This window comes from Lagopus muta, chromosome 3, assembly GCF_023343835.1.
Source record: "Lagopus muta isolate bLagMut1 chromosome 3, bLagMut1 primary, whole genome shotgun sequence".
NCBI lineage: Eukaryota > Metazoa > Chordata > Aves > Galliformes > Phasianidae > Lagopus > Lagopus muta.
In genome coordinates, this window is record NC_064435.1 from 30,396,317 (window position 1) to 30,463,615 (window position 67,299).

Here is a 67,299-nt window from a genome sequence, read left to right on the forward strand (position 1 = left end):
TTTTCTAATAAGTTCTAAATCACTAGTATTATTACTATTATTTATTGGGTAAATATTTACAGTATACACAATCTGTAAGAGAAATAGTCTATTCTTTAAGTAAACTCACAGTGAAAATCTTCGTTATTCTTAATTTCTGAAGAAGTTCATAATGAATATTTGGGTTATAGTTTCCTAGATGATAAACACTGATAAAATGGAACTAATTTTTTTGTTTCTCAAAGAGTGAAAAAGTCCTGTTTTATTTCAAGTTTCTTGTTATTTTAAAAATATACCAAATACCATTAAAATGCAATATATTATGAATCAAATCAACTTTATAGAAAAAATACATTGATTAATTAAATGCATTTTTTCAGAAATCTGAGTTTTCAGCATGTCATGATCTGCTGCTGGTTCCATTAGGCCTTTTCTGGGATGGCCTAATTATGAAGTTTCCAACTTACTAACTAAATATAAATCACATTTTTTCTTTTCTTCTTGTTTTTATTGAGTCCCTACAGCACTACCTTGATCACTTTATAATGCATAATAATAATAAAAAGTCATATTTAAATAAATCGAACTGAAATGTATAATGAATTTGGGATATTGAAACAGTGCTTCTATTACAACTTTCAGTATTCCTAAGTAAAATATATATTAAAATGTTCCCTTTTTATAGCATTTTATCTACACGTCATAAAGTGGTCTGAAGTCCCTGTAATATTTACTAGTCAACAGGACTTTCAGTAGCTATGGACCTTCTATAATTGTTACAAAAAAATTTATTGGCGAACTCAAACTATCTAATTTTACCTAAATTAATGTTTTCTCACTCCTCTTTAGAGAATTTTAAAAGCTTTAGAAATGTAGGACATTTTAAATACATACCTCTCTTAAATTTATAGTGGTAAACAATCATAAAAATTAGTTGCTCAGACAAAATCAAGATCTGGAGAATTTTTGTGAAATATTCTGTCTGATGAGTGCATCAGAAGTAACACTGCCTAAGCAATAGTAGCTAGGCAGTATTCCAAACAGTGAGTGGAATATTTTTAGTAATCAGTCTTTGGGAAGCTTCAAATAGTAGAATATTTTGGGAAATGCATCTGATCACTAATACACTGTGCACAAAAATAAATAAAAGCAATAATTAATTTGTAGAAATAAGCACTCAGTTCCAACTACAGTATCTAAAATAGAAGATATTCAGAAATAAATATCCAAACAGTAGAGAGTTTTTTTTCTAGACTTTTTTACTGCTCCATAGTCACATATTCATTTATCTGCTGTTCCTACATTTGTGTATCTAAGCGTATGTCAACAAACTACTGCATGTACAAACCTAGCAGGACTGTAGAAAAGATCTATAATTAACCATGTAACGAGTGTTTCAGAAATTCAGAAAATGCAAAATAATTATCAATATTTCTGAAACCTGTAATTTAGTTATGAGCTCCCCTTTGTAGAGCGACTTCAATTTTCGTTCTTTGGCTCTTCATGGTAGTACTCAGATGATAACTGAATTGAATTTGCAACAGAAGGGAAAGGAAATGATACTTTCAGCATGGAGAGATGTATTTTTTTTCTTTTCTTTAGGACTCTCTCTTTATACATATCTATTCATCATCCTTACTGCTGAAATGCTAAAATAATTGACTCCCCTTTTCTCAATTTCTTCAGTTACAATACAGAGAAATAACCATAGTATGTAACTACAGTAGAAGGATCAAAGGAAAATGATTTTTAAAAGAAATGCAAAGTGCAACCAGGTCTGAGGCCATATTTTAATTAAAAAAAAAAAAAAAAAAAGAGAAAAAAAAAAAGAAAAAAAAAAGAAAAAACCCATCAAAATTCAAAGTACACAAACCAAAAACCTCAATATACACATGGGTCTACTACCAGAAGAATTTTATGAATATTTGTTCTGAAACTTCCTCATAAACCAATGTGAACCTCAGCCATGGTAAGCACATGTGCTAGTTAGGTGAAAGACTATATATCCACTTTTTCAAAAGGCAGGTCATATGGATTGTGTTTAATAAATAGTTTTGAGGTTTTGTCTAGAAATATTATTTTGGACCCTCCAAGCAGTTCTAAGATTTATCAACATAACAGAAAGATGGTGAAAGTGTGACAAATAATAAGGTCACACTATCTAAACACTTTGGTATGTATAGGAAAATTAAAGATCTACATTCCTACATATGTGAAATGGAGATTGTTTTCAGCAGCAAATTTATGAGACGTCTAAAGTTATTAGTGAGTTCTAAGGGACTGCCTTAGGCGCTGATTACGCACTGTTCATTTTGCTGGTAAGTACTGCCTGAAAATGGCCATCCTCACCAAGATCAAAAGTCTACCTTGAGAAGAATTCTCACTTTGATGGTAGATAGCAGTAAATCCTTATGTAAGAGTAAAAAGGAAGGGAGGAATAGAGGAATACAATGTGATGTTTCTCCCCAAACTAACTTCCAGATACAGCAGTGCAAATCTAGACAGTCTGAGGTTAGTGGCCAAGATAGATTTCTCTCCTTAGGTAGCCTCTTGTTTTTTTGACCTCCAGAGCCCACAACATGATATTAATATTTCTATTATGCACACAGCACTTACACACTCCAAACATGTGCAAGCATTTTGTTTCTTCTTACAGCAATTTCTATTATTTTATTCCAAATTATCTTGTTTGAAAAGACTACAGTAGTACAGTGGAAGTGTATGATGTCATCTTTTTAGGGATTTTTAGTAAGTTTCTCTGGAAAACATCTTTCCAGAACTTAGAGACAAATCTTCTTTAATCATCCATCCCAAAATAATGTGAAAAAACGTCAGGAGCAGATATTTTAATCTGCTTCCTTCGTGTTCTTAATCAGTTTGTGTAAAATGATCCACAGGTACAAACATCTTTTCTCCTCATGATCATATTTAATACTTGAAAATACTGAGTTGAAAAATAGAGGCCAGGTACCTGTACAATAAGACGTGATTTATTGTAACTCACAGAAAATTCTGTCTCTGATAAATGTTAACACTGTAAACAATTTTTATATTAATGTTTACAGATTTCAGTCTTTTCAATCCCTATAGATATCTATCTTCTTTATCCCAACAATTGTAACTGTAATAGCCATTTCATTTTCCAAAATTGCAAAAATATTGTTTTAAAAGTGGCTATTGATATGGATATATCTGTAGCCAATATTAATGTGATTTTGTAAGATAAAAATCATTTGTTTTAATTTTCTATGGGTCATAGAAAGGTTGGAGGGCACTATTCATGACAGCAAGCATAGAATGTATAGAAGATGATGCCTTTTTAATTCCCGACCTTTCTTATATAGTGAACACTTTTTGGCAGCTCATAATTTAAAATTCTCACAAAGGAATGATAACAAGCACTATAAATAAAGTTTGCAAACAGTCAATTCAAATCAGAAGGCAACATTAGCTGCGAGGAATTCTGCTATTCTAGTCATCTTAGAAATGAAAACAGTAACATGGAAATGAATGCGATATTATGTTAAACAATGTAGTATGTCCATTTTGATCTTCAAAAAGCTGAAAAATTGATTGCAAGTATTTTCTAGTTGCTTCTTCTTAAGATTATGATTGCACTATTCTGTTCAAAGAAGATTTCATCCTGTCGCACAGATATTTTAAAACCCTCTCTAAATCTCTTTTTTTTTTTTTTTTTTTTTTGGACAAAAAATGAATTAATAATTAATCGTGATATTATGTGCAACCCTAAAGTAAATATAAACTTCTATAATTTTGGGTGATTTTAGTTTTAACATTTTGCCACAGCACTTCTGGTTAGACCTAAAATAAAATAAAAAGGAATATATATTCTTTTCTTACATATTTGAAAGATGCAAATGGTTGAATGGAACAGTTCATGATATAGATAAGGTAAGGAAATATGGACCTAAAATAAGCAAAAATTGTGAAAACAGTTAAGTAAAACTAATAGCACAGTGGGGACAGAATTAAATTTTTAAATGCACACAATAGAATACCTGTATAACACAAATGATTTCCTTCTTACAGTCATAAATTCAATGTACAGAAACAATGCATTGCAGAATGATGCTCTTTATAGGATTTTTTTCTTCCCCTCTTAAAATATAGAACTATTATGATTCTCTTGTGTGGATGATAAATCCAGCTCAAAAAATCTACCCTCTGTGAGTTCTACCAAAACACAGTACTGAGAATGAGCTGTGAGAAAATGAATTATGATATACCAGTGGTTTGTGCACTGTGTGCATTGAAGACAGCAAGGAGTAGAATAGAGAAAAGGACACACAAAAGGAGGGGGAAAAAGCAGTATTTTCAAGGTAATTAGGAAAACTCAACAAGACTAAATGTAGTATCAAGTAATTTAAAATAAATTAAAATCTAATTCAAAAAGAACATCTTATAAAAATGGAATTAAGTGAGCTATAGAAAGTACTCTATCAGTAATGGTACATATAGGCATGAGTTCAAATATCAGTTTTCAATATTGATATTATTAAAACTAATGCTTGAATTGCTTACCTCGGTAGCAATAGAACACTTACATTCAGGAAAGCTTCTACACGTCCAGCACTAAAAGATTCCCAAAACAATGAAAAGAAGGATAATGGGTGGATCTCAACATTTGAAAATATTGGAGACGTTCAAAATTGTAAAGAGCATTTTAGCAGGAAAGACTAAAACTCTTCTAAAAACATGAACCACTTGAAGCACTCCAGTAATTTTCAATTACTTTGCAATGTGCAAGCAAGGAACCTTGATCACTTTCACACTGAAGCACTTAAGCTCTCAGATAATTTTACACCCTTATATGTCATATATTTCTAGAACCCTATCCTTTCTTAGCTGAAGTGGTTTTAAAAATATGTGAAGTGCTCCAATAATTTTAAATTATTCTGTGCAATGCAAGCTCAGAACTCTGATCACCTCCAAATTTAAGAGCTTATAAAAATTTGAAGTAGCCCAATATTTCTGAATGATTGGGTATTGTGATTTCACATGTTTTATAAAGTGCTTCCATTTGGAAGGAAGTCTGGTGACAAACTGAAATATAGCTGTTGGCTAGCAAATCTAGCCATGTAAAAATATAATATTAAAAAAATGAATCAGGGAACACACTTACACTATCCACAAAAATCAGAGCTCAGGCAATACAATGAGATGAAAAGGTATCCTGAATCCTCAGTAGCAAGCAGAGGAGGAAAGAGCTGTGCCAAAATTTCAGTAACAAGCTGTACATACATAAATAGCTAACATTACATATAGGGAAGACACAAAAAAAAACCTCCATAAACTTGCAGGACAATTATAATTATTCATATTTCTAAGAGAGTTTAGAGATCTATTTTATTAAAATATGGATTATTTTATTGTTTTCTCAGTGCTTGAGGAATAGACACATCTCACTTTAATCAGTGCTGAGGTTTTTTTAAGGTTATTTTTAATATTAAAAAATTGGGCAGGAATATTGTTACATACACAATAGATAATATTGAAAATATGCTTTATTAGTATCAGCAGTTCAATTCAACCAATAAACTAGCTTGATGAAAAAAATGTATCCTTATCTCCTGAGAGTTTGTAAATTATTTTTACTGTTCGGAAAGCACTTGTATTTTAACTAATTACATGTGCAAGTTTTGGGGCAGAGATGATAGCTACAAGGTTATCCACCTGTATAAGAGAATGTGGAGCTTTTGTACTGGTTACCTCAATTATGTTCATAACCTGCACTTAAAAGATGAACAACCTAGCCCACTAGAGCTGAAAAAAAAAATCAGTGATGTCTGTTCGCTTGCATTTCATTGAAATCCCATGTACACTCAGAAAACTCCTTTGCAAAAAATCATCTTATTTCAGCACTCTTTGTCCACCTCATAGTTCCCTTTATCTTACCTGTTCTTCCACACATACAGTAGGATTTAAAGTGGAGAGTTCAGAGAATTGGTGCTTTGTATTTTATTAAATTAGTAATTGACTTGTAGTTGAATTCTGCCAATTGAATGAAGGTTATTCCCCACTCCAAACCAGTGTTTTAGGAAAAGGCAGAGTATATGTAGATGATGATCAAAAGAAAGTACAGAAGTTGCCAGGATTTCTGCTGTTTCTATCCTGTGCCTGTACCTATTACGATCACCTGGAGTTATTTTGGTTAACGCCATGGTTTTGCTCTTCTATTACCTTAAGAGGAGCCTGAAATCCACTCAGCAGGGTGATCTACTTGTCTATATAACTTCCATAAGGATTAAGAGTGGCAGTGTTCAGGAGTGGAAAAGCAAATAAGATATGTAGCTCTTTTTTCCCCTAAACCTAACATTTCCACAACTAGGTCATAAAATCCTTCTCAAAGAAGCAAAAGAAGACAGTAACATCAGAGAGAAGCCCTCCTTATCTACTTCAGAAAAAAAGACTAATCATCAAACTGAATGAACCAAGACTCAACAGAACACTTGAAGCCGTGGAAATCTGTCATCTCCCACAAATAGCATGTATCTCCCGTATTTTTTTGTACCAGTGGCACATGAGCAAAAAATGCAACAATTTAGAAATGCCACATAAAAAAACAATATCAAGTAATCATTTTTCTAGATTGAAATCTAAATATCCTGAATTGGCAATGAGTCTCAGTAAAAGGTTCAGGATTTTTTCTTCAGGTAACAAAACTGGAAAAACAATGCAGTTTTCTTAACATTCAGATATTTATTGATCTTTCTTACAGTAGAAACATTTTTTATGTCTTTAGCTCAGGCTTCTTAGAGCAATAAAAAATGAAATTTTATTCCAGGAATTCTTCACATGACTCAGTGATGAAATTTTGTTAAACAAATGTCTATCCTATCAGCAGTTTTCAATGCATATTCATGAAATATCTCCAAACTCCTTTTCCTGGCACAAGCTTTTAGGGATAGAACAATCTGATATTTAAAAGATGTAGGAATATAACTATTACTAAAATGAAGTATGCTAGAATAGACCTTCTATACATGCATTCTCAAAACTGAACAAAGGTAGAAATAAAGAATGAATGTTTTAACTCCTGAGGTTTTGCACATCTCATTCTTGTCTTGTGTGTTGATTTAATGTGAAAGGTAACTGACTCGAGAGGTTAGCTGTAAAAGAAATAAAAATAATATAAGGAGTAGTGATAGTAATTAGAAATATTTTCAACAAGGGAAACTCTATTAAATAGAGGCTTTAACAAATGTCTTTTAAGGAATTTTGAGTTGAAATGTACTGGGTTAGATACACCATCTGGATGACTCATTTGGCGCAAATACATCATGTTTCATTATTATTGCATAATGTGAAATACTGACACAAGCAGTTGAATTGTCAAGACATGATATCAAATTTGTGAAATTCAGATGAAACAACGCTTGGAAAAAGTCACAGAATCACAGAATTGTAGGGGTTGGAAGGGACCTCCAGAGATCATCGAGTCCAACCCCCCTGCCAAAGCAGGTTCCCTACACCAGGTAGCACAGGTAGGCATCCAGGCAGGTCTTGAACATCTCCAGAGAAGGAGACTCCACCACCTCCCTGGGCAGCCTGTTCCAGTGCTCCGTCACCCTCACTGTAAAGAAGTTCTTGCACATGTTTGTGCGGAACTTCCTATGCTGCAGTTTCCTGCCGTTTCCCCTTGTCCTGTCTCCACTCACCACTGAAAAGAGTCTGGCCTCGCCATTCTGCCCCCCACACCTTACATATTTATAGACCTGGATCAGTCTTCTTTTCTCAAGACTGAACAGACCCAGCTCACTCAGCCTTTCTTCATAAGAAAGATGCTCCAGGCCCCTCACCATCTTTGTGGCCCTCCGCTGGACTCTTTCCAAGAGATCCTTGTCTTTTTTGTACTGGGGAGCCCAGAACTGGACGCAGTACTCCAGATGAAAAGGGACTCCAAAAGGGACTATGTGGTATATCTTTAATTTTTTTTATTTTTGTTTTTTGAGAACAGTGGGTCCATCAGAATTAATGTTGAGAAATCTTTGATTAATTTAAGCACATAGTTTTGCATCTCAGTTAGCATTTGCACGCACGCAAAGAAAATACGTTTTCCAAAACAAGATAGAAGAAGGGAAAGTCCTTTTCTTTCTACAATTCCTTGTCTCTTTTATTGGGTGTGGGTAGATTGTAAAGCAGTAATATTTTAGTCTAGGTTTTTCCAATTTCTTTAAAATTTACTAACAACTAACACTTCTAGAGTAGTGATCCAGAGACCTAACCAACCTCAGCCTTTCTCAGGGATTCTAAGGAAAAGTATAACTTTTAGCACTTAGTCTGCATCCATGTCCATTATGCTTGTAGACATATAGAACGAGCTGATTTTAATTTGAACCTCACTGCAAAGTCTAGCTGATATGCCACTTCCATAGTTACAATAGCAATCTTTATTATTCACACAAGTAGATCTGAATATTCAGATCTGAATAACTGTGATCTTTCATTTTAGCTAATAGTCATGCAAGTTTAAGCCTGCAGCACAGGAAATTCTAATTTAAAATAGTTTTTAAATGAATTCATTGTTCTTTTCAAATAGAATATTGAAGTCCATACTATTCTCAAATTCTATCACTTCTGCAAGGAACACTCCCTCTCTTGAGGGAACAAGAGATAGGTAAAATACAGCACAAGATGTCCAATTTCTTGCAGTTGTAGAGGTTTTGAACGTATTTAAGCATTCTTTCACTGTCACCCATCTCCTTGCTGAGACAAGTTTCCTGCCAGAGCAGTTACTGTGACTCTCTGGTGCAGGATATGTTCCTGTAATTGACATAACTGTGAATAGTGGGCTGTTTTTTATTATACAGAAAATAAAGGTCAGTAGACATAAACAATAATCTAAACTCAGCCCTGATGTTACAATACTACCCGACATTACATTAGTGCTGTATTTTCAAGGGAAGAAAGTAAAGTTTGAGAAAAAAGAAAAAAATATCACAGTATACAAATAAGCTAACACATTTAGAAGCATTTTGTTCTGAATCATTTTAATAAAAATGCTTAACATACAAACACAAAACAATAGCAACAAGCAAAAAAAGGCTTTTTAATTAACTGCTAAGCTATAGCACAATTTCCATGCAAATGACTAAAAAAATCCCTATACTAAAATACTACCAGTTAATTCAAATTCTGCCCGAAGCATGGCACACAGTAATAATGATAACAACACCTAGTCCAATAATACAAAATCAATACAATGCATTGAACTGCTATCCAAAGCAAATCTAGAATGCCATTTGGTTGATTATTAATTAAATTGATAACTGCCAAACTAAATCCAGCCCAACTAATATCAAACAAACTTTATTTTACATTGAAAATTAAAGCTATTAAATTAGTATTATATAAAAAAGAAAAATCATGGTTTTAATGTTTCTGTCATATAATAGCAGCAATTTTTATGCATTAGGCTTTGACACATTTAAAGAAAGGAAAAATCGTGCTACATAAATTGCCTTGCAAATGAACTTTTAATTCTTATTGATCAAAACCATGGCATTCAAAGTCTAAGTATACTAAAAATTTTGCTATATCTCCAGTGTACTGAAAAAACATTTCCTGAAATTAATCAGTACTCCAAGTATACCATTCCTAATTAAGACTTGGTCTCTGTAATGCTTGATACACTATTTTCTTGAAGTTCTTAAGAACAATTTGACAAACATCAAACAGAAGCCTAATTTCCAGGTGGTATTCTGTTTTACAATATGTTATACTTAAGTGAAGTGTTCCACAAAGCATCAAGGCAAATAATCCAAAAATAATGTTTCCAGAAAAAACATGACCAGAGTCATGTTTTGATGTTTTTTTAAAGAAACATGCACTCAAGCACACACACAAAAAGAGAGGGAAAAAACAATCCAGAAACAATCCCTTTCAATCTCAGCATATGACTACATCCAGTAGACATGCTTACTTCAAAGTTTTTTTGAGTTCTGTTTGCAAGTCAAGTTTTTGATGTCCATTTCACTGACTGGCTAATGATATTACAGGCTGCAGTATTATGTACAGTGTCCTTTGCTTGTTAAGAAAATACCAACTGTGAAAGCTAAAAGCTCTTCATACCTTGAATCAGCAAATTTCCTTTGGCATGACTGGCTTTAACTTTCTTTAATTTATGAATATTCCTGATTATCTCAGTGATAATGAACTGCAAGGATGGGTAATGCTGAAGGGTAATGCTGACAAGTCGTTGCCCTCATCATACGTAAATGAATACGCTGGCACTGAATATTTTGAGCATGCAGAGTACAGCTAATTTCATTGGATGCAGTTCAAATCAAGCAATGAGTTCCATGTGGTTTATGCAAAATAAGTGAGTTATCTCAGGCTAATCATCACAACATGTTTACCCACGTGCAGCACCATTGGCTTTGTTGTTGTTTATTTTATTTTACTTAGTAAAAGAATTGCTAGTTTCAAACAGGATATGAAGAAAAATAAGTGGGCATAGCAATCTAATAAAAATATAGAAGTCATAATGCATGATATAAGAAAAAATATCTAGCCTATGTTATGAGAGGTTTGAGAATTTCTTCTACTCTTAATTCAAACAATTTTCCTATTGTTTTAACAACTTTTCTAGAAAAAGAAAAAATCCACTGAAGCTCCCTTTGTAAAGGCCACGGATCTAAAGAAAAGCAACAGACTGGTGGAAACAAACTGATGCAGAATTTTTGGAATTATACCTGGCAGAACCCAAATTGTAGTCTATGAAAGCAATTTATTCTTGAGATTACAGTTAATAGGGCTTGACAGAGTCAGTTAATCAGTTGTCCCAGCTACTTCTTTGCCCTTAGATACTACTTAAAGAATAGATAAAATGCAGTAAAAAACATTAAGTTATGCTTACAACTCCTCTCCTCTGTATTGAACACTGAAATACACTGAAGTAGTCTATGCTCACATTCCAGTCCCCCTGTCCAATCCACTTCAGTTGCTGCAACAACATAAACTTAAAAAATTTCATAGCAGACTCTTCTAAGAACTAGAGTCATTCAAGCTCTATTGACGTTCAGTTTAATCTTCTGTACAGGTGTTTCATATTTCGTATCTACCCATTTTAAACGCTCAGTGAACTAAGCAAAGTCTCCCTCAATAGAGAACTATTTAGAAAAACAGCACATTGTAAATTCTCTTTCTATAGTCCAAATATTCGTTGATGCAGTATACTTCCAGTTTTAAATTATAAATATCTTGTGGCAGATGTGTGTTTAATTGCTGAATACAGAAACTAGGCCACTTTATTTTAAAACAATTGAGCACCAAGTTTGCAAACACAGTAACTACCTAGAATCCCTGGATATTCTAAACACAGTAGCTGAATCTTTGAATGATTTTTTTTTAGAAAAAGTATCAGTAATTATAGTCTTTTCAGATGTGAAAAAAATTTCAGCCTGGGCAGAAATTGCCAAGATTATTCAGTCTTCCCTTCCTCAAAATCTTGTCCCAGAAAGCTTGGGAAAGGTATTAGACTCTATTATACATTTCAGAAAAAAACACACCTTTTATCTCACTATTGATCTTAAAAAATGATCATGAAATCCTTCTACCTTCAGAGACGAGGATTCCTCACAGTCCTTAAACAATAACTTGGACATGTGTAGTATCTACCTTGGAAGTCTATTTCTAACAGATATGGTTCATTTTAATTTACATCTAATGGAAATGAAAGGAAAAACCAATACAGAGCTTTTATGATGCCTTTCCTAGAGTACTATGAGGTTGTACTGCTATCTATGTGCATCCAGGCTATTCTATCCAGGCTATTCTATGAGAGTGCTAAATATGTATTAAGCTCTTGACCATGAAATAATTTAAGAATACTTGTATATTGTTCTGATATTCTTGTATTACTACAACTATTTTGTTATTTTTCTTCCTTTATTCCTAATACAAAGAGCAATAATGCCACTGAAGCATATTCAGAAAACAGTTTTCATATTGTACAGTGGTGAAAATCTACAAAATTCATTCTGTCACAATTTTAATTTTATTTATTTATTTTGCATATTTAACTCCTCAGAAGAGGTGGCAGCAGATTTTCTACCACATATGGGAGACTATGAGAGCGAATGAACTAAATAGCATTATTCAAAAAAAAAAAAAAAAAAAAAAAGAAAAGAAAAGAAAAAGAAAAAGAAAAAACAAAAAAAGAAAGGGAAGAAACAACCACAATTTGGAAAAAGCTGATGGGTCTTTGAAGCCTAAATTCTCTTTCTTTTGATGATAAATATGACTTGTTTTTGGTGATGGGGGGAGAATAAGATATGGCCAAAATTGCTGTTATCTGAAGTCACTTGGCTGTCTAGAGTTGCTTGATCATTTTGACGTGCTTAATTCTAGTGTGCTTCAACTTTCTCATTTAAATATCTCTTCCCATCAATCATTAGTGCTTTCCTTCCTGGGTCATTGAGAGCATAATACTTCATTGTGTCAGCTGAAGGTGTGCTGACCTACTTTTCCTGGTTAATTTCAAGGGTAGGATCAGATGTTCCATTGCTTTTAGTAATTGATCTAACGATAGATCTTTTACTAGAGCACCCATGACATGGTCTGAGGGGCATTCCAGGCATCACTGACTTCAAGGTCATAATTGAAATGAAAAATTCTCCAATCAATTAGATAACTTGACTGCTTAGTCTGTTCTTCAAAATGATTCTTTCAAAAACATATTGCTTTTGTTTGACAAAAATTGGATATAAATACAAAAGATCATGTAAAAGTTGCTGCTACCTTTTGGTGTGTAGCATTATATATTTCATGTAATAGGTTGAATTAGCCATGTTATTTTTATACTATTGACATAATTTGTAATAAATGACAACTGAAAGCAGATTTCAAGTTGTAAAACCAGAAGGATCACTAATGACAGGAAAAACAATTGTTTGCTGCAGAATGTGGAAAGAAATAATTCCAAACAAAAAACTCTCAAGAACAGATTGTTAAACACCCAAGGAGGAGAAAATAGTTTCTTAATGCTTCCAAACTGGGACACAAACAAATAATATATGATTTTTCAGGTCTCATTCTGAAGTGTGGCTTGACAAAATGTTACTTCATTGCACACGGTCCCACAGGTGGAAACTAGGTATACCTACCAAGAGAGGTTCTGATCTGCCAAGGCTTTCTTTTTGGCAATGGTCTCATACAATTACAAAAAAAAAAAAAAAAAAAAAAAAAAAAGTCTGTGCACAATAGAGCTTTCAGAAATATATAAATAATGTACGTATAGAATAAAAAGTAAAATGTAGCTTATTAGCTTCTGAAATGTTTCACTCTTTAACCATTCAGTTTCACCTGTTTTCTGCTATTCCGGATATTGAACATCATATGCTCATAGAAAATAGTAAAACCATAGAGTCTTTATAAAGAATAAATGACACAATTCATTTGAATAAGTACTTGTAGATATTCTTATCTTTTTTAGGTTTGCCTAAAAATGTCTTAGTAAAACGATAGTATTTTGACTATTACAATTTGCTTTCGTAATGAATGCCTGCATAAACTGATGCAATATTTCAGCTGTGCATATGTTACCAAGCTGTATAATAAAAAAAATACATTTATTCTTACAATCATTGTCCAGAATATAAATAAAAATACTAAGTATATTAGTTCAGGAAAATCACAATACATTTTTACCTAAAACATTGTAGTTTGTTTAATTAATTCCTTATATAAATATTGTATTAAAGATTTTTTTCTTCAAAAGTCTGCAGTAAAATTCAAAACAAAGTTTAATGTTTTAACAAATGTACTCAGGACGTTTGTATTTGAATATAATGTTTAGGTTGATTGTGAAGCATCTAGGAACTAAAAAGAAGAGTAAGTTTCCATAGGATGTGTTTATATAGCCCGTTAACAGAAACAAAGTCTACAGCATATGCATTCAATCAAAACAGCTCATATTGCCTATGTTCAATATGATAATCCCCCACAGTCAGTTCGTAAACCATCCCATGGTTGAAATATAGTCATATAAAATTTGGTTGTGTGTGATGTTTGCTTTCATATCACTAACTAAAGAAAGTTAAATTTAGCACAATGTATTTCATGTACCTTTTTGAAATACATTATATTGTAAACATATCAGAAAGGAACACAAAAAATATTTTACATACATTCAGTTTTTATGATGTTACTACCTCCAAAAAGAACTAAGAAACACCTTAAATGAGAGTTACCTTTTGCTTTATGAAGGAATTGGCAAAACAGTGAAAAACACCATAAAGAAATCAGTAGTCTTAGAGGATTTGCATCGTGGACTGGCATAGCGAACAACAAATCTGCTATGTTGTGCTACGTGTAACTTCCTGAGAGAAACAGAGGAAACAAGAGGAGGATTGACAGGGACAGAAAAAGCTCTGGAAATGAAAGCCCTGCAAATGAATAGTGGAGACTGATCTGCAGTAGGGTAAACAAAAACAAATTAAAAATCTATATTTTTGAAAGATATTTATATTTATGTGATTTTTAACAGTATCTAAAGAAATAGTTTGCACACCTGAAGAACCGAACAGTAAACATGATCCCTCAAAAGAAAGACTTATCTCCACTGTATCTTTATTCAAACATTCCTTAATGCTTGTACTTTTGCTTAGGCTAAGGCTTGTAACGTAGGCTGAAAGTTTCCCTGAAAAATTATTCATATTTAAAAACTTAACTTTTCATATATGTTTTCAAAGATTCCAGATGGAAATATAGATTGTTGCAAAAAATCTAAGAATAGAAAGTTGCTTTCCTTCATTTGCCAGAGGTAAAGTAATTATAGTTCATTTTATGTAGGATATGAAATAATTCTAATTTATTTGACTTCCAGAAATTATAGAGTAAATTAAATGACATCTTGACATACTAAGTCAGAATTATTAAACATCTGATGAGTTTTAGTATAAGTTAAGTTTCTACCTCAATATTAACTATGCAGAAAAATCAAAGAATCACAGAATGGCTGTGGTTAGAAGTTGATCTCTGGTCAAGGAGTCCAAACTCTTTGCTCACAGACTCGCAGCCACAAGTTGCCCAGGACTCTGTCCTGTTGGATGGAAACTCTACAACTTCTCTCAACAACTCATTCTTATGTTTGATCATCTATTTCTGACCACACAATCAAATGATATTTTCTTATTAATGAGAAAGAATCTTAACAAGATAAAGGAAAAAAAATAGGTCACCAAGAAATAAATTTAAAAAAATGAAATTTCTTATAAGCAATATGCATGTTTTTCAGATCTAAATATGCTGAACACCACAACCATGGAGATATTTTTACATCAATACAGAACATCTCAAAGTTTCAGTAGATGTTAGAAAGGGGATCCCTTACTACTACTAAAACATTTACATTCAATGTAATTTTTTAAAATATTCTAAGTTGCATCTTTTCAAGAACATAAGATACTTTCAAACATGCATTATTATTGACCATATTGTTAACATTGTTACATTTGATGCAAAAGATGCAAAAAAATTGATCAATTTCAAAATTCCTTCTGTTTCCATGGCCCCTCACTACAAGAAATATGTGGAGGCCCTAGAGTGTGTCCAGAGAAGGGCAATGAATCTCTTGAGGTGTCTGGATTACAAAGTTTATAAGCAGCAACTGAGGGAACTGGAGTTGTTTAGTCTGGAGAAGAGGAGGCTCAGAGGAGACCTTATTGCTTTCTACAACTGCCTGAAAAGAGGTTGTGGTGAGGAGGGCATCAGCTTTTTTCTCCCGCATAACTAGAAATAAGACTAGAGAGAATGACCTCAAATTGTGCCAGGGCAAATTCAGGTTGGATATCAGGAATAATTTCTTCTCCAAAAGAGAAGTCAGGTAGTGGAATGAGCTGCCCAGGCAAGTGGTTGAGTCACTACTCCTGGTGATGTTCAGAAAACATTTAGATATTGTACTAATGGACATGACTCAGTGGGGAAACATTGATGTTAGGAGGATCATAGAATGGTTTGGGTTGGAAGGGACCTTTAAGATCATCTAGTTCCAAATACTATATAGGCAGAAACGCCTCACACTAGACCAACCAGCTCCAAGTCCCACCCACTCTGGCCTTGAATGTTTCCAGGGAGGGGGCTTACAACTTCGCTACACAATCTGTTCAAGTGTCTCAAAGCCCTCATAGTAAAGAATTTCTTCCTAATATCTACCTTCTAAATCTACCTTCTTTGAGTCTAAATCTACCTTGAGTTTAAAACCATTTGCTCTTGTCCTGTCGCTACATACCCTTGTAAAAAGTCCCTCCCCAGCTGTAGTCTCTCTTCAGATACTGGAATGCTGCTATAGGATTCCACAGAGCCTTCTCTTCTCCAGGCTAAATAGCCTCAGCTGTCTCAGTCTGGCCTCATAGAGGAGCCCTCTGATCATCTTCATGGCCCTCCTCTGGACCTTCTCCAACAGCTCCATCTCTTTCTTGTGTTGGGTACTCTAGAACTGGATGCAGTTCCAGGTGGGATCTCACAAAAGCAGAGTAGAGGTGCAGAATCATCTCCCTTGCCCTGTTGATGACACTGCTTTTGATGCAACATACTATATGGTTGGCCTTCTGGGCTGCAAGAGCACATTGCCAGCTCATGTTAAATTTTTCACCAACTGACGCTACCAAATTCTCCTCAAGGTTGTGCTCTCAAGCTGTTCTTTGCTCAGCCTGTATCTGTGCTGGAAATTGCCCCTGCCCAGGTACATGACCTTGCACTTGGCCTTGTTGAACTTTATGAGGTTGGCATTGGCTCACTTCTCAAGCCTGTCCAGATCCCTCTGGATAGCATCCCCTCTCTCTAGCATGTCAACTTGTCATAGTTTTATGATTTTTGGTTCTCAGTATCCCACATCATAACATCATGTAGTGCACTGGGAGTAAAAGAGTTAATGCTTCAGTTCTGTGGATCGTGGATAGTTCCAGGTACCTGTCCCAGAAGAGAAGAACTACATACTATATACCCCAGAGGACTTTGCACTGTGTTTCCATTTTCTGCTCAGAGCAGAAGATAAAGACTGTTCATACTTCACTTCTGCCCCCCTTTCAATTGTCTGGCTTGTTTCTGTTGCGGGTGCCATCTTGTCACAGCATTAGAGTAAGGCTTTCAGCTTTCAGACACACATTTTAATTTATTTCTTAGCTTCATTTCTAATTATATTGTATCTTATTGTAATATAGTGTGTTATTTTGCATTCCAATATCTTATGCAGTAAATAAGTTTGTTTCACATCAGATCATTGCTGCTGCTTTGTTTTTACGCCCATCTCTCTATCCTTTTTCCCCTTATCTCTTTCCCAGGGTGTGGGTACATGGGTCTCCCTGCCCCACTGGTCATTGAACTGGGCCATACCAGCCTGTAAACTGTTGACACAACTGTACCACTCAGCTGGGTGCCATTTGCAAACTTGTTGAGGGTGCACTCAACCCCACTGTTCGCATTGCCTACAAATGGTTGGATTAGATGATCTTGGAGGTCGTTTCCAACCTTGGTGATTCTATGACTATAATTCTTATGTCACCAGTATGACCTAATGAAGAAGACAAAAGGTAGAGATCTACAATAAGCGGTAACAGAATTCCCCTGTAGTTTAACCCAGCAGGTTAGACAAATTGGGATTATAAGCTTACCTGAAATTGTACCAGAAGAACAACAAAGGTGATTTCTGCTTTACTTCTGAAATGGTAAGACAAATTTACAATTATTTTAACACAGTCATCACATCTCATATTGGAAAATAATAGCATTATATCTCCCACATCAGTCACAGATATGACTAGAGTTTACAAATTTCCACTTATTTGCCAACAAGGAAATCTTGGAAGTCTGTATTATTCCTACCCAGACATTAGAAGTGACACAAATTTTTTCCAGTCCAAGCAAAGGAAGATGAAGAAGACAATTTTCAACAAAACACTGCTTGCTGAATACGTTAAGTGTGTATAAAAACAGTGAAAGTAAACGAGAGCTTCCTTCTCAGCTGAATGCTCTGCTGTCTTCAGCTGACAGGGAGGTTGGCCTTCTAGAAATTTCCTTGAATCTCTGCCTAGAAGCATCACTTTCATCTTACATTTATCATAAGCCAAGTGCTTTCTCTCAGACTGCATATATCTTCCAGGCACTTCCATATAGTTATGGAACTGACACTAATCAGACTTTTTGAATGAACAGTAGGTTAAAGCATATTTTTAAATATTTAAGCAATGCCCCAGAAATGAAAAAAAAAAAAAAAATGTGGAGGGAAAAAGGGGGGAAAAAAAATAAGAGCAAGTTCAGTTCAGATAAAGTTGGCAGGATGTAACATCACCATGATGATTTTTATTGAAGTATCTATTGATGATTGATCAGTGGGTATATATTTTTAAAATTAGGCAATGCCAAAGGCATTGTGTTTGCATTCTTTGAAGTTGATGCAACCAGATATAGCAGTCCTCATGTAAGAAATAAAATATTTTTGCAGGAGAAACTGCTGCTAGCCAAGTTTCAGTGTTCACATCATGATTCAAGCTTTCTAGTGTAACCATCAACTTGTACAATTCTGTGTTTATTTCGGTGTGTACCTTCTGAGTTTTCTTTAAAAATATATGAAGATATTACCCAGGACCTGATTCAATAAAAAGTATGTCCAGACCTTCATGCCCTGGAAGCTCAAACAATGTTGCAAAAGCTGCAGAAATGGGACATATTTTCTATCGAATTGGGTACTGAAAATGCTCATAAGTTTTTTGTATTGATTTTTGTTACAGCCAGCAGTGAAAGACACAGACAATATTAGCTTCATCTACTGCAGGCCTGTGGATTTCACTTTCTGCATACAACAGAGCATGGAATGAAAACAGAAAGCAACCAATTTAAAAGCAGAGTGGGGGATAATTTTAATACAGCATAAAATCAAATCTGTATCTTATTACAACAAGGCTATTATCAAGACAGATACCTTACTAAGATTAATGAATTACTACACGAGAATTAAGCGTGGTAATAACTGCACTTTGCAATTTTGATATGCTTTCACCTAGTACTAACACTATTCTGATGTGTGCAGATTAAAGACATTTTAATGCAGCCCTGAGTTACAAAAATGAGTTACTAAATAAATAAATAAATAAATAAATAGCACGTAACACACAAAAATAAATCACTAAAAATCCAAAGACTCAGGTTCCTTAGATCTTAAACAGGAATTATTTTACCTAAACAGATTATTTATTTTTTAGTCAAGATGACCAAGGAAGACTACAGTAGCCATTTATTTCCCTCCCTAAGTATGGCAGCTCTTTACCAGAGAGAATCGCAGTCTAACTCCACCCTTATTTTCAGTTTTCCAGGAGACAAAAAGTGCATAACAGCTAGCAGATGACCTCAACTAATTCTCACTTGATAACTTCTCAGTGGTTGCATTATGTTCCAGTTGTCCAAACTGCTGCAAAGCTACATTAAGCAAAGTCAACCAATGAGCTGCCAGTTCACAGCCTACTCCACCTCTCTTTCCAGCTTTTAAACCTCTTAAAGGTTCTGAGCTAAATGCTAATTACAAAGTTAGCCTAAGAATAATGTTATGGAATTTTAGCCAATAACAAAACTTGAAAAAAAACAAAATTTCCTCAGACAGACTGAAATACTATTCAAGTTTTTAAAATATACCCCAAAAGGACAAAGATGCATTTCAGTTCTCATCTAGCACAAGTAATTTGTTTCGTTATACATTCAAAAAATCCATTTTATTGAAGAGAAAAATTAGAAAGGGTCTCTACTTTCAAGATTTACTTATAAGGCTATGTTGATTTAACACTACCAGGTAGCTTAGCTCCACCATGTTGCTCTTTCACTCCCCCTCCTCAACAGAACACGGAGAAAATATGGTGAAAGAAAGCTCAGAAGTTTAGATATGAGGGAGATCACTCATTAAATACCATCATGGACAAAACAGACTCAGCATAAGGGAGACTGTTGTAAATTATTGTCTGGTTATAATAGACGAGAGCAGTGAGAACCAAAAGCAAACTAAAACAACCTTCACCTTCGTTTACCATTTACCTCTTTCCCTCCTGTGTCACAGGGGAATGGGACTGCAATCAGCCCACAGAACTTTATCACTGTTGTATTTCCATGGTAACTCCCTGCTCCACAAGTCCCTCCCAGAGATGCCATCCTACCCAAATTGATTCTGTGTGGCCTTTCCACAGGCTGCAGCTTTCTAAGCACTGCTCCAACATGGCTCTGTACCAGAGGGTCCACCCTTCAGGAGACTACACTGCTCCATATGGTTCCCCGTAGGCAGCAGTATCCCCAGCCCTCCTACTTCACCACGGTCTGCTCTCCATGGGCTGCAGAGAACTTCTGTAGTCCAGAAGTTTAGCCCTCAAATCTGCTCTCCCAGGGCATACCCAGCATTGCTCATGGCTCAGCTCTGGCAGCAGTAGATCCCTCTCGGAGCAGTTGGAGCTGGCTCTGATCTGACATGGGGCAGCTAAACAAGAAGCATAAGAAGAATAAACAAGTGATGCATGATGCAATTGCTCATTACTTGCTGACGGTTAGCCGGACAGTTCCTGAGCAGTGACTTCCAGCTCCCCCATCCAACATCCCATAGTTTTATTGTTCCATGTTACACTACATGTTATGCAATATCCCTTTGTTCAGTTGGGGTCACATGTGCTGGTTCTGTCTTCTGCCAGCTCCTTGTGCACCCCAGGCTCCTTGCTGACAGGGCAGTGTGAGTAGTGGAAAAATCCTTGACTTCCAGTAAGCACCGCTCAGCAACAACATCAGGGTCTTAAAAACATTGTCATCCAAAACAGAGCTCTATGCCAACTACTAGGAATAAATTTATCTCAGCTGAAAGGATATCCCCTGCTACCAAGACCTTGTCATGTAAGCCCAATACAAGGATTACACCCATCAAATGGGTATAAATTTATTTTTATAATGCATAATTTTATGACATTATAAAATAGTAGTTTTATAAAATATTATATAAAATATTTTATTTTATTTATAAATTTATATCCTTCAAATGGGTCTAAATAAATTTCACTTACATAGTTTCTAAGTGTAATGAAAATATCAAGAAAATTCTAATTCTGAAGTCCCAAAATCTCTGTGACTTCACAGTGGTTTTACAACAACATTCTTAAAACAGTTGGTATAATTGTTTGTACAGAAAAAATAATAATAGTAAAAAATATAACATGGAAAATGAGATCAGAGAAAGCTTTGTTTGGCATTATCCTGTAGCATAGAAATGAGCATTATATCAGCAAAAAAACTGATCATGTGTGGCAGTTGTCTTTCTTTAAAATTGTTGTGCACTTTTAATAGGGAGCAGGTGCATTTTCTAAAATCCTTAAGATCCCTAAAATCCTAAAGATTTAAATGTATTTTCAGTCAGAGAATACTTCGACTTCAGCAGAATTAGAAGCAAGTACATTACACACCCTATGTGTTGGAAGAACAAAAGATTTCTTAAATTACTTCTCCTAATCAGCATCATTTCTGCATGATGTCAATGTCCCACACATTTTGTCTAGCTCCAAGAAAGGAAAAAAAAAAAAAGCAGCTTTTGTTCTGTGCATAAAGAAGTACTAACATAAGCTGAATCTCTGTTCTGTTATAACAAAACTCAAATATGAAAATATATTTTCATTTTTTAAATTGAATTGTGATCTTCAATGATTTCTTGATATCAAATGCAGTAGTATGAATCCACATTTTCAATTTAAATTAAATATTTGCTAATTTAAAACTGTGTTTATGCATCTACATTGTTTATTCATCCAATTCGCTTGAAAATAGAGAGCAAATTCAGTCAAAACATGCTTTATAAAACACATAACCTTGATAAAACAGTAATTCAAGAACTGTGTATAATTTTATAACAAGCAGGTATTATATTACCAAATAAACAGAAATCCCACCATAGTACAGGACAGTTTAAAGTCTAAATTAGAGTTAAATCCTTTGATTAACATCTTATATGCTATTTGACTTTAACTTAAATACAGACTTTCTCATTGATGTTCATGTGGATTAAGTATTTATGGTCACTGCTTTTTACTGCTCTAACATCAACAATGTCCAGAACTGTTACCCTTTATTACATATAGTCAGCTGATGTACTATATAGCCAGTGGCCCATGATAAAAATGGACTGTACAATCAGAACAGTAAGAAAATCAAGTTGATACAACTAACAGTTTCTGACATCTGATTTTGATAGAAATGGGACTTTACATTTAAATTGTCTGTATTCAAATACCCAAAGAGGAAAAGTTATTCACATTTTAAATATTGAGTATTAAAAGTTTTATTAAGACTCAGAATGCTGAGAGGAAATCTTTAGTTTATAAAATTCAACAGTCTGTTACACTGTCCTTTTGGACTTCACATTTTATTTTTGACCAATTTAGACATATACACTATCCTTCAAGGAGGATTGATGGCTGTGGGTAAGGAAGAGGTATCTATCCTCAGCTGGAACAAGTCCCAAGAGGCAACTACTACAACTTCTAACACTTTATTATTGGTTAATTTGGGGGCTTCTTTCACTCAGATGACATAGCTAGAAGGATGTCACTGCACAAATCAATACCTACTGCCTTGCCATTGATGTGCCTGCTACCTTAAACAACAACAGCTGTGTCTACGATCATCTTTGAGCTGTTCAGGATACTAATTATTGTAAGCACACTACTCCTGATAACAAACTATCCAGGAAAATGCTGGTCTTCTAATGCATACTTGAAGAGCTTACTGCACACCCTGCAGTAGCCTTTGCCATTCCATTTTCTGCCTTTAGTGTTTCCAGAAATGATTTCATTCCTGTTCGAATTAAATTTCATGTGTACAAGTTGCTTGAATGTTTAAAAAAAAAAAAAAAAAAAAAAAAAAAGGCAGTTTTCAGTTTATTGAAAGAGAAAGTTGCCTACAATTCTTAGGTCTAAAGTGCAATTAGGAAGCAATACGTCTTACATACATTTTGATTCCTTTTTATTTGTTCTTTTTTTATCCTAGTGTGATGATCTAACATTTTTTAAAGCACCATATGTGAATGAGTTAAACATACTCTTTAATTTCTCTAAGAGTGTTGGTGAAAACAGTCAGTGAGTTGAAATTAAAAAATATCAGGTTCTCTCGACATTCTCATTTATTCTAAAATAAGTGGTATGTAAAGACAAATGTGTAGGTGCATTTGCCTGAAAGGATATCATGCTCCTGAACTATGCTTCTGAACAACTTAACAGCATCATATGTCTGCAGCATCACAGATGAGCTGCTCTGCTATTATTTCTTAGGAGAAAGCATGACATTTTATACCAGAAGTATGACTACTTTAAAACATGGAGGCTGGTTTGAAAGCAGGAAAATATATCTATTTTATTGAAGTATCAGTATTAGTAATACTAATGGAGTATTAGTATTTTATTGAAAGATGGCAAGTAAGTATAGCATGAGTTTTGGTTGCTAGAGGGTATTTTCCTGGGTTTTCCATGGGGATTCATGGAAAAAGTTGACTTAAAGTCAGCAAAACAGAACACTTTAGTTTTCAGCATGCTCCTACAGCCAACTTTTACCCTTTTACCCTCTATTCTGTGCTTGATCTCTACAAATTCCACTTTCCTCCATACTCCCCCAGGAACAACCACTTCCACAGCTGCCACATCTTCAGGGAAATGCAGGTGCAACGATAAATGCTGCTGTCACCATCCTTAAAATATTAACATACTTTATCTCATTTTTCTATCCTGATTACCACACATGGTAAATATTTCAATAAATTATGCAAATGAATAATTAAGAACATATTCATGCAGGGAAAACATGGACTAGTTCTGTAGCAACAAGCCCTGAACATTGTGTTAGAAACTTACATGCCTACTGAGATATCTCAAATTCCTTTAAAAAATTATTGAAGAGGATTAAACATGTTGTGAATGAAACACAATAACGTTTTAACAAGTATTTCATATTCAAAGAACATTTAGATTGACCTTCAACAAAAGGTCTAAATGAACCACAGTTTCTAAAGGTTGAAAAAGAAAGTCCTAATATGAGTAAATATTTTTTCTTTTTTTAAATAATAATAATTATTAAGGTCACTTTCTCAGTGAATGGAGGTCAAAAGATTCCCATGGGTTTATGGGCAGGGAAGTAGATAGTTGTATATACTCATAAATCACAAGGAAGAGAGGAATTATGGGTAGGGCTTAAAGCTTGCTGAAGATATTATTTGGGAAAACAGATGCAATAATTGTAGAACGCTGATTCTTTTTAATACCAAATGATCAAACAATAGGGAGTGAAATTTAGTGCAGATAAATAGGTGAAGCATGTGGGAAATAAGAAATTAAAAATTAAAAACAAAACAAAAAAACCCACAATGCATAACTTTACATAACTACATATAATAACAACCAGAAAATAACAACAAGGGAAAGGGAAGGAGGCAAGAAGGGAGGTAGGGAGGAAGGCAGGGGCTATTATGCATTACAGCAACTTTGCTGACATAGGTGCACCTGAACTAGTATTGAGAACATGAGTTGGAGGATGAAGTCCTGGCCCAAGTGAAGTTACAGATTTGCCACTGGCTCTACTGCACCTAGATTTATCCAAAGCAATGAAATCCGCAAAGAAACAGAGAAATCAGGAAAAGATGTCTGCAGTGAGTTACAGCCAAACATAAACTACAGGCTTTTGAGGAAAGACCGAAGAAGCTTTTCCAAAAAAAGAACTCTGGAGTAAAAGAAAATTGTAGCACTAGGTCCTTGCTTCCTCCTTGCCACATTTAGCAGCTAAATAAAGGCAGTCTTTCAGGGCTAGACTTGCCGAATGCCTCAGCAGCCCTCTAACCCCATTTCCTTTGGAAACAATCCATGCTTTTCTCAAGCCAAGAGCTTCTTGAAGAGTTCCAAAATGAGGACTACATCCATTAAACATGCGTTCTGTTTTTCTTAAATCAGAAAATAAGAGATCCACGTTAACTAAATGATAAGTATCTGAAAACAAATAGCGTTAAGCTAAACCTGAAGTAATGGCATATGTAATAGTCTTTACAAGATATAAATCATTCAGTAGAACTTTTGAATTGGAACTTTTAATAATTCCTCCACTTCAAAACTGGAGCTATAATTCTGAGAAATCTTCAGGCTGGCAGAGGTTTAAGTGAGGAAAAGGAAATATTACAGTTTATGTAAGCACAGTACGTACTATCCAGCAGTTCAGCTGCAAATTAATGACAGCCACTGATATGGGGGAAAATGAGTGTTCAGAAATGAGGGTTCCCATATGAACATCCCTGTACAGTCAAAGACCTTTATATGCAGACATTCACATTTACAAATTTTTATAGTTGTAGGGGACTCAGACACATTTAGCAGCTCTTGAGTGACTGCAATATTCAGAAGGTAGAGGCTGCTCTTGCCTCGTAGGTAGCTCGCTTTTATTTTCATTTCCTGTTCAGGAGTGAGATTACTGTTTGGGGAGAGTTAAATCTATTTCAGGCATAAGAATCATTTATCCCTGGAGGTGCTGAGCTTCGATTAATAGCTCTTGGATTCTTCTTATTCATCTTAACTCCAATTTGTGCTGCTTGGCACTAAGGGTCCAGTTTGTTCCTTTCCTTATTTTCAATTCTCCCTTCCCCCACCCAGTGCAGTGCAGTGTATCGGAGAGCTTTCATGCTGCCACTTTAGTTTAAGTACATATTTCCATGTAAAGTTAATGTTTTAAACTCAATTGCTCAGTATTTATCTGAAGTGGAGAATCCTACTGATAGTATATAACTTGTATGCCTTTTCAATGTTAATAAAAATCTGCAACAATGTTAAATCAGAAATAGATCTGCTCAACATGTTATTTAAAGCTAGCTATAAATCAGATATGACATCTGTTTCAGTATTTGATGTCTCTCGATTTTAATTTTTGTGCAATAAAATCTTGGCCCATGTTACAGATTAACCACCTGTAAAATTATAGTTTTGTATATCGGAGACTTTTTGCAGCTGTAATACAAATAGAAATTTAATCCAGTACTCTTAAGCCTCATTTATTTTGTACAGTTCAAAAGCACTCAAATCAATTTGCAGAAAATCTCATAAATACATAAGGCAAAAATCTACTCTGAGTATGAATCTCACATGAGGAAGATTTTGGATCATCATTCATTTGACTGAAGTCTAAACAAGAAGTCTTTAACATTGCCACACCATTGCCCATTGCTTCAGTTGATTCAAATATTCACTGCCAAATGCCACCTCTGCTTTTTATTCACCAGCAGAAAATGAAGTCATCTACCCCAGGTGTTGTGGAAAGGGACCAAAGGCCTGGCTATGACACTATTTTTAATTAGTTTGTAGCATTTGTTAACTCAAAGTTCAACTTAATTTCTGTTAGCACAAAGGCTTTATGTTGATGGATATCATAAAGCATGAAAGAGTCTAGTTACGTTCAGCCCAGTCAAATTAACATCCACTTGCTAAGATCATATCAATGTATATATAAAATATATATATATATCTGTGTATACACATATATATATATACACATGCACATATTTATCATAGACCCATTCAACAAATGAACAGTGTATACAGTAAGATCAGCCTGTAGAAACAGAAATATCTAGTAAATATGTATAGTCCCAGGAAATTTGTCTAACAGCCTGGTATCTTTACATTTGATTCCCCCTAATACAGCCTGATTCAAAAGTACTTATCACTCCAAGGCATCTTATATACTTCACAAAATGTATGGACACTCATCTCCACAGCCAGCATATTACTGGTTCAGAGTTCAATAGGAACAAACCTATCCACTAGTTTCAGGAAATATTCCTCATACAAGAACAGGTAGCAGAACTGCATTCAACCAAGGAGCTCTGGTTTAGTGGAATAGTGGGATCCTCAGCTGGCACAGAACCAGCAAAATCACTTCTTTATTACACAAAAGGATTAATTTGTTTAACAATGCAATTGCTGTTGTACAAAATGAAGACTGTTCCTGTTCTGGGAGAGGTTTCCCATCACAATCTTACATGCATTAAAAAAAGTAACTGTTATAAACTTTGAGATTAACATTTATCTAGAGGCATGAAAACCTGCTTATGAAAAAGATCTGAAAACAGTAGAGTTACTAGCATAAAAAAAATAAAACTGCTACTGAATAGAGAATTCAAAATACATTGGACTAGTCATTTTAAACAAACATAGTATGCCAGATGAAAAATTAACACGATTAAAGCACTAAAGGGAAAATATTGATAGATGAAGGAAAAAAAAAGAAAAAAAAAAGGAAGAGATAAATGAATGCATACCCAAAGGTTGCATGTGCAATCTTGTCATACATATACAAGGAGTAAAAAGTCAATGAGGATGAGCTGAAAAGCCCAAAATGTAATCAAAAGTAGGGAAAAAGGAAATATGAGGCATAAAACATCAGCTACACAGGAGTACTGAGAAGATTAGAGAATGAAGTTAAGAGAGAGTGCAAAAAATGATAAGAAAATTAAGGGTAGAAAATGAAAAGTCGATTGCATGAGGATTTGAGATAAATCAGAATTTTTTAAAGTACATGGAGAAGAAGAGGTCAGCAAGGAGGAAAAGAGTAGGACCTCTCAGAAATGGGAAGTGTAATTTATTCACAGAAGAGGTAGTTACTGCTATCAGTTTAAACAAATCTTCATATCAATTTTCAGAAAGGAGGATATGGAATGAATATTAGAAAACAGTAATACATTTTATATTTTGTGGGTTATAAAGAGAAAATAATTAAATAATTTTTTATCATTCAATGGGAATTATTAAGCATTGTATAGTGTGCTAAATTGAACTGTCTGGATCTGATTCAAAGTGTGAGTTTTTGGTCCATGGGTTTGTACAGCAATAAGCACAATAACAGAAGACTATAAATAAGTCATCCACTTTCACCAAACTCTGGGACTGAATGAGATGCTGAAAAGCATCAAAGTAGATAGGGAAAAACTACTGCTGCTTTAAGAAAAACTTTTTATAAGTAACATTTTAACATTTGAAAATAGAACTGGTAAAAAATTCCAAAACTAAGATCATTCAGCATATAATTATAAATGAACTTGTTAGATTTAAGTAGTGCTAAGGGTATGTGTGGGAATTAAATGTAACCAGTTATGCATCCATAGAGATGAGATTAATAATGCCATTATATATGTCATTAAAAAAAAACTTATTGATCATTAATTCATGGCATCAAGCTCAAAAACTACTAGCAATCTCAATGACAAAAATCTAAATGAATAAATAAAGAAATAAACTACAAACAGCAAAAGTACTTTTGTCATTCTTAAGTGCCATTAATATTAAAAACTTTACAAAAATCTTTGGAATGTCTTTATTTGCTACTCATTTTTATAGTACATTAGAAATTTGATCTGAATGAAAAGAAAACCCTCTTGCCTTTCAGGAGACAGTGTGGATAAGTACAGTGAAAGGAAGTGTCTACTCACCAGCAGTGATTAAGAGAAAACACCAAACAGCTGCTTCATTCAGCTGAGGAATTCAGCTTTCCTTTTCCATATGTTTTCTGAAATGGCATGGAAAAACGATTTTGCATGACCAGAGAACAAGGAATAGCAATGATGTTGTCTGGCTACCTTTGCCAAACCAATAAATCCCTTTAGAAGTGATTTAACACCAGAATGTAGTCAGAATTAATTGTTAAGATGCTAAAATACAAACACCAAGGTAAACTTGTGAATGCCTATGATGTTCTGTATTCTATTTATGTTATTTTTTTCCCTCAAAGCACGCACTGAATTGAACAAGACCTAGAACGTTTTTTCCTTTCTGATACCTAAAGTTCAGGAAGAATGTGTTAAACAAAGGCAAATTTCAGCTTTCATTTCAAGAGTTTTATCACTGCTGCCTTAATACATTCATCCTTAAAATATAATCCGACTCAAATACCTCATAGGGATTGATAATGCTTTTTCACTTCTGTAAGTCTAGCTTCTTTTGAAAGCAGAAACATCCATCTTTGTTTTATGAATGCTATAATCAGTCACATTTTCATTTCTAATTACTCCAGCTCCTACTGCATATACATTTTCTAACTGCTCCTACGTTCTCAAATTGCAGTTTCTCTGATCCAGCAGAAAACAATCACTGCCATGTTTTAAAAAAAATCTGATAAACTAAATTATTCTAAATTTACAGGACTAAAAGTGAATTGCAAAAATTGTACTGTTTATAAATGCTCTGCAATCTTAATTTTATTCCAGTGATATAACTACAGCAGACTTAAATATACTGAGAAATTACAGCATCCATAAGTCTTTTCTACATCAGTGCTTTTGAGCTTTTGCAATTCCTTCCCTTTCAAATCTCTATTCCCCTTCACCGGTCCTTTACACCTTAAGGGCCATTCCGACCTCTCTTTACCTAGGTCTTATCTATTTGTCCTTAATATTTGCAATGGTCGTGCATCTTACCAAAGAGAAATGAAGCAATGATTTAGACCAGAGTGCTTTGGATTTTGAGCAGGTTTTTTTTTTTTCCCCAGTTGATCTAACCATGAATAATTCCTTTTTGCAAAATGACTTGACATTTTCAGAACAAAAAATAATTAGTTGTTTTACCAGTTTCAAAGACCTTTAAATAGAAAAACTTAAGCAGTGAATTAAAACATGAAAATATCATGAAAGCAACAAGCTGATTGAATGTTTTGAGCCAAGGTTTTTATACATTGAGAGAGTATAAGAGGAGAAGCCCCTTCAAAAAAGATTGTGTTAATATACATTTAGTGTTGAGGTGGACTTGTGCATACAGATTTATCACCTGGAAAAATACAAAACAAACAAACAACAACCAAAAAAAAACCAGGAAACCTTACTATCAATGTGTAATGTTTCTGATCTTCACTTTACTTTCTTCCGTTATTCTAGTTCCATCAAGTGTTTGTAACTCAGCCACATACCACTACCAAACTCTGCTTTCCAATATATGGACTCTCATCCTTTTCTTTCCTCACATGCTTCTTTAAGGCTCTTTCTTCCAGTGATGTGAAAACACCTTTCCATACTCAGAGAAACTGACTAAAGATAATAAAGGCTTACACTAACTGAAAAACAGTTTTGAGGCTATATCTATTTTAAGATATATTTTAATATATTTAACTCAAACATAGTAATAAATGATTTCTTAAATTTACCCTTCACACAGGGTAGGATTCAATTACACATTAACTTTAGTGACATAATTCATTTGTTACTGCTCTTAGAGATGACCCAGGGTGTTCTTCCTGGCTTCCAGCTGCTCCGAAATGCCCAACTCTCCCATATGAAAAACTAAATATTTGTTAGCTCCACATAGGTGGCTTGGATACTCTACAGCAATTTGATGGTACAAAGCTGTCCAGCTTAGAACTGCTACAAAATTAAGTTGTATGTTCATCTCTCTCTAAGTTGAAGAATCACTCCCACTCTCTAAGCTCTACTCACTGTCCTCATCCTACTAGCTCTATTGACTGAAATGTAAATTGAGACACTTGGCAGGAGATAAATCTTTGCTTCAAATTGAATCTGAGCTGCACTCTTTCTAGATTTATTATTTGGAAAAGGAACATGAAGTTTTGATTTGATACAAATGAAAAAGCTTCCTAAAGAGGGAGTGCATTTAGTTGCTCACTAGAAATAAATATGATTCAGGAAATAATGCTCACTATTCCTGGCTTTAATCCACAAATAAAAATGGTCGGTATGCTGGAGTTTAATGAACAGTGTTTTCGGTAGACTGAAAAATTGGAAACATTTCTTCTTCCAGTACATATTGTTTCATACTTTAAAAAATAATATTAAAAAAAAGGCACAAAACTTATGCTATTCTTTTACCATTATTAATAAATGGAAAGCTTGTTCATTATGTGTAAAGTAGGCACTTATTTCAATGTTTTGAATAGTGGAAAGATGTCTTGCAGGATGTAAATAGTAAGGTCTCCTTCACAGGTGAAACTATATAACAAGGTGAGCACAAGTGATCACTTCAGCACTGTATCTGGGATAACAGATGCAAGTCCTTATTCTAACGTCACTGTGTTACCTAAGACATTGACAACTGATTCACAAACATTTTCCAAGATATCTAAGACACATTCAGGCATCTCTATTTGGTATAACAAGACACATAATTGTTTTACACAGAGAGGTAGTTTACTTTTTGCATTAAAGTATTCCTAGCATATGCTTTTCCTTTTTGCTCAACTCCTTTGGTTCTGAAGCTTTTTGTCTATTAGATAATCACTTGTTATATGTAGATAGAGGTACTGCATAACTTGAACTATGTTTCATTTCCATTCACAGAAAAATTGCTTTAACATTATTTTTGAAATATTCATTTATCCTCCAAATAAGATTTACTGGGGAAGTCATGAAAAAAATATTGACACAATTTCCTTTTTTTTTTTTTTTTTTTTTTTTCTCCTCTGGTTTGTATTTGATAAAAGTGTAAAGTGACAAGAACAGAGGAAAGAGACTGACCACCAAGAACAGATGCTTCTTGTAGGTCAGAAACTACAGACTAAAAGCAAGAGCTATCAAATGATGAGTTAAACTTTCCAAAGAAACTTTAAAAAGATAATAAAAAGTTTGTAGCCATAGTAATAAAAAGAGAATGAGGGAAAAAACATAGGACTGTTCTTCAAGGACAAAGAACTTGAATGATAATCTGGGTAGAGTCCTGAACTAAATGAATACCTTGTTCTGTTTCCAATCTGGGTGATGATGTAGAACACGTGGACATAAGGAATAAGAAAATATGCAGTTAAATGAATATCTCCTTCCATCCGACTGCAGGAAAATCTTGATATACACATGTTTAGGGAACTGGATAATCCCCTTCTGAGAGTACAGAAGGAGTTCGCACATGAAATTGCAACTTCAGAAGCAAGCATGCTTAATAAATCTATCACATTCAGTACCTGCGACCAGAAATAGGAAATGGAATGTTTATGGTGAGGAGGAAACAAAGGCATCTCAGAGCTATAAAACCTGGAATCCCACCTGAACTGTACATACAACCCAGAAACACATGTGGCAGAAAAGATTAATTAGAATCACATAGGTAAAAGGTAAATGAGGTGAAATGCAACAGTGGTGCACCTAGTGTAAATCATGTCAAATTAACCAAATTATTTTCACTGATGAGCTAAGCTCTGAAAAATGTGGTACAGCAATTGATGTGGTACAACACAAGAAACTACATGTTAAAACAGAGAAGATATGTTTTATAAAGTCTCATCAATAAGGCTAAATCAGTTGTAGCACAGTTTGATATGACAGTTTTGAGGCTATTAAGTGAGTGTCTCCAGAATTGTATGCTGGGAAATATCTTTTGTAGTATTTTTGCTAGAAACTTTAAGCAAAATTGAGAGTATACTAACAACAAAAGGCAGAAAAGCCTTGACAACAGCATACAGGAGATCACCAAGGAAGAAAAAGATGGACATGAAGGCTCCAACAGAGTCTGAATGGAATTTGGTTCCAAAGAATCCAAGCTAATATGCTAAATATTCAGCTGACAGAAATCAGCTGAAGAGGAAACATCACGTTTATTTTTGATGATGGCAGATCAGAATTGATATGCATATAAACACTCTATGAGGCAATACTCTGCAGTGACAGTTTATTTTATTCTGAATAATCAAAGCCTGGCACCATTAGTGCAAAATCTCCTTAGACTCTCCTGTCCTACAGTGAGTGTATTCTGTCTGGCCTCAATGGGATATGTCCACAGAAAAGGAAAACATGAGTCTAGGATCACTGGGATATATTAATAGAGTAATACCGGTGCTCAAGGCATTGATGATACCCGTTTAGATTATTACATAACGATTTTAAAGAAAGATTATTCATAACAGGAATGAGAAGAGAGACTAGTTAAAATTATCATTTGAGAAAATTAAAACACCTCAACTTTTTGGTCAAGAAAATCTAGAGTGTGGCAGTTATATAGAAAACTGTAAGTACATCAAGAAAGGAAGTAGAGATAGAGAAGGAAATATTGGCTCAAGAGCAAATGTAATGTATTAATACAAGCCATTTAATACTTCATATAGTAGAAATGCAATAGGTTGGATGATATAAGCACTTCATAAAAACTATTTTTATAAAACTTTATTCCTAATGGATGTAACTGCAAAGATATCCCAAATAAAATATGTTGTGATATCAATGACATATCTAGCAAAGATTTAAACAGCGTTCTGGCTAAGGATTCCGGTTAGAATTGTTTAAACATATACTTGATTGCAGTAAAATAGCTACGAAATGATCTTGCAGTTGCCAGAAAGTTGCATATATTTTCTGATTTGTGGAGGGAGGGAAAAAAGACAACAAAAAAGAATTGTAAGACAGGCTTTGTTTATCAGACTAATGATCAAATATTGGGTGACTGCATACATTTCCATTACAAAAAAAAGAAATTACAGCTTCTTAAATTAAATGTATAGAATTAAATGAAAGTAAAATTTTTTAAAACAATAAATGAAGCCTTTACTGTTTATCCTTTTTTTTGTTTTTTTTTTTTTTTTTTTTTTTTCCAGTTTTATGACCAAGGCATTAACTTAATGAGTGTTTCTTCTTTAATCTTCAACTGCACTCTGCTTTCAAATTTATAGTAAACTGAAGCCACTTCTCCATTGACAGGGCAGAAGAGGAGACTATGTAACCTGTGATAGAAAATTATTTGTATTTTATCTGATGCCACAGTTATGTACGTGCCTATGTAAGAAAATAAAGAGATGGAAAGGTAGAACTGGAAGAAATGTGCTGATCTACTGGGAAGCTGAGAGGGCTGAATGATACTGTAAACTTGACAATTAACTTAATAAAAGTATTGCTACATATACAACACAACATGCTTTAGCTGGAATATTTAACAGCCAGCTGTCTGATATTGAGACTCAGAGCCTTGCTGGTGCTACTGGTTAGGAGTACTTTTTGCAGGAAAACCTCTGGTTGCCACAGAATTGGATACACCAGGTATTAAGTACACATAAAAATCTCCTATTTTACTCTAGAGTTTCACAGATGTGGCTAAGGATGCTTTCAAGAAGCAAAGAAACTCCAAACAGCAAAGAAGTGGCCTCTCTGCAGAAAGCTAGTTAAGAGGAACCTAACTTCTGGTTCTTCACAAGATGCCAAGGATCTTGTTTCATTGTTTCATTGTTTCATTGACAACTCTACCTCTAAAAGAAGGATGAGTATTTTTTTTTCCTCCTCAGTTCAAATCTGCACATTTACCAGACTGTCTCTAATATTTTTATCATAAGATTTTTACCATTTTTACTAGATCAGTCTTCACCTGAAAATCTACATCTATAAACTTTGCATCCGCTGATCATCCAAGACATCCAGAGGATTTTTTCCATCACATCTAGGACTGAATTTTGACTTTGGTTACAGCTGGAGCAGAGAAGTTCCAGTGGAGCTATAAAGGTAGATATTTGTTTTGTTTTTTTTCACCACCATTTTTAATATTTAAAAGTTTAAACTTATTGAAAATTACTTGGCTTTATTTTAACAAAAAGTATTTTGGACAAATATATTAACAGTATCAGTTTCTACCTAGATAGTTTTATCTGGTTCCACAAACAAACAAAAAAAGCGAGCACAAACAATGAAAACCAAATAGATCTTTCCCTCAGTGCTTGTGCATTCACAACAGATTATTAGAGGAACATAAAATTTAATACCATTAATTTAATTTAATATTGAAATGGACAAAATTCATAGTATTACATGAACTAAGATAAACTAAGATAAGAATGTCTGTGAACTAAAATGATGTCACCTAATATTTTGCATTCTGTATCAACCTCTATTATTATAAAGCAAATATACTAGTAAGCACACCTTTTTTAAAAAACAAAACAAACAAAAGGATTTATTCTGTTCGGAAGACAGAACGCCAATGAAAGAAAGTGGAAGCACATATCTATATGAAAAAAATAAGTTTATGGTCCAAGTGTAACATCCCATAATGTTAATGCATCTGACAAACTTAATTTAAAATGGTTCCTGGTGTGTTAGGATTAAAGAATGTGCCAAGGGCAGCACTTATAAAAACTAAGTGACGCTGCTGTGGTACTTCAAGAGCAATTGTTAAAGCATTCAGAGTATCAACACCAATACTTTGATTTACTGCCAGACACAGCAGAAAAACAGGTCTCAGGTACAAACACATCAAATACCACATACAAACTGTTCTCTTTGAAAATCTAAATTAGAGAAGAGAGAAAAGGCTCTCTTAAAACACTGAGGATGTGTTTTGCTAACATTCTAGAAAAAAAAAACTAAAGATTTACCACACACACACACAGAAAGCTTCTGGGGGCATGATACAGTGCAGTCAGTAAAACAATCAAAGGGAACAGTCAAAGTACAGGAACAGAAATATGCACAGAAGCTAAGAGCAATCAGTGCTACCGCCATTAACACTGGCAAGCAAGTTGAACACAAGATGGACATTAGAAGGAATTCTTCAGTAAATATATATTCACTATCACATTTACCTGAAATTGCTTCAGTGAAATTTCCAAAACTGAAAACATGGAAAGAGAACTGTAATGACCAGCCAAGTTTTATTTGACAAGAGAATTATGGTAGTGGTAACCCTCTATTATTTTGTGACAACACCCTAGAAAAACAAGTTCTAACGTTAGGAATAGAGCTTTTCAAATCTTAATATTCAGCTTTGCTTTTACTATAGAAAAATTCCTACTGACTGTGAGTGTGATGAGAACAGTAACTGCTTTACTTGACTAACAGCTTGGAAGATTGAGTTCTTCATCAAAAACATCTAATTATTACAACGAAAGCAAACAGAGAGGTCAACTCTGTTTACTCTTATGTAAAAAGAGAAAAAAATCACAAATTACATGTAAGAAAATGTTCTTTCTAGCTGTTGCATTATAAACAGTACTAGTGTGAAGCATTCGTGCTAAAAAGGACACAATTTAATGGCATTAACACTTCCATAAAACTAAACAACAATTTCATCACAGCTGAAATATTATATGCTGTATTTCAAGTAGAGTGAATCATTCCTTGCACATGTGAAGTTATGATAGACTCAACTTGATGAAGTATGTAATTTGAAATTCTTAAGTTTGTAATTTGAATGATTACTTTGTCTCACTGTAAGCTGCTTAGGCTTTTTCATTTATAAAGCTGAAACATTTGGTTATACAAACATGGCATCAACATAACTTGTCATACAATCCTTTGTTTTTTAATCATCTTCTACTGATAATCTAAATGATGATTAGTCTTGTCTCAGTGATTTCTTTGCTCTTCTAATACACATTTGTATTAATCCCTACTACATATTTTGATTTATTCTTAATTTTTTTCAAGAACAAGACCATATTAAAATCCTTTTTAAAAGCTAAAACGATTAGAAAATAATATTTTAGAAACATTTGAAATTGTGAAAAAGATTTTGTGAATGCCAGATGTGCAGAAATTCACATTTTAAAGCCAACTGTGGCCTAATGCCATTAGTTAAGAGATCTGAAATTAAATAAAATCTTTGATGAATGCAAGAAATTAATTTACATGTTGCAAATATTATTTTCTTACTGTACTGAACTATGTATACAATATATATTGTACAAGATTGTTTTAGCTCTGCAGAAATTTGGCATTTCTTCCTTGCTATATTATTATCACACACACACACACACACACACATGGACTTTCTGGAGATAATTCAGCTGCTTTCTCTATTGTTTGACTTGCTGCTTTTCAGTGCCACAGCTGAAATTGCAGCAACAAATATCGGTTCCTCAAAGCAAGAGGCCTTCTCAGTCTCAAAAGAAAAAAAATAAAAAATAAAAAATTCAAGCTCCTCACCGCTGAGAAGAGACATAAATTACATGTCAGATCAGTGTAAGCAGAAGTTAACAAAGAATATTGCGCTTCTCCTTAAAAATACATTACACAGTCAACATTTTATGCAAGGTCATTACACACATGCTGCACATAAGGCTTGCAACAGAAAAGTTATTCCTGTTCAGTTCTGCTAGAGCAGCTTTGCTATCATGTGACATATATGGAAAAACACTCAGACTAGACAGAAGGCTGTACAGTACTTGATCCCAAGCACTAGAAGGCTCTCAGTCTTTCTATGGAGTTATTTAGGGGCAAAGTATCTGGACAAGAATGGCTTTAGACACTCAAGATTCCCTCAGCAGACTCAAGTTAGTCACAGTAACAGTGACAATATCTGTAACACAAAGGACATTAAGGAGAACAGACGGATGTTCAGAAAACAGATACATAGCAAGAGTAAATGCGATACCTACAGTTTAGCTGTAGGCCCCCTAAAAACTTAGTCTTTGGATTCGGGATACAACCAAGAATCAACATTACAGATCATGTCTAAGCATTAAGAGGTAACTTGGTTAAATTACATGCATAGGCATCATCAAGGAACAAAACTGAAAATAACAACAAAAAACTAGCCTAAACTTGGTGCACTTCCAAAAACAGAGGCAAACTACTGCGCACTCTCAAAAAGAGCAAGGTATCATAAAGCTTGAACTGTGAGAAGAAGGAAGAAAATGGGCAAGTTTATACTGGAATTCCAAATGGGTGCTGTAAAGGCAACTATAGCTTTGAGTGTGCTTTCAAAGAACAGAACTGAAGTTGGTTTGCCTTTGACAGAAAGATTTATACATTCAAGGAGAGAAAAAATAAGATTATGAGCAAATCTGGTGAGCCAGCTAGCATCCATAATGGTCGTTAGACACTAGAAAGAAAAGGTCAAAGGATTTATTTCAAAGAAGAGGGTTCCAGAACAGACAGTGAGACTCAACAATGTTAGATACAGCTACATTGTTAATTATGCGAGCAGGAAATGGAGAACCAGTAGTTAAAATGGGAAATCAAAAAGTATTTATTTTCTGAATGGCTGCCTAGAAGAGCAAAGACATAGGTGGGAGAGAATACTAACAAAAGTCAACACAAAAACATACAAAGAGGACAAATAATGGATTCAGAAGGATTTTTTTTCAAGTTACTTTTCCTAAAAATTTATCAGACTTGCTTGTATTTTCATGTTCAGTTTTACAGTTCTTCACATTTTTTGTCCCAGGAGTAATTCTCTTGAAAATCGAATTCTTATGAACACAAGCACAGACATATACAGACATGGAGGTATTTGGTAGTGGCTCCTCAGCTACTCTGTCTTCTTGGGTGGGTTAGAACGGTCATCCATTCCTATTTTTACCTGCAAACTAAGCATTGATTGGTGTGAAATTTCAGAAAGATAACAACTTTTGTGTCTTCAACTTCCTGTAACTATACACTTTCTAAAATTCCTCATTTATTTATTTAAAATAAATGCATAATGCCCACAAATGCATTTGGTGTCTCCACATGAAGGTGACTATAACCGTACAGATAGCAGACTAGCTTCACTAAGTAATGATGTGGTGATGAGATAGTGAAAGAACTGCTAAAATCTGGGATGCTTGTGTGAGCAACCATGCATAGAGACTTTTGAAGTGCAGAAGAGGCAAGCATATGCACATTGTTTCAGTCAAAGATCAAGAAGAGTTTGCAGAAGGCTCTTATCAGGAGAATAGCTCAGGTTGGAAGGGACCTCAAAGACCATCTAGTTACAATCCCTTGCTGACCACTATAACAGCAAGGATGAGGAGCTACGAGATATGGTTTAGTAGCTTGTGGTAGCAATGATAATGGGAGGGCGGTTGGACTAGATGATCTTGCAGGTTGTTTCCTACCTTATGATTCAATGATTCTATGATCAAGCACTAGATCAGGTTGCCCAGGGTCCCATCCAGCCTGGCCTTGAACACCTTCAGGAATAGGCAGCCACAGCTTCTCTGGGCAGCCTGTGCCATCACCTCACCACCGACTCAGTGAAAAATTTCTCCCCTCCATCTAATCTAAGTCTCCCCTCTGAGAGAGTGAGAGATAGAAAGAAAGAGAGAGAATAAGAGAGCAAACTCAGTAAAGGTGACAACACGCCTTAAGCCTTCCCAAAAAGGAAATTTCTCAATTTTACCCTTTTACATTTACTTCAAACAAACCTATTCTCCAGATACCTTTCTGTACTCGTGTAGCCTCAAGCATACTTGCCATCCAGTAGCCAAGATTTTGGCTTTAGCTCGTTGTGCAGGCTGTGGTAGAACACTGAAATGGCTGGTTCATAGATCCTGCTGTTTCTTTTCAAGGGACAGACAGTTTCTATGTTGTATCTGCTGAAGCACGCTGGTCTAGAGAGCCTTTGGAATTTATGAGTTAGTTTGGAAATCCTGTGACTCAGTATAGTCTCCTGATAAATTTTATTATTAGAAACTTTAGGAAACAACACCAAAAAACAGCACATGCAGAGTTTCCCTCTATTCTTTTTTACCTTCTTAGCATTCACGTTACAGCCAGTTACTGTAAAAGTCTCAACTTAAAATAGGCTAGAAGTACAGAAACTGCTTTTACAAAATATGGAAACCGGTACACAAATACTTCCACAAGGAGAAATCAGGAAGAGATTCAGAAGAAAAGAATCCAAGAAACGAACACAAATGCACAGAAAATACATTTGAGGAATGTTATGGCCTCAAAAATCTTTACTAGTGATCAAATAATCATTTAGGATCTGGTTCTCATTCTTACTAATACACTGGCAATGCAGACAGTTCTTAAAGCAGAAATAATACTTGTACATCTCTTATATACTAAGAAATTCCAAAATGCTCTTAGTGTAAATTGGGATCTGTCCTGAGATATATGACCATGGATCCTTTGATGTGATGGTTTTGGACAGACTAACATACTTCATTCCATAGATATATGGCCAGGAGTAACTTTATAAGACTGCCAATTAGAGAGTTCTTCCCTTATGGAGTCCTCCTAGGGCAATGACCCTAATCTAACAAAACATGTAAGTAGAGACTTAATTGTAATGTCAACAGAACTACTCATATGCTTAAAGTTAACCATATGCTTAAAAGTTCTGCTGTCTAAGCATTGTATCAGCTTGCTGATACTACTACTCTTGAAAAACAGTGGTCAGAATCTCTGGTTAAACCAACCCGTGTACTGAGATTTTCTGGCTCCTGATCACTCAAGTGAAAATACAAAAGAGCCTGTATGGCTAACCAAATGCAGGTGATCTCCTGCTGTATAATCATTCTTAATCACTCCATTCCACTGAGTTCTTCCTCAGCCCCAGTTCTCCAATTTAATTCATTGATACTTTGCATGTAACACCCAGGGCCTTCTGAGAGAGCAAGAAAATTCGTCTGAATGAAATCTAGGTCCAAAATAATGTTTTAATTTCTACCATTTCAAAGAAAGAATAAAAGATATGTAAAAATTTTTACAAAATTTTGATATTTGTTTTTCCTGCTGAATTTCTTTGCTTTGTATTCTAAAAGACTACTAAACCAGAAATCTATCTTCTGTATTTAGGTGTTTTAATAGGAAGTACATGTTATTAGCAGGTATGGCAGAAAATAATAAAAATTTCTGTCATATTTTGTAGTGAAATAATCAGTAGAAATACAAATGACTGTAGTCAGAAAAAGGGCAATGCAACAAGACTACAAAGACTCTACTTCAAATTTTTACAATAACTCAATAAAAGACAAAAATGAGATAGAAACGCACAGTAGTAGACACTGGTCCTTTCAACTACCATAAGTACATTTCAAATTTTGAATAATACAACTTAATTTGCTATGAAAAAAAAATCTTGCAAACTCAAAAAATTTCTAGAAGTTATTAAGTGCGATGTTCAAATAAATATATTCACAAGAATTACTGCCACATTAAATTTTAGGAAAAAAAAACTGTAAGATTTTTAAAACTTAACTTCTACATCAAACAGAAACATACATAGAAATATTAAAATATTACCATAAAAATGTTTGCACAGTAATTGCTAATAACCCACCAGTTTGGGGGAAAAAAAAAAAAAAAAAGTACTACTGCTACTAAGAATTTATCAAGTGTAGTAGCATACTGAGAAGGGGAAAAAAAGAAAAAAGCAAAGTGTTATTAATCAGACAAGGTTCACATTAACAGTCTTCCTAAAACAAGCACTGCTGCTTATGAGGTAATGTTTCAAAGTCTGAATTTTACTTATTAATGGCTAGAATGCAACTAAGAAGTCCTTGCTAGTCCTATTCTGATTCTGTGAGAAGAAAAAAGATCCTAACACAGAATAAAGTATAATACAGAAGTGTGGAGACATTAATATACCCTTTTATTACTGTTACTAAATGCATTTGTTCAACATGTTTTATTTGGCTTCTACTTAAATTATATTGATTGTAATAAGAGTTTGATATTGTGCAATTCTTTCCCCTGTATCATCAGTAAATAATGTAAGAGCTGCCATGAAGTGGCATAATCTTACATTGTCTGTTTTCTATTTTCTACATGAAAAATAAGAACAGAAATCACTTCCTTTCAACATACATGTTTTATGCATTCATAGCAGTTATAATGGAGATTTTTTTAAAACAAATATTATTTCTTAAGGTGTAGCAGGCCAAGATGCTTACAGTTCAACCATATAAAAATAAGCTGTAGCACAAAAAGAATATTTGCTTAGTCTCGATATAAACTTTAGTAAAAGAAAACAATTTTCCATAGACAATATACCATCTGTCTCTAAACCATGTGAAAAGAAAAGCTTTTAAAATCAAGCCGCTGCTAATGTGACATGTTGAAACATTAATCACCCCCTAAGGCCAATATAATTGTAGCTCCATGTTAATTACCTAACAATTAACAGCAGTAATTTCCAAGGGGCAATCAATGAATTAGCTTGTGATTTTCCCACAGACTTCAGTCCCACACTGCCAGCCTGAATGCATTTCAAACTCTGAACCATGGTTCATCAATGACACTTCTGGTGTATGAAATAAAAATTCATTTGCACCCTCGCTAATTAGGCTCGATTATATCCCTGTGTGTATTACAAACTCTATTCACTTGCACAAAATCTCTGCCACAGGCATTTTTCTCCATTTAAAAATTCGTTTTCTATTAAATTAGAAGGTCACCTAGCAGGAAAATGTACTAATCAAGATTTTATCACTAACATATTAAAGGGTTTTAATAAGCAAGTTTAATTAAGTTATCCTAACAAGTGATAATGGCCATCTCCAACCTATCCCAATGTTTATGTAAGTATAGGTACAATATATGCAAAGTGTGCATTCATAAATATTAGCAAGAAAATTATGAACATGCAGTAAAATGATTGAAAATGAAAATATACTTTGAAAAAATCTCCATACTCCTTTTACTCTATTTTTTCTTACACATCTGAAGGAATTATTACCTAAACTAAGATTTTTGTCTCTTAGTTCTTTTAAAAATAACAACCTGTCCACATAGCCCTGTAGTAGATTCACACACAGCTTGGTCAGAAAGGATGTTATCTCCACAAATAAACCTGCTTTTTTATGAATCTGTGTTAATCTGTTGAGTATTAACTATTAATGTAAATAGAACAAGTTTTTACCTGCTTAATTTGTTAATGACATATAAACTTATTTCTTTAAAGAGTGAAAAATTGAGCACTGGTTTTACATCAAGTAGTATCATGATTTCCTTTTAACTGTGTTTATGTTTTGCAAGCATGAAAAAGGACAAATTTTGCAGCTGATCTGTTCAGGAAGATACAATGGAAAGAAAGAATGCATTACACTTTTTCCTCATTAGTTAATCAGAATTCCAGCAGTATCACTTTTGCTTGTGCAAGGAAAAAAAACAAATGTGAATTAAGCACACTAAATTTGCATCTTTGATTTCAGAAAAGATAGTTCCAATATTGCAAATCCATTTTATCCTGTAATCTATGTCCCATGGGAGATGATGCAGTCATTATGAAGGACAACCCTTCTTTCTCTCTCAACTCTTCAGAAAATATATGGTCAAAATTTTTACCCTAGGCCAAACAGAGACCACGGTGCTTTATCACTAGCCCTCTGTCTCCATAAGAGGTTAACGTAAGTCATTTAGCTTCTAACTAAGACAAACCTAATGCCTTTCTATTACAAATATGAAATTGGTAGATAATTCTGTCTTAGGAGGCATGTCTTAGGATGTGGAATGTTGTTCCTAGTTTATCATCTTTTTTTGCTAAGTGCCATAAAGTTACTGCTAAGATTACGTATTGAGTAATGAATGGTCTTCCATCTGCTTTCTCTTTCCTTCTTCTGGCAAGATACCTTCTTTCCAAATGAATGATAGAGGCTCTCCTCCTGCAGAACTGGGCCAGCAGATTCACTGCACTTAAAGTTGTGCTAAAAGTGAAATTCTTCTACATTAAAAACAGTTGAAACAAAATAGAAGTTTACCTGTCAAGGTATGTCAGTTTGGACACATCTGTGGGAATAATTTCAAATGTGAAAGGTGTGCTCAATTTATGTATGTAGCAAAGAATCAGGGAATGATAAAATTTCAACCTACATGTACATTCTGCTATTATTTGTTAGTAGGATACCCATTTCTGGGGACCACTTGTGAGCTGAAGACCCAAAGAAGCTCATCTGTAAGAGCTAAAATACAGGACCAACTGAGGTCATCAAATGCTCTCTACCTCATCCAAGCCTCTCCTGATTTTTTTTTCATTTTATTTTTTCAAAAACCAATGGATATTCCACAATCTTCCTCTGCAATCTACACGAATGCTTAATTATTATACCCACTAGAAAAGTTATCAATTTGCCTGTTATTTGTAAAAAAAATAAAATAAAATCTTGCTCTTTAGATATTGCCTCCTTCATCAACAGATCTTTCAAAAATTCTATTCTTAGTTTGCCCAAATAATTTCCTGAGAAATAGATGGTTTTACAGTTGAGAAAACATTTCTAATCTTCACCTCCTTCCTTTCCTTGGAAATATGCACTTGCATATGAAACCAAGGTTTCGTATTTAAATAGTAATTTTCTTGCTGTCACATTTGCAGGCATATTTCCAAATTAAAAGTCCATGTATTTTAGCAGTGTAAAAGATAAGACACATAATAAGAACCTGTCATCTATATATATATATTTTTAAATGAAATACTTAAACTGGTCCCTTGACTTTTTTTTTTTTTTTTTTTGAGGGGGGCGGGGAGAAAGGTGTTGGTGGTCATCTGCTTAAGGATGAAAATATAAAAGAAAAGTGTCTTCAAAGCTTATTTTTCTTGACAATAAATACAAGTAGGAAATAAGTGCTCTGGGTATAGATATATTTGCCTTTAGTAAATGTTCATGTTTTAATCCAGGATAACCTAGGTACATGGTAAAGGCAGTTGTATCCATGTTACTGGTAAGGACAAGTTTCCCATAGGAGCACACCTCAGCTGTCTAGGACTGCTCATCAATTCATCGATCTTCAATTATTGTATGATCTTCATTAGCAAACACATAATAGCAGAGACATGTGAAGACACTTTCCATTTCCATACTCATTGGAAAAAAATGGAGAGTAGAGAAAGATGATCACATCTTTTGAGAGGCATTTACAGTAGTAAAGAACTTTGGATCCAACAGTAACATCAACAGATACCCAAAGTGAAACTCCTTCCTTAAGGAGGAAGTTTTAATGAACAGCACAGTTTAGAAACTTTTTTCAAACATAATTTATTTATAATAATAACAAAGCATTTAACATTAGTAAAGTGCCCTTTCCCAAGTAATAATAATATTAAATTATTTGAATTAGAAAAACATATCCTATGTTTGTTACTCTGAGACTTAGCACAATCTTGTTGTCAGAGTCCTACTAACCAAGTATCTATTAACTTCCTTACTCCTCAGATGCACAGATTGTCTTCACTGGATACTTGCTGATAATCAAGCAATCTTGACAGTTTCACATCAGTGGACACATTTTCCATCCAAATCACAGTTCTAGCAGTGGTTCATAACATTATCCTGACTGCACAAATGAAGGTAGCTGTTACCATTTGCAGCTGACTAAGAGAAGGAGTCACTGATATCCAGAGTTACTGGCAGTGGTTTACAGGCTGTTTGAACAGGAACTTGAACCCTGGGCTGATAAACAAAAATAATAAAACCACAACAGTTAGCTACACCCAAATTCAGCATGTTTCTGCCAAACTTTTCACCACTTGTTAATTCAATTTCAAGTGGCCCTTGGACAGTTCTGGTTCTGCACCGCAGAACAGGCTCCAAGACCAAAACAACAACAAAAAAACAACAAAAAAAAACCAACTCAACAAGTGTTCATACAGATCATTGTTTTTCAGCACACACGTATACATTTATGAGCACAAGTTTACATGTATCAAAAAAAAAAAAAAAAAAAAACTCCTATTACTCTCAGTAGGAAAGCAAAGGTGTGCAAGATATGATTCTCTGTACTGCAGTATTTGGGAGATTTAATATTTTTCCCCCACTCTCTGTTATGGGTCATCACTCAAGCTCTCCAAGTGTTTCATATGTAAGGCAACTTCTGCAAAATACCATAAACGAGCTTTTAATGAGGACACTTTCCAAAAAAGTAGGAGGACAATATACTAGACTACGTTCTGTGTGCAATATTCTAGGGAGATATTCCAGAAACTGTCTTACCTTGCTCGGCTACAGACTTTTGCGTACTTCTCATGTACATTTTCATCAATCTCTTCTACTAAAGAAAAAATAATTAGGATTTTAGTCTGAATTTTAAGCTCTTATCCCTGCACATGAAAGACTCAAGCTCTAATCTTCACATCAATTTAAGGAAGAACCTGCACTATTTAGGGTGGAGGTCTGTGTCATTCTACTACTCCTAATGATTCCACCTTGTGAAATGGATAGGTGAGGTATTTATTCTGTATATGTATTCATATACATAGTTTATGCATACGGATATACTATGTACAAACATGCAAACAAACATTAACATATAAAACATATTCATTTCATTATAACATTACATAAAAAAAAAAGAAACCCAATTTATGCTAATGAATCTGGGAGGAGAAAAAAAAAGGAAGAAAAGAAAATTCAAAAACAAGTTCAGGAGAAACCTCAAAACCGGACCTAATAAAAATTACAGTGCTGTCAAAACAGCCAGAAGGAACTCAAAAAAGGTAAGTTAAAGCTCCTAACCATGTTATTGAGCCCATTCTGCACTAAACAAACTATCATCTCTCTAACAGAGCCACCTCTTCATTTTTAATTCCTCCTTACAATCCACCTTTTGCATCTCTCCATGCAAATCACCACCATCTGGGAGAGGTTATCCTGGCAGACACCTGTAAGCACTTAGGCCATATAGTGAATAACTAATATGTGCACCTGTCCTTACTGTTATTGCATTCTTCTTCTCTTCATATTTGTTACTGCCCCAAACTGTGAAGTGTGAGTAGGAGCTGGATGTTTCTGCAATTTTCTGCCCGTGCAGTAAGACACCAATCCTTTTGTGGAGTTAAAGCTATTATACTTGTAAAGCTAAATATACTAGTAATATGTATTGCTTATCCAGCTTGGTAGGCATCAAATAGCCTACCATATCTGCTGTGAAAACAAAGGAAAACATACAGTTTTCATAAGCAGGCATACACATGCATTCCTAGTATAGTAGGCAGAAGTTCTAGAAAGAGTCAGTGATATCACCTGCATGTCTGCTGGCATGGGGCAGGTGGCTACGAAGCCCCAGAGTTCCCCAGTAGGATTTCTTCTAGAAATACTAAGATTTTGTTTGTTTGTTTGTTTGTTTGAAGCTCTGTGTTTCCCTGTAGTCTGTTCTCCTATATATTTCAGATCTTAATTAGTATTAAATCCACTTCACTGTTTCATACCTTTATCTCTAGGTACACATTCTCACACCTGGCATCCGGTTTCATACGTTATTCTGCTGCTCCACTCTTCACATAAACTGCACATTCCCTTTTATATGTTTCAGAATGGTACAAAAACCTGCTACAAGTTCCTGGTTGCTCCGATGGATGTTTTTGGCTCTGTCTCTCAACAGTGCTCCCCCACGCTCTTTAAGATTGCCTTTGTTGTTAAAAATCCAGTCTCTTTTTAAAAAAAATTTGCATTCCCGCTGTCTCCTCTATCATCATGCATTTCTGTTATAGGCACATCACAAATTGCTGGCTACTACAGTAAATGTAGATGATGGCTTGCCTGTAAATTAGATTTGTGTGTGTAAAACCCATTGCTTGTTTACACGCTGGAACAATGCCAAATACCTGCTCAGATGAAACAAAATATTTATGAATTGGATAAACTGGAAACTTACATCTTTATAGGGTGTTCGGTGTGGATCCAGGTATACTTTGCCTTGCTCTGCCCCAATTTTAATGAAAAAATTTCTCATTAAGGGCTATTAGAAAAACTGCATTTGTAAAACACGCAATTTATATTCGGTAATATTAAAGCAAAGCTTTAAAACAATTCTTTATGAAACAAGTGATCTTAATTATTGTAATTCACATGAATTTAATTACACCAATTTTTAAAAGTAATTTAAATATTGCTTTAAGAGAAGTTGGGTTTTTGCAATTGTGATAAAATAACTTGTTTTATGCAAGATACAGAAGAATATAATTTGATCATTTCTTCTGTTAGCCTTTGTTACACAGATTTTTACATAATCATTACTCATAATGTTCTGACAGATAATGCTATTACTAGCGTTACCATCTTTGCTATTATTATAAAAAATCTTCTGGCTTTGTGAAAATTTTAATTTATTAAAATGTAATAAAAGCACATCTAACAAGAACCATAATTTATGAAAATTTTAGATGTGCTGCTTGACATTCATGTCATCAGGCTTCAAAAGTTTCACATCTGAAATGTGAAATTACGCAGATTTATAAAGATCCTTTTTCAGCATGTTAACTGGCACTATCTTCTGTAAAATGTATATGTTTGGCTTTAAAGAGACAGGAGCATGTAATTTTAATGTCAGCACCGGCATCACCAAAAAGTGCTCTGGCAATCAGTGGAAAGGTTTAATAGGTTTCCTGTCTTGTTCTTAATTTGCTGAAATTACAAAATCAATACTTCCAGTTGTAGCTGCAGCTACCCATTTTACTGCTTTAAGATAAAGTCTACGAGAAAGTAACCTTCACTTTCAATTTGTAGCACAGGACATCAGGGTGTTCCTGGCCACTAACTAGTCTTTCTTTTCTTAGCCACTATGAGATATTCTATGTGTGTGATGTTGCCCTTCAAAGGGGAACAATACATTTTGCATTAGGCATAGCTCTCATGGTTTGTTTTCTTTATTTTTAACATCTTATTCTACTCTCTCCTAAGTCACCTCTGCATGGATTGTTCATTATTTCCCTGTTTCTCACTTTTGAATGATACTACAGAAAGAAGTCACTGCTGTTGGAATGGCCTATTTGTTATACATCCATTTGTCTCCCTTATTACAGAGGAACATATTTTTCTGCTGCACTTGAAAGGGGAAATTCTCCATATCTGATCCTGTTTATAATAGTGAATATGGTTGCAGATATAAAAAGTCTCTGTAAGGACTAAAGAGAGGAACTTGAACAACTTATGCAGGAGAGAGCTCAAGATGTTGCATAGAGCAAGAGAGAAAAACAATAAATACCCTGCTACCTCTCCGTGCTCTTTAAGTGCAGAAGTGAGAAAATCATATGCTTACACTTGCCCATGATCACCTACTCTTCCAACTCAAGTCTAATCTTTGAAATGAATCTTTTGTACTCAAAAATTAAGCTGTACAACAAAGCCTTAACTTTCTTGCCTGTTTCCTAACCAATTGTGATGTTTTTAAGTTTGGAGGTCTTTTTTTTTTTTTTTTTTTTTTTTTTCCATGATAGCCCTCTTCTTGAAATCCTTTCAGCATATAAGCGCTCTTCGTCACTTATCTGAGCAATATTCTGGAGCTGTTAGCACTAGAGAAGGGCCTTGGCATGCCTGGTCTCCTTCTAGTGAAGCAATAAAAAAAGCGTTAAGCTGCCTCTCACAAAAGATTGCAATGTAAGATCTCTCAGTGCCTTCCACTGATGTAAAATGTATTCACACCAAGGAAAATGAGCTCTCAACACCTGCTGCCCCAAACACTAATGAATACACACTCGTACACACACACAGGTGCACCTAACACTTTTCAGCCATAGCAATTTCACGTTGGAAATTTTACTCATAAACAGCAAATGATGGGATAAGGATACTGTAAACTAAAAGGAGATTTGATCAGGAATGGAGTGCAGTTAATCACACCAAGAAAACAACCTCCAAATGCCATAGCTTCCTTGCTTTATGCTCTGCGTTTCTTTTAACTAGCTGCTGAGGGTAAAAGAATGCCATTTATCTTGTGATATGCTCTCTTTAGATGAAAATTCAGACTAGATCTAGAAACAGCATTCCAGCAAAGGAAACAAACACATTTGTCTCTAAACAAGTCGAGAGAAATGCCAAGTGATTCAATGAAGATCACTTGTGTCACTTACGCTTGTTTTGATTGGTCCTCCAATGTTTACAGCACTCAACTCAGCAGGCACAGAACCCCAAATCTATATTTAATTTAAAACATTGCACCATCACTCAAACCTTTCAGCAGCCTCGCTACAGCCTAAAGAACAAGGGCAGAGGGACCTGTTTACACAGAGCACCTTTTACACGCTCTGAGGGATATCAGAATTGTTATTTTAAATAAAAACAAACATTCAGAAAATAATCAGAAGGTCTTAAATGTAATTATGAAATAAAATATTTACCACTACTCGTAGGAATTTTTTTTCTTACTTTATCTGTCATTTTTCAGATATCCTCACTAAGAGATCATATTGCACAAAAACACAAAATATTCCAAACATAGCCTTGAACTCTGAAAAATAAGGTGAATACAGCAGCCTGAATTTCTGTCAGAATAAACACACTGATTACCAAGAGTGATGCAATAAAGCAGATATCACAAAGGTGCAGAAAGCTTTGTACTAATTCATATCAGTTCAATAAATATAGAATCCACACAAATACACATATTTCAAGTATACTGTCTTGCGAGACACAGAAATCAAAGTTTAACAAACAAAAAGAAAAAGCAACTGAAGGAAAACAAACAAACAGAAAACTAGTCCCTACTTAAGCATGTACAGGTACTCTTAAAACATGCCTGCCTTGTCAAAGGGAATGAAGTCTCAGTTTTCATTAACTTCAGGTAGGATAGAATCCTTTTGCTATTTTGCAAAAGCAGAGCTGATGCAAATGGGTAGTTACTCATGTCATATGTGCAGCGTCAAACAGCAGCAAACCACCTCACTGTAACTGTGATGGTAGTATGCATCAATGGAGCTTTATTGCAGTGGTTTTCAATCCTTGACAGGCTGCTGTTGTGGAAGTCTCTTCTAGTAAATACAGAGGTCAATACAAGTAAATACATAGGCCCCTTATAGGGGTTTATCCTATAGGGGAAGTAAAGTTAGAAGACATTTTGAAAAACTCATTGTGGTTCATCTTAAGTTTATCATCTCAATTTTCCCAGTGTGCCATTTGATGTACAGGAAAACTTGTCTCCTCTTTCACAGGTCTAGGAGTTTTTGTGTGTCCATCCTATGCTGTAATCGCCCTCCCCATCTTCTTTTGCAGGCACATGTTCCATCTGTTCCAGCTGTTCCATCACAGCTCTTTTCAATTCAAGGAGCAGAATAGGGCTAAATTTGCATTCTCAAGTCCCCATTCCTTTAGACTATAAGGGAACTAAGCATTTTTGGAAGAAGATATCAGCAGGTTCCAGCAGTGGGCAGCCTCTAGGAAAACAGAGAGCAGAGGAGAGCCTGCTGAAATTAGCTTCGACTCTGGAAAAGAGAGAAAATGCTGTGTGACTTTTTCTCCTCTTACCAGAAGCATTTGTCCAGAGTCTGTGTTTCTTTTAACCCTGTTGTGTTTCTCGGCAGATGGGGTAATTTGACCCAGAGGATTTGGGCTATCGGAGCTATGCTTAACAATTTGGCCCCACTACAACACTACAAAACAGCTCAAAATAGAGGGGTTCCTTTTAATAGATTTCTTGGTTCAGCTAAGAAAAATTATTCAAACTTCAGTTTTAACTGAGCTTATTAAAGCAGTCCTGTGTTTAAGTTATAGTAATTGTCAATAAAGTCTTTTATAGCAGATTTAACTCAGCGTATTTTAGATCTTGCCAATTTGAGACAGTTTCCATAAAAAGGAGAACAGCAATGTTACAGTGATAACTCAAAATGGAAAAAAAGGAATTATTTAGCATAAAAAGAATTATTTAGCATAGTAAAAGGAGGTATAACTAGGAGTAATGGGAGGAAATTAATAAAGGGAATATATCAGTAGGGGAAAAAGAAGAAAATGACTGTGAGTTAACCAATAGAAAAATCTCCCTGGAGAGCAAAGAATGGCCCACTGCTAGGCAATTTTAGAATAACTGGCCAAAACATTCCCAGATATACAGCATGCAAAAAATTCTGCTCTGATACAGACAGAAGGCTTGGTTACCATTCTGTCCTCTAAGTTGTGTGTAAGCAAATGAGTAAATTGAGTATTCTGAGTGACAAATCTAGTGAAAGTCAGAATCTCAGCTATTGAAATGTAATTGCACAGCTTTTATCATTGCAGCATCGGGTAAAAAAAATGTGTTGTGTTACGTTTTTTTCTCTGTATTTGTGGTTTTTTTGTTTGTTTCCTTTTGTTTTCTAAAATATGGATACTAATTTTGTTGTTCTGAATGATTAAATTTATTTGAGTTACTGAAAGATAATTTCTTCCTTGACTGAAATTAAGAAAACTAAAATAGTTTTCACTAAAAAAATACTGTTAGATACAATTTAAACCATTGAAGTTTTTTAATCTAATTTTTGACTGTAAAATATGACAGAAAAGGCAAGTGCTTAATTTATATAGGCATCACAGTCACAACAAAATATATAAAGGCTAAAAATTCTGAATAGAACAAAGAAATCTCCAGTTTAAAAATGCTACATAAAACACAATATTTATTCAACAGAAACTGAGACAATAGTAATACATTTGCATTTTAAACACCATTTTAATTTCTTTAAGCTTACTGAAAAGCTAAGAGCAAGTCTGCAGGCATGAGGCAAGCTATACCACACCTGTTAGGCACCAATACCTGCTCAATAAAAAGAATTAGACTGTTATCTTGTTGGTGAGTCTTTTTGGACAGCACAAAACTTTCAAGCTGCTGAATATCTGTGTTGATACAGTCAGTAACTCGTTTAGAATAGTCTGTATAAAAATGGAATCGAACGTGTACCTTTTATTTTACAAAAACATGACAAAAATCCTCTGAATAGTTTCTGTATATATTATGATTAGTATATAACTTGAAATAAAGAATTAAAATGATCAGTAGATCTGTATTTAATGTCTTTGCACGTGACATACTTTTAAACATTTTTATAAGTTTTTCCTGCTCTGACAGGGGGATTGGGCTAGATGGTCTTTCAAAGTTCCTTTCAATTCCTGACATTCTGTGATTCTGTGTGATTCTGAGAAAAAGGTTACACCTAATTCAGATTGAAAATGTACCTTTCTTCTTCTTTAGAAATTAAGCCCTGCTTTAATCCATAAATTTATAAAAAAAAATACCATGAACCCTTACAAAAAATTATTTTTAAACTGCCTCTATTTGCATGTAACTGGTTTCAGTCCAATCTGCAACAAGAACAGAGATCCCAACAGCGACTCTGGCAGATTGAGAGCAAACCAATGTTAGCCAGCACAGCTGCAGTTTTGTAGGATTAAACATGATGTGCCTTTCTTTTTATGTTATTTCAACTCTATGTAAGCACACTACAAGTTTGTTTTGAGTACTTTTTCTTAGTATGCAAGTTGAATTGCTTATACTAAAGCTTCTGCTTATTTTGTGTTTGCAGTGATATACTGTCATTTTTTAAGCATCAAAAGCTGCATTTCTGTATACACTGGAGAACTTTAAAACTAAATGACTGTAGATCTCCTCTATGAACTAGCTATACATAAAGTGTTACAGTAATATTTATGTTATTATTTAGCAGTTTTACATAGCAAATTTTAACACACAGAATGATGCCACAATGTGATTAGTACACTGATTGATCAAGAGGGTTTTAGGATTATGGTATTTTAACTAAAATAAAAATATTATGTGTGACTTATCTTTGAATTTGTAAAGTTAGAAAGGTGATTTTTAGATCTTGCTGAGTATTGTTTCATTTCAAATAGAAATTCAGAGTACCCTGATCTTTATATGTAAATGTACATGTAAAATGAGCAAATTAAAAAGGGAAAAAGAAATCAATCCAATTTAAATTCAGGTTATGTAATTTGAGAATAGTATATTGTCTTCTATGTAAAAAATAAACAAATAAAATAGTATGATTTTTAAACTGGGCCACCTATAAAAACATTTCTAACTTTCAAGGCTACAGGTAAGAAACTGGAATGATGCAATAAATGTTCAGATTGTGCCTAAAAGCTTATGATTCCCTCATAGAAATATTTAAGTCATTGTCATTTCTACATTTAAAATCTCAATTGAAATATGTTGGAGCATTACAGAACAAAATACTTCTTCTCCCCCCCCCCCCCCCCCCCCCCAAAAAAAAAAAAAAAAACACAACACACAAAAACACCCTCAAAAAATAACTGAATTTATCCAGCCATCAGAAAGGATACAGAGTTACAATGTTACTTTTACATAATGTTCCAACTCACCATTCCCTCTGAGGGGTAACAAGAGTGTAAAATTGTGGAGGGTGAAGTGGAAGTTAAAGACAGGTACACTTAGAACACACCACCACTGTAGCCAGCATTATCTTTCAACAAGGACAGTGTCTATGTGCTCATTCATGTAGAATTCAATATTCATTCACCCCTTCTGACTATAGATATCCAGTATCTCTGGTGAGTATGTATGGTCTTATGCAGATTGTGTTATTGCAGGAACATTCAAAGAAAAATGTTGCTTCTTGATGAACCTTCTTTTAAACTAAACAGCATTAGTGCCTGTACTCCACTATGATGTGTTTTAAATTCAGTGTTTTATCACCACATTTACATCCTCCTGATGTACAAACTGATTGTGCAAGCTGATTTTTTGATATGATTTTTTTTTTATACTACTTAAAATGTCAAACTTTCAAAATTACCTCATAAAATTAGGTAAGGACATTTTAGATAATATTACATGAATTTAATTTTAAATATCTACCTATCTAGAGAGAGGGAGCTTCATTTTTTAAACACCCTATGCTTTACTAATATAATTTAACTATAACATAACTATAATGGAATAATTGCAGTTACAAGAAATTCTACATAGTATTTTCCTACAGCGTTTAAGAAAAAATAAAACATAACAATATTGTGATATTTCTCCTGCTTTCAGTTCATTTTCATAATTTGGTTTTGTTCATTTCCCCTTGCTTTTTGCTTGCCTGCATTCTCTCTAACACACGTAGTTAATAAAAAGCACATAATTCCCTTCAATTCTAAAATGTATTTACCTGTGAAAAAGCAATATTATTGCAAGTAGCATTCTTCAGTAAACTGTGACAAGGTGTGTGGCTGTTTCAGGAAGATGCTGTTTCCATACCTTACCCCTATCCCTAAAGTAGATAAGGGAATCTTTTACAAGACAGTGTTGTCACTCAGTGCCAATCAACTATTAGGAACACAGAACAGCAAGAAAGCAAACTGCTAGCACTTTATCTAATCTCCTTCTTCAGTTTTACTACTTATTAGACTTCATTGATAATAAGGATTTTTAACCAAAGCAAAAAAAAGCTGTAAGTGTTTGCAGTCTGCTACAGAAGTTCTTTGCTGTGCAAAACAGGAATGAGCTCAAAAATTTTTGTTGATATGGTACTTTATCCACAGCAGTAAGACAACATGATTTTCATGTTTGATTATGTTTAGTTTTAAATATATGTACGTAAGTAAATACTGTGTTGCTGATAGGTAATTTTACAACAGAGCTTTTATATTTTTCTTAGTACTGTAAGCTTCAGAAGGCAAATTGCATGCTCGCTCTAACAAAGCAATATAACAGAGATGGAAGGGAGAAGCAATTTGGAGTCTATAGGAAGGTTGCCATAAAATTTACATTTTCCATAAAATATAAGTAGCCACCATTTTGCTGTAATCCCAGAGCAGCAACGAAATGGTGGTACAGAGGAAAACTACCCTATCAGACACATTTCATCAGTGCTTCTATCCATCACTATCTTCTTTCACTAGCATGATTATCATTTACCTTTCACCTTTTATACGTGACATCCTAATTTTAGATTAAAAATTAACAGGTATAAAGTTATATATAAATAATATAAAGTAAGGTTTAATTATCAAACTAAGGCAACATGCTATATCAAGTCTTTTCCTTTCCCCCTCCTCTTCAAACTGCAAAAAAGTACAGCACTGTGTTTCTATCACAGAGTGATGAATACATCTCTTGCAAGTGGTACCATAGGAAACCTGTATCTTAGAGGTAGAACACATGGTGTGGAATATGGCTGCTGCATTGGTCAGTATGATATTTTTAATTATTCTATGGTTAGATATACTTAGGTAACACACAAAGGACCAAAATGGCTTAAATAGTTGTTTCTGCTTGTAATGTACAGTGATGTATTTTGTATAACATTTTATATTTAAGTAAATATGCATACTGACATAGTGAGTATAGAAATGTGTATTAATGCATCGATTTTACTAGGCAATGCCATCTCTTTTTGCATGTTTCTCAGGAGGTGTGGAAAGGAGTATCTACTCCTATACAAAGAGGGAGCCGGTGTTCTTAGACTTGTGCAAGTATACACTGTGATATGGAGCCGTACTATTAAAGAATTCTGCAAGTTTACTCTGAAGTCTCTAACAAAGCACTATGTGCTATAAGCTTTATTAAATGGGTCTATAAATTTGAAATAAGCCAGAAAAGTAATTTCTGTGATATGTTTTATAATACTGTGCTTGGTTTTTACTGCTATAAATATATAATGAAGTTAAAATGCATGACATTTTCAAACACAGTATTTCATAGGGGAATATTCTTATTTTTCAGATACAAATGGAATATTTAAGGTTCCTGTAAAATCTCTTTATTAATAAATCATATAATACAAAAATGTAGGTCACTTAAGTGAACATGGATACTGAATGTAAAGTTGTTTTTCGAGAAAACTCTTCTAAAGCATCCTTAACAATGTGAAATTTGTTTGTACAAATCTGCAATTATGTACAAGTAAAACAAATGTCCTGCTCTCGCAAAGTACTCCCATCCTTTCCAATTCAAAGCGGAGTATTTAGGTAACACTGCCACCTATTGCTTGAACATTAAACAACTGAATTCTCTTCCAGTTTTTTTTGTCACTCGTCTTTGCTGTTTTGACTCCTATGCTTTCATTATTTCTAATAACTGACTCAGATTTTCATATTCAAAGATGCTTAACAAATAATAAGTGTCTGTCTTCAGTACTATAGCTATAATTTACTGAGAATTAATGGAAAGTTAACAAAAGAATATTTCAATATCTGTGAAAGTAAATTTCTATAAAATACTTTAGAAAAATCATTCAAAATGTAAAATCCTTTCAAAAAAGGAACAAAAGAAGATCCTTTAGGCTATATCAGGTGAAATATTTTAAATTCCAAGTTATTAGTTTGATTTTAAAAAAAATGTCTAATATAATCCAATGTGATTTTGCTAACATTTTGTATGTGGCCAGGCAAATACTCGAACTGTAAATCTACAACTGTGGTTCCTTCTGAGACACTGATGCAAAAGCATGGAATTAAGCCACTCTAAGATCAGACCTAATTCTTTTCAGTAAATAATTCTATATTAGGCAACCAGCAAAGGATCTCTAATTCTCTATTTGAAAATGAATCATACTGTCAGAACAACCTTAGCCAGCCTTACCAAAATTAAAAGTGATAAAAATTATTTCAATTTCTTTAAAAGCAAGACTAAAAACCAGGTACTTGACCTTACTGGATTCTCAAAATCGTATCAATAAGGAAGATAACTGCTTAATGTAAAATAACACCAGATATATGAACTTGTATCTACAAGTACTTTCTAAGTTCGTTTACAGTGACAAAGAAAGATAGTTAATCATTCTGGAAGAAAAATTATTGAAAGGCCTCTTTTATTCCTCAATGTATTATTCAGACTGCATCTGTACAATAAGTTGGCTTTACTTCATCACTACTGAGGAGTAACTGTATATAATTCAATATCCCTCATATTTTCTTGTAATATTAGCAGGAAAACTACAGAACTGTAGTTCTTGTGCCTTAAAATGTTCACAGTCATAATGCAGAATGCTGAGGTTCAGCCTATATTAAAACCTTTTACCTTTTGAATTACCTTTTGAATCCACTTGGATTTTTAAGATTTGTGATATTATCAGAGAGTCTGAAGCACTGAAGAGGAAGAGAAAGTATTTCAGAAAATGATTGCTTTTGTATTTTAAGTAAACGCAGTATCACAGTATATTAATTCCCAAACTATTTTATATTTCTGTGGTAGCAGAGAATTTTAGATTTTGTTTTTACAGTAACATAAGGAAGTGCATAAGGAAGCTATAGAAAGGCTAAATTTCTTATCTACTTTTTTTTATTATTTTTAATAATAATAACTGTACATTTTATAAAACAGAGCTTGCTCATATGTTATTACACAAGAGAATTTTTCGTGTGGTTAGGGTCTCCCAGTCTTCTTCCCCACCCTTGCCATTTTACCCTGATATTATTATCATTTTCGTGCTACTAGAAGGTTACCCATCAAAACAGTCCGCTATCACAGACAAGCAGTGTACACAGTTAATGCAAAAATGTGTCTTGAGAACTACTGAATTCAAACAAACAGCTATATAACTATTTTTATCTTTTTTATTTTTTTTTTTTAACTATTTTGACATTCTTATCTCCAGTACCAGTACAAGAGTCTTTTTCTGATGTAAAGACAAAAACACTCAGGACTTTGTTTTCTTTTTCCCCTCTTTAAAAATAATGAATATTCAACGCCTAGGAATGCTATGAATTAAAAAAAAAAAAAGAAAGAAAGAAAGAAAGAAAAAGATATTTTTCAGATTTCATTAAATGTTAATGTACCTAAAACAATTTGGCACCAGAGTATTCAACCTTAAATTCACTCAACTTAGTACAGTAGAATGAATTATTAATGACCTAATTGGTAAACATTGACTTTTAATGTAATTACTTGTTTAATGCACCATTTTATGTAAATATCATACCAAATCCTTAAAGTCTGGTACTTTTAATAAATTTTCTTTAGTGAAATATACCACTTGTTATATATATTAAAAGAAGAAAATATCTCCTCCTTTTCTCCATTAAAAAAACTCTTTCTAAAACTATAATATGTTTCCTAAACAAATGTTTTGTGAACTGAGAAGATGGCAGGTACATTTTTCCTTTTCCTTCTACCACCTGAATTCTGACATACCCTAACACGAGTTAATGTAACGAAAAAACAGTATTAACTTAAAATAATATTGAAAATTGATAAAGAGAATAAAAAAAATATGTGGGGAATATGTTAAATCAAATGTATTAAATCTAGGACTCTTAGGGAATACAATGCAAGGTTTAAATACAAAAGATACAGAAACCACTCATTAATACTTTGTTAATTCTATCTCCTAAAGATAATTCACTCATGCATTAAGTCAGTGCTTTCCACAGATAGATGAAAAATATCAGAAAAATTTTGGCCAGTCCTGTGTAGGGAGATTACAAATAAGCACATGCACGGTATAGTGATTATGAAAATGCCAGTATAGCCTTCATTTTCATGTCTGTGTGTTAGAATACACACAGTATTTATTTCAGACAAAGGTACAGCTTAACGCAAAGAATAAACACAGCACAGGTGAAAATCAGTACCTTCTTTAGTTATTATTGGCTATAATTGACTACATATACCATGTTAGAATGTGTGTTAAAATGCACAGATAAGATGGTTATACTTCAACAGCTAACATCATCATTACTTTTATATCTTGGCTTTACTAGATCATTGCTTTAAATGAGCATCACAAAACCAATGAAGCTTTAGTCTCTACATTACATTTTCTTCATCATCATTTTCAATTTATTTTTTTCTTGCATGTCATCATTTTAATGTAAATCTTTCTTTTTCTTTTCAATAAAATGAAATGATTAAGTAATCCTGCTTTTTGCATGATTAAAGATGACGGATAAGCTTGGGTGGATAAAAATCAAGGCTCCTAACAGAATCTGTGCACCTCGCATGTCAGAATCCTTCCAGCTTGTTCAGTGCTAATGACAGGAAAAATTAGCATGTCTGTGAGTTGCCTAAAAAGAATAACAGGCTACCTTTAAGGACCTAACAATATCTCTACACTAAATTTCAAACAGTTGTTTTCCATAATTTTTGTAATAAGCTCGGATGATTTGTTTTGAAACAGATTAATAGAAAAATCCTTGTTTAGAGAAGTAATAAGTGTTCATTAAATCTATCAGTGACTACTACTGTGTTGTTTAATCACCACCTTTGTATCATCAGATACAACACACTTAGAAAAATAAAACAGAATATAGCACAAAGGTGGTGAAAAGCAGTAGCATATTTTCATTATCCAGTCAAATACAACTTTAATTTAAAGAATAGAAAAGAAATCCTCAAAACTAGTGATATTTACCAGTGTGTCTCTTTCTTTTCAAGAGCCCTATGCAATATGTGTTCATCCTTTTCTGATTCAGACGAGAAAACTAGAAAGGGGATATTACAATACAGCACATACATACTGCCATCGCCTCTAGACATATGACCCAAAATGATGCTAAGAAGTCTCTCTCTGACCTCCTGCTAACCAGCCTCTTGTGATTAATTCAGCATGTCCTTGAAAGTATCTGCTTGAGATCCTTGGCTTTTTTTTCTTTTTTGTTTTGTTTTTAATTTAACTATTTCCAAAGCCCACCTATAGTTTTATCAATTTTTTATTTTACTTTTTAAAATTATTTTTATCAGTGGAAAATCATTAATTTATGAACAGAGGTCTGTAGTAACGAAAAAGCATCGCCAGCTTAAGCATTCACCAAATAGGACCATAAATACCACAACATTTCCTGACCTAAGTTTCGTAGACATCTGTATCATGGTAACACTGCATTTCCCTTTGACAGATGAAATTACTATTCTTTGATTTTTTTTTCCTCCCTCTCTCTCTCTTTTCTGATTATGTTCTGGATGGCAAAATTTGGGCCACAAAATGCTAATTTCTAACCTAACACCATGACAGCAATCACAGCCATCACAAGGATGGAATAAAGAGAGCAATCTAACATCCAGGGATATGAATTTCTGATCAGTGGCTGGCAGACTGCCGTGAAAGCTTACAGTAATCCCATTGGACAGCTAGGGTTGATGAAGCCTGGGAACAGGCAGCCACAATGTAGGTAGTTCACAATTGCAAGCATTTGTCCATAATTTAAAGCTATATGAGAAGTGGAGAGTATTCATCTGAACAACAAGCTGTAATTTAACTAGAGTAACATTTACACAGTTTTTAACCCATTAAGTCCACCTATCCTTACTCTGACATTCCCTCTGTTTAATGCCCGCTATAAACAAAAATCCTGCACTTTAAAGAAATATATATTTTTAGCATTTGCAAGGCTCAGAATAATTTGGAAAGATTAGCTCTTATTGTATAACTGGAGGAAAAGAAAGTATTGTTAAATCTAAGGCCCCAATCACATTAAACCTTACTGGGGTGAGTAGCCCCACGGAAGCCAAGGAGGCCAGTCCCATCACCACACTTACAGTGTGTAAAATCTAATTTATAGACTGATCACACAATTAAGGTCCTTTTCAAAGCGCTAGTGCCTCAATCATCCTGTGATGTCCCTACCAACAAGAATGAGCCCCTGTTGCAGTCAAGAGGCCCTGCAAATGGCAGATATTAATGCATGCTTTGAGCTCACGTGCGGCAGAGCTCGGCCGGACCAGGGACGCTGCATTTGTTGCCTGGATTGTAAAAACATTGCCTCGTGCTCGAAAGCCTTGCAAGGCATCCTTCCGTACAAGCAGAACATGTTCCTCTTGCCTCTCCCAAATTCATCCGTCATTAATTGTCATCCTTCTGCTTTGTCACAAAGGCTTTGCTGCATGCTGCTGCCAGGATTTACGAGGCCCAGACGTGGTGCCAGAGCCGCTGCCGGGGAAGAAGTGTCGACGCAGACGTGGGAACACTGTGACAGCGAATGACACACAAAAGTGGGCAGGTGGAACTGCCACTGCTGCACACAGGGAGCAGCACAACAATGAGCAGAGATTATCACAGCAGTGACAGAGATGTGCGAGGCACACGTTTGCAAATGTTTTTTTCTTCTCCTGCGGAAGCTCCACAGCAAAAGAGAGCCAAAGCCACCATGCACCCAGCAGGCATGGGAGGAGGAAAACTTGACCCTCCTGTAGGCAGGGAAAGTCATGCCAGTGAGTCAAGTGAGGCAAGTTTTCATGAATATTTCACACTTGTAAAGCAATATTAATGTGCACAGCAATTAAGCTGTGTTCAAACATGATAAATACAAATGTACAATTAAAAATATTCATATAAGAAGAGCAACAGACCCAGAATCTGTTGATGAAGCCCACAGATACATTTATATTCATTTTGTTCATTTGTTTTAAAAAGGGGCACGTCAAGTTTAGTATAATACAATTACCATGACAGGCCAGGTCAGTATCCTTGCAGCACTGAAAAAAAGGAAAAATTCATTACAGTGGTGTGGATGTTGTGGAGTGACCATGGTGGGTTTAGACATCAAACTCACTTTTAAGAGTTTAATCTGTTTTGAAAATTCTACTGATTTGTGAGCTAGTTCAGAAAGGAAAGAGGGGAGGAGAAGTGGAAAAATTACTATTGTTACCACCTGCAAACATTTATGTTCAAAATACAAAACTGCAGCATGAGCCAGGTTTTTTTTCTCTCTTTGTTCTTTGTTTTGTTATTCCTCCCACACTTTCTCCTGCTCTCCCCACCACCCTTTCCTTTTCATTTTCCTCCTTTGTTTTGTTTTCCTTCCAAATTAGTTTTTTACTGCCATTTGTAAATATTGCAACTCCCCCCATCTGTTCCCCCTCCTTTTTGTTTCCACCAGTTTGAAATGCATTATCTCCCTTTCTATAGAATCATAGAATCACAAGGTTGGAAACGACCTACAAGATCATCTAGTCCAACCGTCTTCTCATTACCATTGCTACACAAGCACTAAACCATATCTCACAGCTCCTCATCTTGAACGCTGCCAGGGATGGCGACTCCACCACCTCCCTGGGCAGCCATTCCAGTGCCTGACCACCCTCTGAGAGAAAAGGCTTTTCCTCATGTCTAACCTAAACCTCCTCTGGTACAACTTGCGGCCATTTCCCTGGGTCTGTTTGTTGCCTGGGAGAAGAGGCCAAGCCCTTCCTCATCACAACCTCCCTTCAGGAAGTTGTAGAGTGCAATGAGGTCTCCCCTGAGCCTCCTCTTCTCCAGACTGAACAATCCCAGCTCCCTCAGCCGCTCCTCATAAGGTTTGTGCTCCAGACCCCTCACCAGTTCCGCTGCCCTTCTCTGGACACGCTCCAGGACCTCAACATCTTTCCTGTAGTGAGGGGCCCAAAACTGAACATGATATTCGAGATGCGGCCTCACCAGTGCTGAGTAGAGGGGGATGCTCACCTCCCTGCTCCCGCTGGCCACACTATTTCTAATGCAGGCCAGGATGCTGTTGGCCCTCTTGGCCACCTAGGCACACTGTTGGCTCATGTTCAGCCGAGCATCAACCAACACCCCCAGGTCCCTTTCCTCTTCACAATCATCCAGCCGCTCATCCCCAAGCCTATAACGCTGCATGGGGTTGTTGTGCCCAAAGTGCAGGACCCGACACTTGGCCTTGCTGAACCTCATCCCATTCACCTCAGCCCAGAGATCCAGCTTTTAATGTCATTTTTAAAAAATTATTCTCAACCTTCTTTGTGACCTTTCTATTCCCCCTATTCTTTAATGGTCATCTCCACTACATGTGTCTGATACCGATTTTCACAAGTTTCCCTTCCCTCAGTAAAAAACACTGTAACAGGATTGTGAGGAAAGGAAAGAGGTTACTCAGAGAAGTTATGATTTCCCTGTCCCTGGAAGTGCTCAAGAGAAGACCTCATGAGGCTTTGAACAAACTGGTCAAGTCAAAAGTATCCCTGTGCACGGCAGGAGGTTTGGACTAGATGATCTTTATGGTCCCTTCCAACTCAAACCATTCTATGATGCTATGAAAAACATACACAATAAAACCCACCATATTTATTATATACTAACCAAATGACTCCAACCAAGTTCACAACTGAGGAACTTGTACTGGAATCACTTATGCCGGAATAGATACATTCCAGACTCTGAAGAAGGCATCCAGACAACATCTCTGTTCAGCTATTTTACCTACCTCATTCTAAGCAGACATTTGGGCACTAAGGGTTAGCAATCTTTCCAAACAACAGCAAATTGTGTTCATAATTATTTTTCTATGCTTTTCATTACTTCCATGAATCACTTCTGCATGTGATTGTCCAACAGGCTTAACAATGCACTTTTTGGTATCTGTCTTTGAAAATACAAGATATCAAAAATAAATGTATACAGATATGATGGTTAAATATATCATTCAGAACTTCATTGCTGATTTCAAATAGTTTAGTGATGGTATTGCCCCTAGAAATCATGGTAGAAGATTTGAAAACTACCAAACTACCATCAGAGCTGTATGTGGTCTCACATTTTTTTCTAGCTCTCTACCATACAGCATGGTGACAGATTTAAGCTTCAGAGAAGCAGTGTTGGCATGAAGGAAGAGGGTAGGTGTATATACTAAGTCCAACATACTGAAGTTTGCTAAGAGGGGACTCAAAGCATGGTTCAGAAGTTTCTTTTTTTTTTTCTGCAAGCTACTTAGCAGTTTCTGAAAGACTATTACTGTTTCATTTTACTTGAATAATGTTTTAGGCCTCTCTACAAGGAGCTCATCTGTTCTGGGGCGTGGCTTCACAACCCTCACAGACTCATCGTGACCAGAGGGTGTCTCTCTCAGCTGTTTAAAGAGGAAAAAACAACCAAATAAACAACAACAACAAAAAGCCCAGATATATGTTGCAAAAGCTTTCTGTGTAACTAGATCCCCAAATTTCTTGAGAATCATCAAACAGTATAGGTGATTTATTAAAAACAAAACAAACAAACAAACAAAACTATATACACATACCTGATCAAACTCAGTATTTAATGACTGCAAGAATAATGAATATGCATGCATAGATACACGCACATAGACCTGAAAACTCAAGATAATCTATGAAAAAACTGTTATAATAAAGTACAGAACACAGAAGTTTATCCCAAGTCCCAACCTATCATCCCTGGTAGCAATCCAAAGGAGTCACTGATACAAAACAGTCAGATGTTTCTGCACAGATACAGGAAAGAAACGGGAATCAGATTAAGATTCCAACACTTAGGCAGCAATATCCAGCAATGATACCTATTTTCTTTGAAACTTTTAGTAAGTTTTAAATTCATGGTTCTCTCTCAGTGTTAACTGGGGAAGACAATACTCCCTCTCCATTCCTCACAGCTATGTTGTCAGCCAAGATTCATTCACACTTGTGTAATGTGGTGATAGAAGCAATATAAATGTTTAGATAAATACATACAGAAGAGATTGCTAGACACACATGTAAAATGTCATCCCACAAAACAATCTGCATGGCTTGCTTTTGGAAGTAATGAGTGGGGACAAGTGGGGTAGATGGCTGTTTGAACCCCACCTCAATCCCAGAGGTTGCTATTGGCAACCACACTAACATATGTCTGCTATTAACCTCCAAAATGCCTACAAATCTGAGAAAGTATAACCTTTGAAATCCATGCTCATCTATCAATTACCTGAAGTCCTGACATGAAAAACAAATTTTGATTCCAAACCTACAGAATTTTGTACATACATGCACAAAAATCAGAAATGGTAAAAATCCATTTAAGAAAATACCGAGCAAGAGTATTTATGTTCCTTGATATATTTTGGGTTCACTTATCACTCCATTAAAGATGAATTTTCTGGATGTCAGCAAACTTCTTCAAAATATTCCCATGATGTAGGGATGGTAGCAATCAAATAAAAGTAATTTGCTTCCGATTATACAGCCTTTCCACTAGCCTGATGGCAAATCAATTCATTGGAAAAAAATATACATTGGTTTAATAATATTTCTTTTAATCAGGGCTTCAAATTATCATATAATCTCCAGGCACATAATGAGAATTACATTTTGTCTATTTTATCGAAAAAAACACTACCAGAATTTTTTTTGTCTTTATAACTTTCCTTTCAGTGTTGACATTGCTCACATTCAATTATTTTAAGCCCAATAAGATTTCTAGCAAACGTTGCTAAAGGACAAAAATGAAGAAACTGAAGAGTTGTGAGCATTCTCGATGCAACTCCCGGGCAGCTTCAGTAGATACAGCTAAACTGAAATGAGCAGGGTACACTAAAATGACTTCCACCATATATTTCTAAGTACAAAATGATTTATTTCCCCAAGTACACTTTTTATCCTCTTTCCCATATCGGAACTTTAATTCTGGCAATTCAAGTCCTTTAGCTGCAGCCCTTTTTGTCAAAGTCATCCTTCTTGAATAAAGACAGAACAAAAACAGAGCAGAATTATCAAATAAGTGAATACCGGGATACATGAATGCATGTTTCTTTATGATACATGTATGCATAACATATGTTAAAATATGAGGAAAAAAATCATCTATATTCTCTCAAGAGGAATCCTATTTGCATGATGTCCCACACTGCTTTCAAATGCTTCTTGTTGTTTAAAGGACCTTTGATGAGCAATATATATACAACACTTTTTAAAAAATCATTAAAATTCATAGTTTCCTTTACATTGCATGTATTTCTTTTAAAATTGTGTACCCATAAGTGACATCCTTACATGTTCTTAAAGCCTTGTAAGCCACAAACATCATTCTGAGAAAGAGTGACAGAAAAGAGGAGGCAAGAAGTTTAAATATGTCTTAGGAACTAAACACTTCATGGTGCAGCAAATAAATTGCCAAAGCCCCTGCTAAATCCAAAACCCTATGTCCTTATGCAACATGCTTTGTATTACAATTCTTCAAACTGTGGTCAACAGAGAAAATTCAACTCCAAATTGTACTAGCACATAACATCCCAGAGTCTTACCACTTGTTTTCTCCTTCTGTGCCATTTCTCTGACACCTGGGAAAGTAACAGAAGGCCATAATTATGCAGTTATCACCCACACTAGGAAAACACATTTTCTTCCTATTCTAGGTCAAGTCATTATGAAAATTTGTACACATGACTAGAAGAATAATTTGTAGAATGTTGTTTGCCCTGACATTTTGCTATCATAGCACCTCTAAAAGCAAGGGCATGAAAGGCTGTTAAACCTTACAATTACATTTTGGCTCCTGGGTGCCACTGGACAGGTCATGAGAAGCGGACAAGCAAGTGGTGAGTTTGTGTTTCAACACTCACAAAGGAAGTGTTCCTTAAGCTGTTGTCTCCTTGGTAGGTGTTCAAATGACCTTTCAACAGTGGATTGGCACAAAGTAATGGTCAATAACAGCGGTTTACTGTGGGGAAGCCTTCCACTCTATCACCATGGTTTCCAGAGCTGAGAGCCCCTTAAAAGTAATTTGCAGCAAATGGGACAAAATCAGGAATTTGATGTAAATGTTCTTTGTCCAGTATGTTAAATCCATGTGGGAGATTCCACAGCCCTACTTTACAGCTAAGACCAGAACGGATATCCTGGACTGTACTTTAAGTTTAAATAAGCACCATGAAAATGCACATGTTTTTACGCCATTAAATGGTATCTAGAATGTTATTGTACATTATTATAAACAAAATACAGGAATGTCACAGTTGACTAAATTCCTATCAATTATGAACTTAATTTTTACACACATTTAATACTTATCTCATTTCAGACTTTTCTATACTGAGAAATTTTCTTTTAAAGAAAAATGGTTTATACAGTTCACTTCCTGCCATAATCAAGGTCTTTCTAACCTGATATCTGAAGGTTATGCTTCAGTGAATAATTCAGTAGGTTAGTGAAACTGTGGCAGCAAAGAAAGTGCTAATCTTAGATGGAAGCTGTGAGGGATATTAAGAAACAATTGCAAAAAGTGACATATTTAATAGAGAAAGATTACTCTGTGCTACATCTATTTAATTTGAATTGAATAAATTTTGCCAGTATTTTATGAGATG

The 67,299-nt window shown here is 34.7% G+C and overlaps 1 long non-coding RNA gene across 1 annotated transcript; it reads right to left on the minus strand.

The window, feature by feature from the left end:
- Window positions 1-44,604: 44,604 nt before the first annotated feature.
- On the minus strand, window positions 44,605-46,176 carry LOC125690390 (uncharacterized). The gene is made up of 3 exons (XR_007375658.1): window positions 46,099-46,176; window positions 45,577-45,634; window positions 44,605-45,036 (listed from the first exon to the last, which is right to left on the minus strand). It is a non-coding gene; the product is annotated as an uncharacterized LOC125690390 (long non-coding RNA).
- Window positions 46,177-67,299: the final 21,123 nt, after the last annotated feature.